The sequence below is a fragment of the Pan paniscus genome, chromosome 15 (genome assembly GCF_029289425.2).
Source record: "Pan paniscus chromosome 15, NHGRI_mPanPan1-v2.0_pri, whole genome shotgun sequence".
In the NCBI taxonomy this organism is placed as follows: Eukaryota; Metazoa; Chordata; class Mammalia; order Primates; family Hominidae; genus Pan; species Pan paniscus.
In genome coordinates this window covers 71,640,717-71,712,805 of record NC_073264.2, presented here as the reverse complement: position 1 = coordinate 71,712,805, position 72,089 = coordinate 71,640,717, and the positions used below count along the sequence as shown (strand labels likewise).

General features: G+C 38.3%; 2 protein-coding genes across 5 annotated transcripts in view; both read left to right on the top strand.

Annotated features, from left to right (window-relative positions):
- The window catches only part of MED6 (mediator complex subunit 6), a 17,138-nt gene extending 6,690 nt beyond the window's left edge, over positions 1 to 10,448 (top strand). The window contains exons 4-8 of one of the 2 annotated variants that reach the window (XM_014347639.4): positions 1,319 to 1,401; positions 1,709 to 1,817; positions 3,306 to 3,421; positions 8,890 to 8,917; positions 9,735 to 10,448. In XM_014347639.4, coding sequence (XP_014203125.1) covers positions 1,319 to 1,401; positions 1,709 to 1,817; positions 3,306 to 3,421; positions 8,890 to 8,917; positions 9,735 to 9,865 — 467 coding nt within the window. In that variant the 3' untranslated portion in view covers positions 9,866 to 10,448. The remainder of the gene's footprint in view (positions 1 to 1,318; positions 1,402 to 1,708; positions 1,818 to 3,305; positions 3,422 to 8,889; positions 8,918 to 9,734) is intronic. The other variant, XM_008977834.5, reaches the window with a different exon arrangement.
- Positions 10,449 to 38,893: 28,445 nt separating this feature from the next.
- On the top strand, positions 38,894 to 71,068 carry LOC100989288 (disintegrin and metalloproteinase domain-containing protein 20). 3 transcript variants are annotated; one of them, XM_055097742.2, is made up of 2 exons: positions 38,894 to 39,152; positions 66,235 to 71,068. In XM_055097742.2, the coding sequence occupies exon 2, from the start codon at positions 66,261 to 66,263 to the stop codon at positions 68,589 to 68,591; it is 2,331 nt and encodes a 776-aa protein (XP_054953717.1). In that variant the 5' UTR covers positions 38,894 to 39,152; positions 66,235 to 66,260; the 3' UTR covers positions 68,592 to 71,068. The 3 variants fall into 3 exon arrangements, with proteins under 3 accessions (XP_054953717.1, XP_008976080.1, XP_054953716.1); XM_008977832.4 differs by having other exon boundaries at positions 39,023 to 39,442; XM_055097741.2 differs by lacking the exon at positions 38,894 to 39,152 and adding an exon at positions 53,875 to 54,153.
- The last annotated feature ends 1,021 nt before the right edge of the window (positions 71,069 to 72,089 follow it).

Genomic DNA, 72,089 nt, shown 5'->3' with positions numbered 1-72,089 from the left:
CGGGACACGGAGATCTGGGAACCAGAGCCTCCGGTGCCTGTATAGACGCTTGCCGTGCTGCTGACTGGCTGGGTGCCGCAGCTGGGCACCTGGATGGAGCCCAGGGACCAGTAGTTGGAGAAGGTGGAGTGAGTGGTGAAACTCATGCTGTCTGGGGAGGAGAGTGAGAGGACAGGACTCAGGCTTTGCTGATGACCACAATTAACTTTTTTTTCACCTCAGTCCACTGAGTTAATTCTTTTACAAAATGCATGGTAGATCTGGTCATATCAAATTAATAGAGGATCAGTTGAAAATCCTCAGTGATGCATTCAACTAAAAGCCTTGCGTGGGTTATACTACCTACTGAAAGCTTGGTTTAGAAACAACACTGAAGAGTGTAGAGTCCAGATTTGGTTTTGAATCAAAGAGCTAGACACCTTTTCCAGCGATGACCAGAAATTGAAGACATTAGAATCAAGCCAAGACCATGGATAAAGTCATACTGAAGAGAAGATTCAAGATAGGGGAGCCAGATGAGTGTTATTCTAGCTACATCTCTCAATTAGATACCCTCATTAAGACATTTATGGACAACCTTTAACTTGGCATTGTTTTCAGAGAATGACTTGATAAAGAAGTTGTGATTCTGGAATCCGAAATCAGTTACAAAATCAAAGATCTAGAGTCCCTGCCCAGAGTAAAAGAGAACCTTAGAACCAAGGCAAACCAGCGACAAGACAAGATTTCCATAGTGAGAGGATTCAAGGTGTAAAAATTACACAAGACGGCAGTAGCCTCACTAGCAGCTATCTTATTCCTTAGGACCCAGCACTGGGGCACAAAAGCAAGCTCATTGCATTTGATATCTTTACACTGGACCCCCCAGTCTGTCTTGCTCCAAGGTCTTACTCCCTTAAGTAAGGTTGACTGACAACAGTATTGGCATCTTTTGGGAACTCGTTAGAAATGCACTATCCCTACTGAATAAGAATCTAATTTTAACAAGGCCCCCAGGTAATTCAGATGCACATTAAAATTTGAGAAGCACTGCTAGAGGGCAACAGTGGGCATACTTTTTCTGAAAAGGGCCAGTGACTAAATACTTGGGGTTTGTGGGCCTTGTAGTCTCTGTGACAATGCTCAATTATTGCCAGAGCAGCCATAGATAATATGTAAATGATTGGATGTGGCTGTTTTCTAGTACAGCTTCACCAAAACAGTAATTGCTAAACCCTGCCTTATGGGAAAATGTCAGATTTTATTTCTTTTTATGAGAATCTGTTTAGCAGTTTGTGTCCATAGCTGTATTTATAAACCTTTTTTCCCACTGTTTTAGTTATCCCACTAGCTGATTACTATATCATTGCTGGAGTGATCTATCAGGCACCAGACTTGGGATCAGTTATAAACTCTAGAGTGGTAAGTGTCTTCACATTCTTTAAACACTAAAGAAAACTTTTAATTAGCTACCTTGCTTCCAGTAATCAAACTAGAGCTCCTCTGCCTTGTGTAAGTTGCTATAAAGTATTGACTATTAGAATGTCTTGAACTTTGGTTACTGTGAGCCAAGTCGGTGCTCAAAGTATATTTCATAGTCTCAATTATATAGTAATTTAGGTTCTGAAAAATAGGTTCTGTCTTTGCATATGTAATATTTTGTGAGTATTTACTTTGGAAAGTTTGGTCGACCTAATGATAAATTTAGAATTTATTTTCCTTTTACAAGCTTACTGCAGTGCATGGTATTCAGTCAGCTTTTGATGAAGCTATGTCATACTGTCGATATCATCCTTCCAAAGGGTATTGGTGGCACTTCAAAGATCATGAAGAGCAAGGTAAGTAGAACATCCATACCCTCCTAAAACACTTTTTGATCCTCTGAGAATGAAGCTGTTTTCTTTAGGAAAATGGCTGTTGATCTTTTCTAAGTGTGTTTCACTTTTTCATGGGATGATGGCTTTGTTGCAGCTGAGATTCATGTAACTAGATGTGGTAATAATAGCTTTCACATAGGAACAGATGCAAGTTCACTCTGTTAGGTAACTGGTAGTCTTTGTTAAGGTGATTCAAGGTTTTAAAATATTTGGGGCCAGGTGTGGTGGCTCACTCCTGTAATCCCGGCACTTTGGAATGCCAAGGCAGGTGGATCACCTGAGCCTAGGAGTTCAAGATCAGCCTGGGCAACATAGTGAAACCTGGTCTCTACAAAAAAAAAAAAAAAAAAAAAAAGGAACATAGGAGAGACAGTGGTGTGGAATGAGCAGAGATGATATTCCTTTCTTACCTGACTGTTGAGTTATCTTGGTATCTGGAACTCTTTATTCCTCCAGTCTTCAAAGCAGAGGAGATGAGAGAGATTGCTTTTTAGAGCCCTATCCCCAGATGGCCAGTCTGTTTTCTGATCTTTGCATCTCATCACCTCTTGTGGCTCCAGGTCCTCTAAGTTTCCATGTAATCTGCTACTGTCTTCATCATATTTTACTGTTCGACTACCTCCAGAAATGTGCCTGTAACAGCATACTTGTATTCTCCATTTCCTTTTCTGAGAAATAGCAAGTCAGAATAAATTACTGAGGGAAACAGCATTTGTATAGAATTCAGACCTGTATCTTCTTAATAGTAGGTATAAGCAGGAACATTTGATGAAGGAAAGTTTGCCTTTGTTGACTAAAATTGGCCCAGTGGCTCTTTTCCCCTACGATAACCAAGTGTTCGGAGTAACACTTATCTGGAATCCTTTGCTTAGAGACAGTTTCCCAATACACCTCCCTCCCAAGGGCAAATCCCACATGTGATAAACTTCAGAATTTCTCTTTCAGGTTCTTTTCTTTTTTGTCTTCATAATTTTCTGTTTTATTATTTTTTTTTAGTGAATTACAGTCTTAATAATTGAATATGGTAGCTTGAGTTTGTGAAACCTGCATTTCCATTTGTTGCTAGTAGGTTTTGTGAGAAAAGACCATTTAATACACTTAAAATAACAAAGGTAATTTCAAGCCAATAATTTGGATTGTGATTTAGGTAATTATGAAAAACTTTAGCTTTAAAACTCTTACGGTTGTGCGTGCTTATATACCAAAACTGAAGTATCTTTAAAAGACATATGTATCAGCTTAAGTGTTAGAATTTAACTTCAGTTAAGAGGGAGAGTTAACAACACTTCGTATATGTGCTGTGTTTACCTTATTTTGGGAATTATCTTTGGTATAGCAGCCATTAAAAATAATGAAGTTTGGGTATATTCATGGTGGATAAAGATTTGTAAAATATGAGACACCAAACTAAGTAGGCAATGTTTTGATTTGGACTTCGTATTTTAATAGATAAAGTCAGACCTAAAGCCAAAAGGAAAGAAGAACCAAGCTCTATTTTTCAGAGACAACGTGTGGATGCTTTACTTTTAGACCTCAGACAAAAATTTCCACCCAAATTTGTGCAGGTAATGAGAATATGTGTGGTTAATCTTGGTTTGACACTTCTTTATGGCATATATATTAATTTTTAATTGAGAACTGTTTCAGATGTGACCTAAAAGTACAATTTTCCTCATTAGTTAAAAAATGATCTCTGTATCAAAGGAAAGGTTTCGAAAGACTTAATGGAAGAAATGGGTAAATGGAATGGAATTAACACTGTTTTGTGTTTCTTACTGAATCTTCACAAACTATGAGGACTGCATGTAGATAATATTCTCATTCAAAAGGTTGCTGAAAGTGTCACAAGTGGTAACAAAACTAGAATATGAAACTCATGCTCTTTTTACTCTATGTGCCACCTTCCAGCCTGATGTAGTAGATATCTGAACAACCTAAATGATAGAATAGTGAACACTTGTGTAACAAAAAGAACAGAACATCTGAGGTAGAGTGTTTGGCATAATAAACAGAGGAGACAGGAGTGATGAATAGAGATACCCTATGTTGGGGTTTTAAGTTATATGAATTCCACTGTGTGATTTGGAGGGGCAGGGAGATTTCTAACAGCAATAGCAAATCCACCTGCCATTCTACTAAATGAGCTTTTGGAGTCTAGTAGATATGGAATGGAATAGATGAATATGCTGTTCTCATGGCTAGTCTCAATTCTTCTGGACCTTTACAATGTACATACAAGATCATATACCCTGTTTTTGTTAGGAGCTCTTTAAGGAATTTTCAAGGGAAATTTTAAACTAATTGACATTTTTCACATGAGATGACTTTAGAACAGGCCTCCCGTTTTCTCTTCCCTGACTCTGCTGTAGTGAGAGATAGGTGCTATTGGAATTGTGGTGTAGTGGTGAAGAGAGCAGAGGACACAAGATGGAACTCAGGACAGGAAAGCCAGTTTAGAGGAATCTCATCAACTGTACTTGAAGATGGAACATAGTCTGTTGAATAAATAAATAAATGAATTATAGCTGTAGTAGGGTGATGAGTGACCTCTACAGAATGTAAGAAGTTAGGTGTAGTTGACCATTCATTTGGTGAGTACATAGTGTATGCTAGGTAGGCCAGGGGAAGACACCTAGACATGTGCTGTCCAGTACGGTAACCACGAGGCACATGTGACTATTAGCATTTGAAACACAGCTAGCCCAGATTGAGTTGTGATGTAAGTGCAGTATACATACTGGATTTCAGACTTGTATGAAAAAGAATGTATGTAAAATATCTCAGTAGTTTAAAAATATTGATTATATGTTGAAATAATATTTTAGGTATATTTGGTTAAATAAAATACATGTTTCTTTTTAAAAATGTGACAAGAAAATTTAAAATTACATGTATAGCTTGCATTTGTGGCTCACATTTCTTTTGAACAGTCGTGATCTAGAAAACGGTAATAGAACATGCAAAACCAGAAACATGAGTTAGTGAACATATGTTCAGAAACCAGAAGAATCCTCTGAAGGTTTACTCTGTGTTTGTGGAGGGGAAGAGTAATGGAAGATGAGACTTAAAAAATGGATTAAGGTCAGTTGAGAAGGATTTTGTATGCTATGCAAAGGAGCTGGGATTTAATCCTGGAGGCCTATGTTTCTTCTCTATTTTAAACTTACAACCCATTACCACTCCCATAAACATAACAGGCCTCCAGATGCATTCAGAGTTATTTTAAGTTTTAAACCAATAGCTATCATAACCAAAGGCAGACCAAACCAGGAGAAATTTTGTATAATGTTTTTCAAGTATATACTCTAGGAGTGTATTCTCACTAAAAACTCCTCTATCTCATCTTCAAGTGACTAGTTGAGAATTATTGCTGATGGTGATAAGGACCCATTGGGTATTTAAAAGTAGTTGCAAGGGAGTGGTGTAGTCAGTTTTGTGTTTTAGGAATGTAACTAGTAACAGTATGGGGGGGATGCTTAGCAAATCACATGTGAAGTTTGGAGTCAGGGCACTTAAATTGTGGAAAACTTGAATTCTGTGGCCATAGGATAGAGAGGAGACAGATTCAAGAGGTATTTCGAGTCAGGATTGCTTTAATTTGGTGGTTGGATTTGGAGAGATTGGACAAAGGGTGATTCTGGGGTTTTAGGCCTAGAATTAGACTAGGTATTGTTAACTAAAATTCAGAATACAGGGAAAGAAACAGATTTTGGTTGAAATAACAGTTGTTAGGGGTTTGGTTTTCATTGACCGACCTAAAGAACATTCGGTAGTTTGCTGTTGTATTTGAGTCCTGAGGTACTCCAGTGAAAGACAACTTTTTTTTTTTTCCCCCCTGGCTAGGGATGCTGCCTTGATTCTGTTTGCTGTCCTGTCCTGGTGAGCTAGGCTAGACGTTACAGAAAGCTCAAAGACTCTCTTGATTCTTAAAATAAAAACTCTTTACTTTATAGAAAAGTATGGTAATTTTAAAAACATGAAAGCAGAGAGAATAATTAAAAATGAAACCCCCTCTACCCTTTAGCCTGCCTCAACAGTTATCAAAATGGCCAAGCTTGTTTTATCTCTTCTTCCCCTACTTCCTCCCAATTATTATTATTATTATTATTATTATTATTATTATTTTTGAGATGGAGTCTCACTGTGTCGCCCAGGCTGGAGTGCAGTGGCACGATCTCAGCTCACTGCAAGCTCCACCTCCCAGGTTCACGCCATTCTCCTGCCTCAGCCTCCTGAGTAGCTGGGACTACAGGCACCTGCCACCACACCCGGCTAATTTTTTGTATTTTTTAGTAGAGATGGGCTTTCACCGCGTTAGCCAGGATAGTCTCAATCTCCTGACCTCGTGATCTGCCCATCTCGGCCTCCCAAAGTGCTGGGATTATAGGCATGAGCCACCGCGCCCGGCCCCTCCCAATTGTTTTTAAGCAGACTGCAGATTTCATATCATTTCAGTGAGTTTTTTACCTTTTTCTTTTAAAGGTTTAGCCACATTCATACTTATATCATCATATTCCTGAACCATTTCTTTTACCATCCAAGGGCCAAAAACCAACTCCCAAAGATAGAGTATATCCAGCTCTGTGTAACATAACTAGGAGAAAGATGGCTTTCTCTAGAACTATTAATAATCTTTTTGCTTTTCCTAACAAAAATTTTTCCAGCCTCAGATCTAGAGAAGAAAATAATCTACTTCAAGTCTCCCAGAACTTCTTTTAGCTCATATGAACTCCTCTTTACCCATTGCATCCTCCAGAACTACCTGTAGTTCGGATAAGGATACAGCAGGTATTCCTACTAATCAGTTTTATCGAGCAATTGGGCTTGTGGTACCCAGGGATGTTGCCCCTGTAAGGGGATGCTCAGGAGAATATTGGAGAAGTCCTGTCTGCTTCTTTGAAGCTCCTTTTTCCATATTTTAATTCTTGTTACTGCTGGAAGTTGCACTAATACTGATGTGATGAGAGTTTCGGTCCTTGGAGCCTTTTATGAGGACTGTCTTTTTATTGCTGGTTTTAGAAGCTGCTAGAATACCATAGGATATTACTTCAACTAGGATTATCTAAACCAAAGCCACCTGATTAAATTTGCTCCAAGAAGTACTCTTGTTATATATCCCCATCTCAGACCATGTTCTACTAGTCTGGCAGGATTTACTAGAAAAGATTAGATAGTGTATTATGTTGGGTAAATAATGACATTATTCCAATGTCCAAATATAGTTCAGTGTCCAATATAGTTTAAATGTAGTTCAATGCTGACAGCAGAAAAATCCCCCTTTTCAAATTTTTTACTCTCCTCAATGTTCCTCCCTATGTTTCCTCTCCTATTTTAAAGAAAAACAATTTATTCCCTCAAAATTACTTTGGACATGTTAAGTATTGATATTTTCACAAGATAATGTGATATGTGGCTTTGTTGGGGGTTCTCATGACGACTCCCGTATTTGGGGATTGCTAGCAGGACTCAGAGGACTCAGCATGTAGTTGTACTCAGCTAAGATTTATTGCTGTAATATAGCAAGGATATATATAGCCAGATCATAAGGGAAAAGGACACAGCAGAGTCTGGAAGAATCTATGTGCAGGCTTCCTTATACTTTCTCCTTCCCTTAAGAGGTTACACAGAGTGCACTCTTCTCTCAACAGTGAAAATGCAGCAACATACGTGTGATATTTCTGCCCAGGGAGATCCATTAGAGACCTGGTACCCAAGGTGTGTTTTTGGAGTTGGGGGAGCTCTTCATGTAGGTATCCTCTATCTGGCACATACCAAAATTCCACAACCTCTGAAGAAAGCAGGTATTCAGCCTAAATTGCATTGTTTGTACAGTCTAGGCACAGTGAGCCACTATTACCAGGGAATGGTGGGAACCCTCCAAAAATCCAAGTTTCTAGACACTAGCCAAGGGCCAACCTTGCAAGCAGGCCTTTCTAAGTATAGCAGCCTCAGGCCTTCTGTGGTAACCTTTTTATTGCACAGTGGATAATAATGTGAAGCTCAGTTTTGGTCTTGTTAAGTGTAAAGATTCCCAGGACTTGCAGTTGGAGTAGGATAGTTGGCAGTTGTCAGCATGAACCTGGAACATGTAATATCAGAAAATTTTGTAGTTGTTAGAAGTGGGAATAGGTAAGAAGGCCTAGGGAGGGCATGTAAATCCAGAAAGATTCAGCACACAGATGGAGGCATTAGAAATGAAGAGACTGCTTTTTTCTTCTAAGGTGATATGGAAGTAATAAGGTATTTTAAATATATATGTGTATATGTATATAAAGTTATAATAAGTTTGAAGGTAGATGGTAAGGAAGTTGGTGGTGTTGGCATCCTGGTTTTGTTGTTGTTGTTTTTAAACATGGGAGACAGTGTCATCGGATGAGGGGTAGAAGAAGACAAGAATGTCGTAGAGCATTTAACTTGGGGAATGGGGCAAAGGAGATGACAGAGCTTAATCAAGTGAAAGAATTGCTTGCAGAGTGAAGGACCTGACCTTGTTTCTAACCTCTAATGCTCTTATCTTTTTTTCCTATAGATTGGTTTTTAATAATAGACTCATCAGAAATCTCTTTTCCCTCCAAATTTCCCATGCCTGCCAACTTTAAAAGTCATGGTTCATCCATACTTCATTCTCCCTTCCCATAAGTCATAACCCCTAAGGAAATAAGACTCTGGAGTATTGAAAGACTTATTATTTCTTCCCATTGGATTCTACTGAACTGCTTTTTATAAAGCATTGTAGCCTGGGCGTGGAGGTGGAAGTCTTTGTTAAATGTTCAAGTGTTTTTGTGGTTGGTTGACTATCTTGTTCTAGTTTTTGATTTGTATCTTTTCTGGAATGGGGAATAAGAAGTAGAAAATGATAAATTTACTTTATAGTACATACATAGTAGCTTTTCTTCACAAAGTCATTTGAAATGTAATTTGGATGAAGCTTTCATTTTATTAATATGACATCAGGAAGAAGAAATTTTGCCAAGTTGACCTGTTTTCTTTTTTTTCCTCTTCCTCTCCCTCCCTTTTTTCTAAAAAATTATAGCTAAAGCCTGGAGAAAAGCCTGTTCCAGGTATGGTTCATGTAATATTCTTATTACGCTTGAAATAAGGTCAAACAGCTTGTAAATCAATAACAACTATAGCATGTGAAATGAGCTGTGGTCATTTTGTCCTTCTAGAGCTGGGGCTGGGTCTCATTGGAAGAAGAATTGTCTTGGGTCACACATAAAATAACACTAATGATGGCTGATGAGCTGAAAAAAAAGAAAAAAAAAGTCTCATAATGTTTTAAGGAAGTTTACAGATTTGTGTTGGGCCACATTCAAAGCCATCCTGGGCCTCATGCTGCCCGTGGGCGGTGGGTTGGACAGTCTTGTTCTAGAGTCTCCCATTGTAGTTTTTTACTCTTAATCTTTGAGATCTGCTGAACTGTCAGCAGGTGGTGCCATTGTGGTAGTGATTGTGGTAGTGAAAAGATGAATTGGGAGGGAAAAAGTAGGTATTGAGGAGGTGTGAGGAAGCCACTGTAATTCGAGGTTTCTTCATCAAATCTGTATTTTTACACAATGATGTTTTCTGTTACATTATTGAAAACAGGTATTGAACCATCATGGTACTGGGTTAGAATAATTATATATCTTGTTTTTACATACTGTCTTACTTAAATGCTATGTAGTTTTGTCTAGTATCATTAATTTCCTTGAGTTATCAGGTTGTTAGGTTTGTAACTGGGTTCTTGTATACATCTGCCTGGGGAAACAGCTAGATCTAGAACTTGAGATAAGCAGTTAAAAATGAATTTGAAAATGTGAGCCATTCATATTAACCATTTATCTCATTCCCCCCACCCATATCTCCCTCCCAAAAAAATCTACTTTTGATATCTAGTGGATCAAACAAAGAAAGAGGCAGAACCTGTACCAGAAACTGTAAAACCTGAGGAGAAGGAGACCACAAAGAATGTACAACAGACAGTGAGTGCCAAAGGCCCCCCTGAAAAACGGATGAGACTTCAGTGAGTACTGGACAAAAGAGAAGCCTGGAAGACTCCTCATGCTAGTTATCATACCTCAGTACTGTGGCTCTTGAGCTTTGAAGTACTTTATTGTAACCTTCTTATTTGTATGGAATGCGCTTATTTTTTGAAAGGATATTAGGCCGGGTGCGGTGGCTCATGCCTGTAATCCCAGCACTTTGGGAGGCCAAGGCGGGTGGATCACTTGAGGTCAGAAGTTCAAGACCAGCCTGACCAATATGGTGAAACCCCGTCTCTACTAAAAACACAAAAATTAGCCGGGCGTGGTGGCGGGCGCCCGTAGTCCCAGCTACTCAGGAGGCTGAGACAGGAGACTTGCTTGAACCCGGGAGGTGGAGGTTGCCCTGAGCTGATTATCATGCTGTTGCACTCCAGCCTGGGCGACAGAGCGAGACTTTGTCTTAAAAAAGAAGAAAAGATATTATTCCCATCATGATTTCTTGTGAATATTTGTTATATGTCTTCTGTAACCTTTCCTCTCCTGGACTTGAGCAACCTACACACTCACATGTTTACTGGTAGATATGTTTAAAAGCAAAATAAAGGTATTTGTATATATTGCTTCATCATGACTTTTTTCTTCATCATAACTGATATTTTTCAGATGCACTTTGAAGACACAAAGGATGTTAAAGTAGTAACTAAGCATATTTCTTTTTGTTCAGTTACATAATCCTCAGTATTAAACAGTTGCTGACATTTTGGAAGATGAAGAAAAGGAAAAACCTCACTCACCAATACCATTACCCTATAAATACTGTAACAGTGTTGTGAATTTTAATCTTATTCTGTGTGTAGATACTTCTTTTTTCAATAAAGAAAAGGAATTTTATTTTTTTTAAAGTTATGGAGGCTGAGAAGTCCAGCATTGATTGGCTCCATCTGGTGAGGGCCTTCTTGCTGGTAGGAAGTCTGCAAAGTCCCTAGGCAGCACAGGGTATCTCATGGCAAGGGGGCTGAGTGTGCTTGCTGCATGTAGATGCTTTTAAAACTGTACTTTAATCATTCCTTTCGTACAATTTTACTTTATTATATCTGTTGTAAGCTTTTCCCCATGTTTATGTAGTTTTTATAGACTGTTTTAGTGTCCGAATTTCTGTAAATGATTGTATCTCAGTTTTCTTTCTGTCTTATATTTGGGATTTTTTCCCAGTTTACATTATTTTAAATAAGACTGCTGTGATTATATCTTTGTATAATGCCTTTTCAGTGTTTGGTATTTATTTCCTTAGGATAGAGTTCCAGAAGTGGAATCACTAGAGTCTCTGCATTTTTATTGCTCTTAGTCCATATTGCTAAGTTGTTCCTCAAAATGTTGGACTAGTGATCACTCAAACAGCGAAGTTTGAAAGTATGTATCAGGTTTTCCAGAATTGCTACCACTGAATTTTGTCATTTATGTTTTTAGTGTTAAGTAGCAAAAGTGGTATTTTAGTATTTAAAGTAGTTGAAGAATTTCTCATCTTTTTCTGCTTTTATGAAATGTCTAATTCTATGTATTGCGTGAGATTTTTATCTTTCAACTTCTTATTTCGACATAATTTCCGGCAAACAGAAAAGTTGTAAGAATAGTACAAAGAATTCCTATATATACCTTTTACCCTACTTTTCTATCTGTTACCATTTTTCTGTATTTTAGTCTTTATTTCTCTCTTTCTTCTGTCTCTGACTCTTGCTCTCCTGTCACTTGCTGTTTCTCTCTTTCTCTCTCTCTCTTTCGATGTGATTTGTGTTTCACCAGTGGTGCCAATAATGTCATTTACAACAGAAGAAAATCCTGAGTTATGGGCCACATTTAGTTGTCCTGTCTTTTCAGTCTCCTGTAACCTGGAATAGTTCTTTAATCTTGCTTGTTTTTCATAACCTTGATATTTGTAGTTGAAGCCATGCATTTTGTGGAATGTCTCTCAATTTGGGTCTGTTTGATATATTCTCATGATGAAATTCACCTCATGCATTTTTGTGAGGAATGCCATAGAAAAGATGCTTACGGAGGCACATGCTGTCAATTTGCTCTGTTTCTGGTGATGTTAACATTAATCACTTGGTTAAGTTAGTGTCTATAAGGTTACTCCACTGTAAAGTTATTTTTCCTTTTATAAGTATCTTGGAATATTTTGAGGCTCTGAGTATCCTGTTATTTCTCAAACTTTTACCCACTGGCTAGCCTCCATTGATAAGTCTTGCCGAATCATTTATTACTCTGATGGTTGCCAAATGGTGATTTTCTGATTTCATTGTTTTATGTTATTAGTTAGCTTCCTGCTATAAACAGCTTTCATTTCTCCTTCCTTTCTAAAAATATCTTTGTGGACTCCTGGATTCTTATTTTCTTCAGTGTGTATATTTCTTTACTATCATTCATATTGATGCCCAAATTGTCCTAAATCAGGCCAGTGGGAGCTCCTTCAAGCTGATCCTGTGTCCTTTTGATATGACTTAATCATCCATTGAGTGATTTCTTTGCTGTTTAGCACAATCAGATATTCCAGGCTCATTTCAACGCTGGAGCCAGGCACTTCTATTTCTTTTAGTGGAGAATAGCATTTGGAAATCAAGATCTGTGTGCTGGGTATGTTCATTGCTACTGGGGTGTCATTGCTTCTAGGCCTTTTCAACTGACAGGGTCAGTAATGGAGTAAAACTCATTGTAATCGTGTAACTTATGTGGGTTAAGAAATTGAACTTTGCTAGTACCCCAGAAGCTCCTTTATGTCCCCTCCTGATTTTAACGCTTAATCACCTTCATCCTCAGTTTTATGGTAATCACTTGTCTTTGCAGTTTTAGTCTGTAACCATGCATCCCTAAATAAATGTTTAGATTGCCTATTTTAAAAATTTAATATAATTGGTTCAATGTGTGCATTTCATGTATGACTTCTTTTATGTCTGTGATGTTCATCAGAGTTGTTTCATTTGTAGTTATTTTAATTTCTGTGTAGTATTATATTGCATGAATATATTACAACTTTAGAATTCATTCTAATGGTGATAGACATTTGTGTTGTTCATAGTTTCTGGCTATTAAAATTGCTTTTATAAATATTTTTATGAACCTGTAAGATGCAATTTCAGGAATATTCTAATCATGTGAATATTATATTGCTTTTTGGTGTATATTATGGGCTGAATTGTGTCATCTTCTTCAAACAAGGTATACAGAAATCTTAACCCCCAGTACCTTAGAATGTGACCTCATTTGAAAACAGGGTAATTGCAGATGTTATGGGTTAAGATGAGGCCATACTGGAGTAGAGTGGGCCTCTTATCTGATATGACTGGTGTCTTTATAAAAGGAAAGCTGTGTGAAGAGACAAAGGGAGAATGCCATGTGAAGATGGAGGATCGGAGTGATGCGTCTACAAGCCAAGGAATGCCAAAGATTTCCGGCCAGTCACCAGAAGCTAAGAGGCAAAGAAGGATTCCCCTACAGGTTTCAGAGAAAGCATAGCCCATATCCCTGCTGACACTTTGATTTTGGATTTTCAGCCTCCAGAATTTTGAGACAATAAATTTATTGTTTAAGTCCCCCAGATTGTTGTACTTTGTTAGGGCAGCTCTAGGGAACTAATGCAGTGTACATAGGCTCATTTTACTGTTTTATTCAAATTGCTGGCTCATGAAGCTCCCTTTATTCAACTTTAGTTGATGATGTGAAAATACTTACCAAAGTGGTTATACCAGTTTATACTCCAGCCAGCAGAGTATAAGGCTCCAGTTGTACCACACCTTTGTTGACCCTTGATATTGCCAAGGAAAAATTTAGTCATGTGTTCAGTGGTATCTTTTTGGGGCTGCAGTTTACATTTCCTGGTAATTGGTGATGAACATTTTTTCATATGTTTGGCTACTTGGATACTCATTTTTGTGTTTTCAGGTCTTCTGCACATTTTTTTTATTGGTTCATCAATGTGAAGTACATTCATGTTGTACTTTCACTTCACCATTATTCATCTCCAGAACTTTGTTATCCCAAATGGAAACTCTGTACCCATTAAACAGTAACTCCACTTTCCCTTTTTCCTCTAGCTCCTGGCAACCACCATTCTACTTTCTGACATTGACTAGGTACCTCATATAAATGGAATCTTACAGTATTTGTCGTTTGACTTAGCATGATGTCTTCAAGGGTTATTCTGTATTGTAGCATGTGTCAGAATTTCCTTTTTAAGGCTGAGTAATATTTCAGTATCTGTGTGTGTGGACACACGTCTTGTTTTGTTTATTCATCTTTCAGTGGACATTTGAGTTGTTTCCATCTTTTGGCTATTGTGAATAATGCTTCTATGAACACTGATGTACAAATATCTGTTTGAGTCCCTGCATCCAATTCTTTTGTGTGTGTATTCAGAAGTGGTAATTCTATTTTTAACTTTTTGAGGAACCACCATGCTGTTTTCAATGGCAGCTGTACCATTTTACATTTCAACCAGCAATCCCTGAGGGCTCCAGTTTCTCCACATCCTCACCAATTCTTGTGATTTTCTGTTAATAGCTATCCTAATAGGTGCAAGCTGGGATCACTCTGGTTTTGATTTGCAATCCCTAATGACTAGTGATATTAAGATTTTCATGTGCTTATTGGCTATTAGTTTAGCTCCTTTTGAAACATCTATTCAAGTGCTCTGAACATTTTTTTAAATTTAATTTTTTAGACTGGATGTGTGTGTGTGTTTTATTGTTTATTTTTGTTGACTTTGTCAAATATCAATTGATTATAGGTGTGTGGCTTTATTTCAGGGGCCTCTATTCTGTTCCATTGGTCTATGTGTCTGTTTTTTTTACCAGTACTATGCTGTTTTGGTTACTGTAGTCTTGTAATATAGTTTCAGTTTGGATAATGTGATGCTTCTGACTTTATTCTTTTGTTTAGGATTGCCTTGGCCAATCCATGAGTGTGGAATGCATTTCCATTTATTTGTGTCATCTGTGATTTCTTTCAGCGATATTTTGTGGTTCTCATTAGAGAGATCTTTTGCCTCCTTAGTTGGATGATGTATTCTTAGGTATTTTGTTTTGTGCCTATTATACATGGAATTGCATTCTTGGTTTGGTTTGCAGCTTGAACATTATTGGTGCATAGAAATCCTACAGATTTTTATATGCTGATTTTGTATCCTGAGACTTTGCTTAAATTATTTATTATGTCTAGGAGTCTTTGGCAGAATCCTTAGAGTTTTCTAGGTATAGAATCATATTGTCACTGAAGAGAGATATTTTGACTTCCTTTTTTCCCTATGTGTATGCCTTTTAATTCTTTGTCTTGCCTAATTGCTCTGGCTAGGACTTTTTGAGCAGACACTTCCAAAAAGACATACAAGCAGCCAAAAAACGAAAAAAATGCTTAATATTACTAATCATCAGAGAAATGCAAATTAAAACCACGATGAGATACCATCTCATGTCAGTCAGAATGGCTATTATTAAAAAGTCAAAAAACAGATGTTGGCAAGGATGTGGAGAAAAGGGAACACTTACACACTTGGTGGGAATGTAAATTATTTCTGCACCTGTGGAAAGCAGTTTGGAGATTTTGCAAAGATCTAAAAATAGAAGTCCCATTCGACCCAGCAATCCCATTACTGGGTATCCTACCAAAGGAAAGTAGCTCATTCTACCAAAAAGACACCTGCACTTGTATGTTTATTGCAGCACTATTAACAACAGCAAAGACATGGAATCAGTCAAGGTACCCATCAACAGTGGATTGGATTTTAAAAATGTACCTATACACCATGGAATACTATGCAGCCATAAAAATGAATCAAATAATGTCCTTTGCAGCAACATGAAAGCAGCTGGAGGCCATCATCCTAAGCAAATTAACACAGAAATGGAAAACCAAATACCACATGTTCTGACTTACAAGTGGGAGCTATACATTGAGTGCACATAGACACAAAGATGGGAACAATAAGCACTTAAGATTCCAAAAGTGGGGAGGGAGGGGGGCAAGCGTTGAAAAACTTATCAAGTACTATGTTCCCTACTTCGGCAACAGCATCATTAGAAGTCCAAACCTCAGCATCACACAATATACCCTTGTATCAAACCCCCCCATGTGTACCTCCTGAATCTAAAATTTAAAAAACAGGCATCTGTTCATGTCCTTTGCCCACTTTTAATGTTATTTGTTTTATTCTTGTTCATTTATTTAAGATCCTAATAGATTATGGATATTAGTCCTTTGTTGGATGCATAATGTGCAAATAATTTCTCCCAGTCTGCAGGTTGTCTGCTTATTCTGTTGATTGTTTCTTTCGCTGTGCAGACGCTTTAGTTCAAGTGAGTCTCATTTGTCTATTTTTTGTTTTTGTTGCATTTGCCTTTGAGGTCTTAGTCATAAGTTCTTCACCTAGGCCAATGTCCAGAAGAGTTTTCCCCAGATTTTCTTCTAGGATTTTTATAATTTGAGGTCTTACATTTGAGTCTTTGGCACATCCTGAGGTAGTTTTTGTATATGGTGAGTATTAGAGGCCCAATTTCATTCTTCTGCATATACCTAGTCAGTTTTTCCTGCACCACTTACTGAATAGGGTATCCTTTCCCCAGCATTTATTTTTGTTGACTTTGTCAAAGATCATTTTAAAAAATGATTTTTTTTGGTGGTTTTGAATTGTAGAAGTTCTTTTATATATTCTGGATGTGAATTCAGTATTAGTTTTATGATTCACAAAGATTTTCTCCTATTCTGTGTGAGTTGTTTTTCATTCGGTTGATAGTGTCCATTGATGTACAAAAAACTTTAATTTTTCTAACGTCCAATTTATTATTTCTTCTATTACCTGTGCTTTTGGTGTCATCCAAGAAATCACTGCCAAATCCAATGTCATCAAGTGCTTCCCTTATGTTTTCTTCTAAGTGTTTTCCAGTTTAAGCGCTTACATTTAGTTCTTTGATCCATTTTGAGTTAATTTTTGAATATACTGTAAAGTAAGAGTCCAGCTTGTTCTTTTGCATGTGTATATCCAGTTTTCCCAACTCCATTTGTTGAAAAGACTATTTTTCCATTGAATAGTCTTGGCACTTGTCAAAAACGATTGACCTTGTATTTGAGAGACTCTATTGTATTCCGTTGGTCCATACGTCTGTCTGTATACCAGTACTACACTGTTTTTGATTACTGTAGTTTTGTGGTAAGTTTTGAAATCAGGATGTGTGAGAACTCCAATTTTGTTATGTTTCAAATGAATTTTAGGGGTTATAGTTCTGCGCCAACCATTTTTCTTTCAAGGCTTGAAAGTAGTTGTTTCATATATTTGTTCTAGTGTTCTAGTTCTTATGATGTGAGGACGTATTTGGTGCCAGTTACTCCACTGTGGCAGACAGTGGAAATCTAGTAGTTTTCAATTTTATCAAACACATTTTATATGTACTTTTTTGGGAGGAGCATCTGTTGAGATAACAGATGATACTTCTCTTTTCTTCTGATAAGATGATGGATTACACTGTTTTCATTTTCATCCAAATGTTAACCGATGTTGTGTTTCAGGAATAAACCCCACTTTTTCATGATTTTTTTTTTTATGTACTATTGAGTTTAATTTGCTGAGATTTGGTTTAGGATTTTACACTTGATTTAACACTTAAGATTAGCCTGTAATATTCTCTTTCCTGTAAGTTCTTTTTTATTTTGGTAACAAGGTTACGTCAGCATCATGTGAGTTGGGAAATATTCTCTTCCATGAAAGAGTTTGCATACCAAACAGTGCGGTTCCTGGAAGGGCTTCTAAGACCTTTATGTGTTTGAATGCTTGTTCTTGTACCTAGGCTTTCTTACCCTTTTCTTTGCCTTCCTTCTTCTTGCTTATTCTTCACAGCCCAGCTCAGGGAACATTTACTGTGGGAAACATTTCCTGAGTTTTCTGGTCTCACTGGGTTGTGAATCCCCCTTCTGTCTATTGTGAAGGCAGCTTAATCCTAGCTCTTTCCCTAGTGGGAAAACGTTAGCAAGTCATTCTATTATTTATTTTTGTAAGTGTTTCAGTGGCATGCTTAACACAGGGCACTGCTAATACCTGCTACAAAGCCCATTCTCCTTCCCCCTCATGTCCCTCTTCAACCCTCTTTATGTACCCTACGTAGTTCTGAACTCCTTCTGTTACCCTGCTCTCTGTGAATTACTCCATGCACATGGCACATGTCGGATATTACCATCTGCTTGTTAGTATCCACTGTTGATCTTGAGTTTCTGAGGGTCAGTTGTTTATGGCTATTGAGTACATGAATGAATGAATGAGTTTTCTTATTTCTTTCTCCAATGTGGTAGAATCTAGCAATGAAACTTGTATTATATTTGGATAGAAGACTTTTAGTTGTAGATTAATTTTCTTTCCTATTCAGATTTTTAAAAAAAAATTTTATCAGCTTTTGTAAATTATACCTTTCTAGTTAGTAATTTGTCTATTTAAATTTAAAGTAATTTGTCTATTTAAATTTAAAGTTAAGGCTAAATTAAAGTTAAAGTTAAGGCTAAAGGTTGTTTGTAATAGTGTGTGATATTTGAACATCTGCAGAAGCTGTTATGCCCCCTTCTAAAATTTCTGACAGTTGCATTGATAGTTGTCTCTTTTTCCGATGAGTGTTAGTAAAGTTTTACTTTTTTTTTCTTATCTTCAAAGAACAAACCTACACTTTTGTTGATATCTTTGTTTTATTTTATTAACTTCGGATCTTTATTATTGCCTTAATTCTACTTTCACTTATTTTAATTTTTATTCTTTTTAAACTTTTTGAGATGGATACATAGCTTGTTGATTTTGCCAGCTTGATTTTCTTTTGCAGTTTTAGAATTGAGTTAAACATGCTAACTGCATTCCGTAAGCTTTTGTTACAGAAATACATTCTGTTGTATTTTCCTTAACATGTAGTTTTAAATATTTTTGAAAAATCTCACACAACACTATTAATTGACTCTACTTGGGTCTTCTATCTATCCATATTGTATATTCAAATTTTTGTCTCCTTTTTAAGGCTCATTTTGAAATGCAACCTTTTCTGAGAAGCCTTTCCAGAAAACTTTCCCCCTTCTAAAGATCTATAGTTGTCTGGTAATACCTTCCTTATGACACTTATTTTTACCTAGAATTATAGTTACTTATGTATATCTCAGATCTCACTTTGAACAGCATGTCCCTTGAGAACAAACTCTCAACTGAAAATTTTAATATGCATATGTTTTAGTTTTACTGAGGTATAATTTTAAACAAAATTTTACAACTTTAATATATATGTCTTGTTTAGTTTGTATATATGCATATACTAGGTGATACCATTACCACGAACAAGGTATTAGACATATCTGTTGCCTCTAGATTTTTTTGTGTGTTCTTTTGTGGGTATGGGTGTGTTGTAAAGAATAGTTAACGTGGGATCTATTCACTTAATGTATTTAAAAGCAGACACGGGGTTTCACCATATTGGCCAGGCTGGTCTCAAACTCCTGAAACCCCATCTCTACTAAAAATACAAAAATTAGCTGGGTGTGGTGGTGTGCACCTGTAGTCCCAGCAACTAGGGAGGCTGAAGCAGAAGAATCGCTTGAACCTGAGAGGTGGAGGTTTCAGTGAGCTGAGATCACGTCACTGCATTGCAACCTGAGTGACCGAGCAAGACTCTGCCTCAAAAAATATATATATATTTATATTTTATATATATATACATACATATATTTTAAAGTACACAATACAATATTGTTAACTGTAGGTACTATGTTGTGCAGCAGATCTCTAGAACTTATTTATCTCGTGTTACAGAAAATTTATACCAATTGAAAAACAGTTTCATGTTTCTTCCCCCTCTATCCTCTGGCAACTGCCATTCTACTCTCTGCTTCTGTGAGTCTAGTATTTTTCTTCGGTGCTTCATTAAAGTAGATTCATCTAGTATTTGTGTGTGTTTGTGATTGGCTTTTTTTACTTAGCATAATGCCCTCTAGGTTCATCTATGTTACTGCAAATGGCAGGATTTTCTTATTTTTTAAGGTTGAATGGTATACCATTATATATATATGCTGCGTTTTAAAAATTCACTTGTTTCATTTTTTTTTCTAGTCTCTATTTCATTTATTTCTGCCCTGATCTTTGTTGTTTCTTCCTTTTGCTAACACCAGGCTTCATTTTTCTCTAATTCCTTGAGATGTAACATTAGCTTATTTATTTGAGATCTTTCTTCTTTCTTTCTTTCTTTCTTTCTTTCTTTCTCTCTTTCTCTCTTTCTCTCTTTCTCTCTTTCTTTCTTTTTTTGAGACGGAGTCTCGCTCTGTCCCCCAGGCTGGAGTGCAGTGGTGCGATCTCGGCTCACTGCAAGCTCTGCCTCCCGGGTTCACACCATTCTCCTGCCTCAGCCTCCTGAGTAGCTGGGACTACAGGCACCCGCCACCATGCCCGGCTAATTTTTTGTATTTTTAGTAGAGACGGAGTTTCACCGTGTTAGCCAGGATGGTCTCAATCTCCTGACCTCGTGATCTGCCCACCTCGGCCTCCCAAAGTGCTGGGATTACAGAGCCACCGTGCCTGGCCTCTTCTTTCTTAATGTAGCATATATTGCTATAAAATTTCCCCTTTGTACTGCTTTTGCTGCCTGTTATAAATTTTGGTATGTGGTGTTTTCATTTGTCTCAAGACATTTAAAATTTTTTTCTTTGACCAACTGGTAGTTCAGGAGTATTAATTTCCACGTTTGTGAATGTTTTACCTTTCCTCTTATTGATTTCTAGTTTCATATAATTGATGAAAAAATATTTCAGTCTTCTTTAATCTGTTAAAACTTGTTATGTGGCCTAAGGTGATCTTCTAAAGAATGTTCTGTGTGTGCTTGAGAAGAAGTGCTGTTGGCTAGACTGTTCTGTATATAATCTGTTAGGTCTATTTGATTTAATGTGTTGTTCAAGTCTGCTGTTTCTTTATTGATTTTCTGTCTGGATGACCTTTCTATTGTTGAGAGTGGGCTACTGAAATCTGTTATTGTATTGGTATCTACTTTCCTCTTTGTTCTATTAATATTTGCTTTATATCTTTAGATGCCCTGATGTTGGGTATATGCAATTGTGTCTTCCTAATGAGTTGACCTTTTTATCATTATACAATGATCTTTTTTGTGTCTTGTGACAGTTTTTGATGTAAAGTCCATTTTGTCTGATATAAGAATAGCCACCTCTGTGCTCTTTTAATTACCATTTTCATGAAATATCTTTTCTATCCCTTCACTTTCAGCTTAAATGCACCCTTATAGCTAAAGAGAGTCTCTTGTAGGCAGCATCTGGTTGGATCTTGTTTTTGTAGTCACTCAGCCACTCTGTCTTTTTTTAAAAAATTATAAATTCAGGTGGTGCTTGTTATGTTGGTGTATTGGGTAATCCTAGGGTTTGGGCTTCTAATGAACCCATCACCCAAATAATAAACATAGTACCCAATAGGTAGTTTTTCCAACTCTTTCCCATCTTCGTCCCCCACCCTTGGAATCCCTAGTATCTATTATTTCTATCTTTATGTCTCCTATGTATCCATTGTTTAGCCAACTGATAAGTGAGAGCATGCAGTATTTGATTTTCTGTTTCTGCATTAATTCTCTTAGGCTAATGGCCTCCAGCTGCATTCATGTTGCTCCAAAGGACACAATCTCATTTTTTATGGCTGTGTAGTATTCCATGGTATATATGTACCACATTTTCTTTATGCAATCCACCTTTGACAGAAACTTAGGCTGATTGCATGATTTTGCTATTGTGAATAGTGCAGTGATAAACATACAAGTGCACATGACCTTTTGATAAAATGATTTCATTTCCTTTAAGTATATACCCAGTAGTGGGATTGCTGGGTCAAATGGTAGTTCTATTTTAGTTCTTTGAGAATTCTCCATACTATTTTTCTACAGGGGTTGAACTAATTCACATTCTCTACCAACAATTTATAAGCATTCTCTTCTCTACAGCCATACCAACATCTATTTTTTTTTTTACTTTTTAGTAATAGCCATATTACCAGTGTGAGATGATATCTCATTGTGGTTTTAATTTGTATTTTTATCTGATGATTAGTGATGTTGAGCATTTTTTCATGTTTTTTGGCTGCTTGTATGTCCTTTGAGAAATCTCTGTTTATGTCCTTTGCCTACTTTTCAATGGTTGTTTTTTTTCTTGTTGATTTATGTTCCTTATAGATCATAGATATTAGTCTTTGTTAGATGTGTAGTTTGCAAATATATTCACCCATCTGTAGGCTGGCTGTTTACTGTGTTGAAACTCTTTCTTTTGCTATGCTGAAGCTCTTCAGTTGAATTAAGTCTGATTTGTCTATTTTTGTTTTTGTTGCATTTGTTTTTGAGGTCTTAGTCATAAATTCTTTGCTTGGGCCAATCCAGAAGAGTTTTCCCTAGGTTTTCTTCTAGGATTTTTATAGTTTGAGGTCTTACAGTTGAGTCTTTAATCTGATTTGAGTTAATTTTTGTATATGGTGAGAGGTAGAAGTCCAGTTTAATTCTTCTTTATATAGCTAGCCAGTTTTCCCAGCACCATTTATTGAATAGGGAGTCCTTTCACCATTGATTGGTTTTGCCAACCTTGTCAAAGATCAGATGGTTGTAGAGGTGTGGCTTTATTTCTGGGTTCTCTATTCTATTCCATTCATCTATGCATCTGTTTTTGTAGTGTAGCAGTAAAATTTGAATTTGGGTAATGTGATGTCTCCAGCTTTATTCTTTTTGTTTGGGATTTCTTTGGTTAATCCGGCTCTTTTTTGGTGCCATGTGAAGTTTCCGTAATTTTTTTGTAGTGCTGTGAAAAATGACATTGGTAATTTCATAGGAATTGTGTTGAATCTGTAGATATCTTTTGGCAGTTTGGTCATTTTAGTTATATTGATTCTTCTAATCCATGAGCATGGAATGTTTTTCTGTTTGTTTGTATCATCTATAATTTCTTTCAAAAGTGTTTTGTAGTTCTTCTTGTAGAGGTCTTTTGCCTTCTTGGTTAAACATATTCCTACTTATTTTTTGTGTGTGGCTATTTCTAGATGGAATTGAGTTCTTGATTTGGTTCTCAGCTTGAATGTTATTGCTGCACATTCCACTGATTTTTGTACATTGATTTTTGTATCTTGAAACTACTGAATTTGTTTATCAGGTCTAGGAGTCTTTTGGATGAATCTTTAACGTTTTCTAGGTACAGGACTATGTCAACAGTGAACAGAGATAATTTGACTCCCTCTTTTCCTATTTTGATGTCTATTGTTTCTTTCTCTTGTCTGATTGCTCCAGCTAGGACTTTCAGTACTATGTTTTATAGGCGTGGGGAGAATGGATGTATTAGTCAATTCTGATGCTGCTTATAAAGACATACTTGAGACTGGGTAATTTATAAAGGAAAGAGGCTTAATTGACTCACAGTTCAGCATGGATAGGGAGGCCTCAGGAAACTTACAATCATGGCATAAGGGAAAGCAGACACATTCTTCTTCACATGATGGCAGGAAGGAGAAGTGCAGAGAGAAGGTGGCGGGGGAAGCCCCTTATAAAACCATCAGATCTTGTGAGAACTGATTCACTATCCCAAGAACAGAATGGAGGTAACCACCCCCATGATTCAATTACCTCCTACCGGGTCCTTCCCACACCACATGGGGATTATGGGAACTACAGCTCAAGTTGAGAGTTGGGTGGGGACACAGCCAGAGCATATCAGTGGACATCCTTGTCTTGTTATCATTCTTAAGGGGAATTCATTCAAATTTGCCCATTCAGTATGATGTTAGCTGTGGGTTTGTCATAAATGGCTTTTATTATTTTGAGGTATGTTCCTTCGATGTCCAATTTGTTAAAGGTTTTTATGAAGGGATGCTGGATGCTATTGAATGCTTTTTCTGTGTCTGTTGAGATAATCATACAGGTTTTGTTTTTAATTCTGTTTGTGTGGTGAATAATATTGATTTGTGTATATTGAATGATCCTTGTTTCCCAGAAATAAAGCCCACTTGATCATGATGAATTATCTGGTTGATATGATGTTGAATTAAGTTTGCTAGTATGTTATTGATGATTTTTGCATCTATGTTCAGAAAGTATATTGACCAGTAGTTTTTTTTTTTCTGTGTCCTTGCTAGATTTTGATACCAGGATGATGCTAGTTTTGTAGAATGAATCAGAGAGGAATTGTCCTTGATTTCCTATAACAGTTTCAGTAAGATTGGTGCCAGCTTTTTGAACATTTGGTGGAATGTGGCTGTGACTCTGTCTTGCCCAGGGCTTTTTTTGGTTGGTAGATTTTTTATTACCGATTTAATTATCTAACTCATTGGTCTGTTCAAGATTTCAATATCTTTCTGGCTCAATCTTTGGAGGTTGTGTTTTTCCAGGAATATATCCATTTCTCCTAGGTTTCCTAGTTTGTGTGCATAGAGATGTTCCTAGTAGTCTCTGGTGATCTTTTTTCTTTCTGTGGTATCAGTTGTAATGTCACCTTTATCATTTTTTATTGTGGTTATTTTTCTTGAGTAATCTTGCTAGCACTCTATCAATTTTGTTTCGATGAACCAACTTTTCATTTTGTTGATGCTTTGTTGTTGTTGTTTTGGTCTCAGTTTCATTTAGTTCTCTAATATTTCTTTCTTTTTTTTCTGATACCTTTGGATTTGGTTTGTTTTCCTAAGTCCTTTAGATATGACCTTAGGTTGTTAATTTGAGATCTATCTTTTCACGTAGGCATTTAGCACTATAAACTTTCCTTTAAACACTGCTTTTGCTTTACTCAAGAGGTGTGGGTGTGTTGTCCAAGAAGATACTTGATATGATTTCAGTTTTTTTGCATTTATTGAGACTTGCTTTATGACCGAGCTTGTTGTCAAATTTAGAGAATGTTGCATGTACAGATGATTAAAGAAGTGGGTATTTGCGGTTCTTGGGTGGAATATTCTGTAGATGTCTATTAGGTACTTTTGGTCAAGAGTCCAGTTTAAGTCCAGAGTGTTTTTTTTGTTGTTGTTAGTTTTCTGCCTCAGTGATCTGTCTAATGCTGTCAGTGGGGTAGTGAAGTCCCCCACTATTATTGTTTCACTGTGTATCTCTGAAGTCTACTAGTATTTGTTTTATAAATATGGGTACTTTGACATTGGGTGCAGGTATAGTTAGGATAGTTAAGTCTTCTTCTTGATTGAATTGAATGTTTTATCATTAAATAATGCCATCTTTTTCATTTTCTTTTTTTAGCTTTGTTCATTTAAAGTCTGTTTTATGTGCTACAAGAATAGCAACTTATCCTGTTTTTTGTTTGTTTGTTTTCCATTTGCATGATAGATGTTTCTCCATTTCTTTACTTTTAGTGTGGGAATGCCGTTCCCTGTGAGATAGATCTATTGAAGGCAGCAGAATACTGTTTTTTAAATCCAATTTGCCACTCTGTGTCTTTTGAGTAGGGTATTTAGACCATTTACATGTAAGACTAATATCGATATGTGAGGTTTCATTTCTGTCATAGCTTTCTTAGCTAGTTGTTTTGTAGTCTCAATTGTGTAATTGTTTTGTAGCATCTGAGAACTTTGTACTTATGTGTTGTTTTATGGTAGCAGTATCATTCTTTCGTTTCCATCTTTAGAACTTCTGTGAATATTTCTTGTAGGGCTTATCTGGTGGAGACAAATTCCCTTAACAGTTGCTTCTCTAATAAAAGCTTTATTTCTCCCTTATTTATGAAGCTGTTTGACAGGATATGAACTTTTGGCTGCCATTTTTTTTTCTTTAAGAAGGCAAAAATAGGCTTCAGTCTCTTCTGGCTTGTAAGGTTTCTGCTGAGAAGTCTGCTGTTAGTCTGATGGGACTTCCTTTATAGGTAATTTGGGCCTTTTCTCTAGCTACCTTTAAGGTTTTTTTTTTGTATTAACCTTGGGAATGGTTGTGTTGTATAGTATCTCTCAGGTGTACTCTCAGTTTCTTATATCTGGTTCTGGACCTCTCTAGCAAGATTAGGGAAATTTTCCTGAATTATTTCCTCAAATGTGTTTTCCAATTTGCTTGCTTTTTCTTTGTATTTCCAAAGGCTTTGTTCTTTTTTTTGCTTTTATCTGGGTTAATTTGAAGGACCAGCCTTCAAGTTCTGAAATTCTTTCTTCTGCTTCGTGTAATCTGTTATTAAAACTTCCAGCTGTATTTTGAAATTCCTTTAGCAAAATTTTCAATTTCAGAAGTTCTATTTGTTTTTTTCTTAATACAGCTATCTTGTCTTTCATATCCTGAATTATTTTTCTAGTGTCTTTGTATTGGATTTCAACTTTCTCTTGGATCTTACTGAGTTTCCTTGATATCCTTATTTTGAATATTTTATCATTTCAAATTTTTCAGTTTGGTTAGTATCCATTACTAGAGAGTTGGTGCAATCCTTTGGAGGTGTCAGGACATCCTGGCTTTTTATACTGCCAGAGTTCTTGCTGATTCCTTCTCGTCTGAGGAGCTGCTACTTCTCATTTTTGAGTTTGCTGTCATTTGCATGGGATCTTTTAATTTTTCAATCCTTTTTTCCCTTGAGGGTATGACTGTGGTGTATGTTGTGTATGATCTTTTTGTTTCATTTATTGGTACTTTCAGTGGGCCAAGGCTGTATATGGGTACGTTGGTTGCGGATAGCCTCTGTGTAGTGACTTTCTTAGATGCTGATTGTTGTAGCGATGTATTGAACATATGAGCGGACACTCTATTTCCTGTGGGATTGAGAGTGCAGGTGCATAGGTCTCAGGAAACTTATCTCAGACTAGCACTAAGCCCTTCTGGTAGCAGGTTTTTTGTTTGGTGGTGCAGTTCAGGCTGTAGTCCAGTAGATGGAGATGACACTTAAGAGTAGGAGACAGCTCATGCTCAAGCTGATGTCAAGTGGTAGCACCTGTGTTGACAGGAGGCATGAGAGGGGTTAGGGGGCCAGTGGGAACAGGAAGCAATCTTGTTGGGGCCCGCTGAGATCTTGGAGGAAAGGTTGGGGAGGTGCACCAGGTCCTCATCCTGAGTCAGCAGGAATGCCATCTGCTTCCCTATCTTGCCCCTGTTGCAAAGCTCACGACCTTAGTTCATAAATACTTTTGGTTCCTGGTTGCAGAGCAGCTGTGGGCCACCGAAACACCCTCTTGAAGGCTGGGACAGAGTCTCTTACCCCAGTTCAGGGCAGGCAACTCTGTGATTTCTCTGTTCTCTGTTGCTGGGATGCTGCCATTCTGTGTAGGGAGGGCGAGTTAGGCCCTGCCATTCGAGTAAACCCCACGCAGCATGGGCTTACTTTGAGTAGGGATGGAGCTGCCATGAAAAGCTTAAAAAATGCTTTCTCCGAATGCATTCCCCAGCCCCCAGTGGGAAGAACCTCTGCTGTGTCTGCAATAGTGTATGGCATTGGATGGGTGGGAGATGTCCCTCTCTCCATGTTCATTTCCTGGTGTTGGCACTGCCTCCTTCAGCAATCAGTGCTGCATCCACATTCCCTTTGTCCTAAGGGGACTTTGGCAGGCTGCACTCCCTTGTTGGTAGCCCATGCTGGTGGTTAGATCTCCAGGGGCCTCACAACTTCCTGGGGGCCCATCAGTCTCCTGTGCTTGCCAAAGCCAGAGTGGGTTGTAAGTTATATTTGTGAGGGTTCTGGTGGTGTGATGACTCAAGGGCGGAGAAACCCTAGGCAGGGCAGAGGTCCACTAGGTGTCTACACCAGTATTGCACCTGTCATCTCAGTTTGGGTCAGGGGAGTACATGAATTCCTACAGGAGCTAGCCAGCTGGTTCTCTATCCCTGGGAAATTCCCAAGTCACCACCAATAGCTTTGCCCTAGGTCATGAGGACAGAGGGGTTCCCAACAGTTTAGTGGTCAGCAGATTGTCAGAGGGGTGAAGGGAGCAGAGCAGCATTCCCACCTCCTTTTATTTTTGAACGGAGTGTCGCTCTTGTTGCCCAGGCTGGATTGCAATGGCATGATCTTGGCTCACTGCAACCTCTGCCTCCTGGGTTCGAGCAATTCTCCTGCCTCAGCCTCTTGAGTAGCTGGGATTATAGGCACCTGCCACAATGCCTGGCTAATTGTTTTGTATTTTTAGTAGAGATGAGGTTTCACCATGTTGGCCAGGCTGGTCTTGAACTCTTGTCCTCAAGTGATCTGCCTGCCTCAGCCTCCCAAAATGCTGTGATTACAAGTGTGAGCCACCGCGCCCGGCCTCCCACCTACTTTTTCTGCAGGACTCCAAGTTTCTCTGGGGTTGATCTCTGCCAGATTCTTCCTCTTTGTCTTTTGTTTGGGGAATTTAATTGATTTACATATAAAGTAATTATTGATGGGTAAGGGCTTACTATTGCTATTTCATTAAATTTTTTCTGTCTATTCTGTAGTTCTTTTCTTTCTTTCTTCTCCTTCCCCTTTTGTCTTCTTTGGTGACTTGATTTTTGTAGTGTTATGCTTTGATTTTTTTCTCTTTCTCTTTTGTGTATCTCCTGTAAGTTTTTTTCCTTTCTGGTTACCATGGGACTTACATAAACATATTCTAACAGTCTATTTTAAGCTGATAACAGCTTAACTATGCTCACATACAAAACTACCCATTTATTCTCCCTTAATTATTTGTTATTGATGTCACAATTTACATCTTAAATTGTGTATCCATTAATTGTTATAGTTCTTAGTACTTTTGTCTTTTGACATTTATATTAGGGTTAAAAGTGACTTACATACTTTACAATATTAGAAGATTCTATATTTACTTATATATTTACCCTAACCAGTGAGTTTTATACTCCTGTGGTCTTTCATGTTGCTATTTAGTGTCTTTTTGTTTCAACTTGAGCAACTTCATGTAGCGTTTTTCATAAGGTAAACATAGTGGTGATGAACTTCCTCAGCTTTTGTTTGGGAAATTTTTTCTTGCCTTCATTTCTGAAGGACAGCTTTGCTGGGTATAGCACTCTTGGTTAGTAGTTTTTTTTTTTCTTTCAGCACTTTAAATATGTAGTGATCCCCTGGTACCTGTGGGGTTATCCAGGAAACTCCACAGATAATACAATCCACAAATTCTAAAGTCTGTTGTATAAAATAATGTATTTGCATATAGACCATGTACATCTTCCTGTATACTTTACATCAGCTGTAGATTACTCATTATACCCAATAAAATGTAAATGCAACATAAATATTTGTTCTAACTATATTACACTTTTTATTTAAATTTTTAATTGTTAGATTGTTTTTTGTTTTGCTATACAGTTGCTTGAATCTCCAGATGCAGAACATGTGGATATGAAGGGCTGACTGTATATATCATCTCACTCTCTTGGCCTGCATAGTTTCTGATGAGGAATCTGCCAGTAGTCTTATGGAGCTCCTTTGCCTGTAATGAGTCACTTTTCTCTTGCTGGTTTGAAAATTCTGTAGTTGTCTTTGATTTTTGACATTTTGACTATAATGTCTTGTTCTAGACCTTTTTGGATTTATTCTGTTTGGGCTTCATGAATCTGGATGTTCATTTCCATGCCCAGATTTGGGAATGATTGAGTCATTATTTTTTTAATTAGGGTTTTTACTGCTTTCTCTTTCTCTTCTCCTCTGGGCTTTCCATAATGTATATATTGGTTTGATGGAGTACCATGATTTCCTTAAGATTTCTTCACTTCTTTTAATTATTTTTTCATTTTGCTGTTCTGACTGTAATTTCAAATTGCCCATCCTCGAGTTTTCAAATTCTGTCTTCTGCTTGATAAAAGTTTGCTGTTGAACCTCTCTTGTGATTTTTAAAATCCAGTTATTCTTTAATAAAATCCAATTTTCTAGTATTTTAAAAATTTAATTATATTTATTTTATTTTATGTTATTTTTGAGATGAGGTTTTGCTGTGTTTGTTGCCCAGAGCTGGAGTGCAGTGGTGTGATCATAGCTCACTGCAGATTCAAACTCCAGGGCTCAAGCAATCCTCCTGCCTCAGTCTTCTGAGTAGCTGGGACTACAGGCATACACTATCATGCCTGTCTATCAAAAAAAAATTTTTTTAGACAAGGGGTCTTGCTGTGTCACCCAGGCTGGTCTTAAAATCCTGGCTTCAAGCAGTCTTCCCACTTCAGCCTCTTGAGTAGCTGGGATTACAGGTGTGAGCCACTGTGCCTGGCTAAAAAAAAAAAAAAATTGCGTCTATCTCTTTGTTGATATTCTCAGTTTGTCCATGTTTTATTTTTTGATTTAATTTAGTTGTCTATCAACATTCTCTTTTATCTCACTGAGCTTCTTTAGGATGATTAATCTGAATTATTTTCAGTATTTGAAAATTCCCATTTTCACTTCATAAATTCCCATTTATTTTGGGTGAGTTGGTAGAGATCTATTTTCTTGCCTTTTTTCAATGTTTTCTTGATTCTTCATGTTTCTTATATGATTGTATTCATGTCTGCACATTTGATGAAACAACACTTTTTCCCTGTGTTGCAGAGCAGTATAAGCTGTAGAGAGGCACCCTCCCTTTGTCTCTTGTTCCTGGCTGGTCCAGTCATTTAACTGTCCCAGGCATCTAGATTCTACTGTTTTTTTTTGTTTTGTTTTTTTTTTTTTTTGAGACGGAGTCTCGCTCTGTCGCCCAGGCTGGAGTGCAGTGGCGTGATCTCGGCTCACTGCAAGCTCCGCCTCCCGGGTTCACGCCATTCTCCTGCCTCAGCCTCCCGAGTAGCTGGGACTACAGGCGCCCGCTACCACGCCCGGCTAATTTTTTGTATTTTTAGTAGAGACGGGGTTTCACCGTGTTAGCCAGGATGGTCTCGATCTCCTGACCCCGTGATCCGCCCGCCTCGGCCTCCCAAAGTGCTGGGATTACAGGCATGAGCCACCACGCCCGGCCGATTCTACTGTTTTTAATGCTAAGTATGAGACAAGATAGAAATCAGGCCCTTGGAAATGCACTGAAAGTTTGGGGACAAAGCTCAGTTTGTTTTTCCCACTCACTCCTGAAGAGAAAGCCTTAGTTCTCTGACTTTTACCAATCTTGCTCAGCAGCGCTGGTGTAAGAGTTACCTGCCCCCTCTGTTTTGCTCCTAGTTGTCTCAGGCTCACAGGCTCTACCAGTCTTTCAGTGCTTCAAATGTGAGATGACAGAAATTAGCCCTTGGGGAGTACACTGAAATGGCAGTAGGCCAGGCAGCTGGCACACTCTTCACTGTCTCCTTCCCACTCATGGGAGAAGTCATGGGCTGAGGTGATCCTCTGGCTCTGAACTAAGCCAGTTTGGGGGAGGGACTGATGTGGGAAAATTAAGTTTGCTGTTTGTATTAGGCCCTTCTTTCATTGCTATAAAGAAATACCTGAAATTAGGTAATTGATAAAGAAAAGTGGTTTAATTGGCTTATGGTACTGCAGGCTGTACTAGAAGCTGCTGGCATCTGCTTGGCTTCTAGGGAGGCTTCAGGGAGTTTTACTAATGGCAAAGGTAAAGTGGGAGCTTGCATGTCACGTGGCAAAAGCAGGAGCAAGAAATAGAGTGGTGGGGGGCAGGTGCCACACTTTACAGCAGCCAGGTCTTGGGAGAATACACTCACTATTACAAGGATACCACAGAGCCATAAGACATCCAATCCTGTGACTCAAACACCTCCTAACAGGTTCCACCTCCAACGCTGGGGATTACATTTCAACATGAGTTGCAGGCGGGGACAAATGTCCAAACTATATTACTCTTCTTCCTATGTTGGTTGCAAGTTTTCTCAGCTTTGTTCTTGTGTAGAGTAACACAGTTTTTTAACTGGATTAAAAGTTTCTCACACAGGTATTTCAGTCCAAATATTATTTTTGTGTTTCTGAGGGTAAACCAACACCAGAGTTCCTGCTCTGCCATCTTGATGTCATCTCTACACATCTACTTTTTTTTCCCTAGAATGTCTCTCTCCCCTGCTTGCAATATAGCAAACCTTTTCCTTTGGGGAATTGTTCATTTCTGTGTACTCCAGTCATGTGGTTGTAATGAGGGCTGCTAATTACCTGTCACTCTCCTTCTGGCTTCAGGGAAGGGTGTGTGGCTTAGACCTGGCCAAACGGGTCATCTCATTTGGTCCAGTTCTGGTCATGTGACTCAAGCAGTGACAATGTGTTCATTTCTGGATTTCTAAATGGCAATTGTGAGAATTCTTTTCTTCTCATATTGCTAAGGAATATGAATCCAAAGCTGATTGAAAGTTGTCAAGTTTCGTTAATGAATATCCTACTGTAGGGAGTATGGTTGGCAGACATTGAAATAGATGTAATTTAGAGAAATGACAAGCTACCAACATTGAGAATTCTTACTCAGAAACATATATTTCTCCATTTATTCAGAAGTTGTATTAGTTTGTTCTCACACTGCTATAAAGAACTACCTGAGACTGGGTAATTTATAAAGAAAGGAGGTTTAATTGACTCACAGTTCCACAGGCTTAACAGGAAGCATGACTAGGAGGCCTCAGGAAACTTACAATCATGGCAGAAGGCGAAGGGGAAGCAAGCACTTTCTTCACTTGGTGGCAGGAGAGAGAGAAAAAAGGGGGAAGTGCTACACACTGTTAAACCATTGATCTTGTGAGAACTCACTCACTATCATGAGAACAGCAAGGGAGGAATCTGCCCTATGATCCAGTCACCTCCAACGAAGCCCCTCCTCCAACATGAGATTTGGATGGGGACACAAATCCAAACCATATTATTTCACCCCTGGCCTCTCCCAAATCTCATGTCATTCTCACATTGCAAAAATACAATTATTCCTTCTCAACAGTCTCCCAGCCTTAACTCATTTCAGCATTAACTCAAAAGTCCACAATCCAAAGTCTCATCTGAGACAAGGTAAATTCTTTCCATTTATGAGCCTGTAAAATTAGAAACAAGTTACTTCCAAGATACAATGGAGATACATGCTCCCATTCAAAATGGGAGAAATTGGCCAACACAAAGGGGCTATAGGCCGCATGCAATTCTGAAACCCAACAGGGCAGTCATTAAATCTTAAAGCTCCAAAATAATCTCTTTTGACATGATGTCTCACATTCAGGGCATGCTGATGCAAGGGATGGGCTCCCAAGGCCTTGGGCAGCTCTGTCCCATGGCTCTGCAGGGTACAGCCCTCCTCCCAGCTGCTTTTGTGGGCTGGCATTGGGTGCCTCTGTCTTCTCCGTGTGCTCGGTTCAAGCTGTCCATGGATCTGCCATTCTGGGGTCTGGAGGATGGTGGCCCTCTTCTCACAGTTCCACTAGGCAGTGCCCCAGTGGGGACTCTATGCGGGGACTCCAATCCCACATTTCCCCTCTGCATTGCCCTAGTAGAGATTCTCCATGAGGGCTCTGCCCCTGCTGCAGACTTCTGCCTGGACATCCAGGCATTTCCATACATCCTCTGATACCTAGGCAGAGGTTTTCAAACCTCAACTCTTGCCTTCTGCATCCTGCAGGCCCAACACCATGTGGAAGCTGCCAAGGCTTGGGGCTTGCACTCTCTGAAGCCATGACCCAAGCTGTACTTTGGCCCCTTTTAGCCATGGCTGGAGCTGGAATGGCTGGGATGCAGCCATTCCCACGTCCCAAGGCTGCACAGAGCAGTTGGGCCCTGGGCCTTGCCCACAAAACCATTCTTCTCTCCTAGGCCTCCAGACCTGTGATGAGAGTGACTGCCAGGGAGGTCTCTGAAATACCCTGCAGACATTTTCCCCATTGTCTTGGCTATTAACAGTCAGCTCCTCTTTACTTATGCAAATTTCTGCAGCAGGCTTGAATTTCTCCCCAGGAAATGTTTTTCTTTTCTGCTGTATGGTCAGACTACAAATTTTCTAAACTTTTATGGTCTGCTTCTCTTTTAAATACAAGTTCCAATTTCACACCATCTCTTTCTTCATGAATATGTGCATACACTTTTAGAAACAGCCAGGTCAAATCTTGAATGCATTGCTGTTTAGAAATTTATTCCACCAGATACCCCAAATCATCTCTCTCAAGTTCAAAGTTACATAGATTTCTAGGGCAGGGGCAAAATGCCACCAGTGTCTTTGCTAAAGCATAGCAAGAGTGACCTTTACTCCAGTTCCCAATAAATTCCTCATCTCCATCTGAGACCACCTCAGCCTGGACTTCATAGTTCATATCACTATAGGCATTTTGGTAAAAGCCATTCAATAAGTTTCTAGGAAGTTCCAAACTTTCCCATATCTTCCTGTCTTCTTCTGAGCCCTCCAAACTGTTCCAACCTCTGAATGTTACCTAGTTCCAAAGTCACTTCCACATTCTTAGGTATCTTTATAGCAGAGCCCCACTCCTGGTACCAATTTTCTGTATAAGTCCATTCTCACACTGCTATAAAGAACTTCCTGAGGCTGGGTAATTTATAAAGAAAGGAGGTTTAATTGACTCACAGTTCTGAAGGCTTAACAAGAAGCATGACTGGGAGGCCTCAGGAAACTTACAATCGTGGTGGAAGGTGAAGGGGAAGCAAGCACTTTCTTTACATGGTGGCAAGAGAGAGAGAGTGAAGGGGGAAGTGCTACACACACTCTTAAACCATCAGATCTCATGAGAATTATTATCATGAGAACAGCAAGAGGGAAATCCACCCCATGATCCAATCATCTCCCACCAGGCCTTTCCTCCAATTCAAATGAGATTTCGGTGGGGACACAAATCTAAACCATATGTTTTCTGATTTTTGAAAAAATTTTATAATTTTTTTCTATGAGTCTGTCACGTTTCTTTTCAGGTTTACTCGTAGGTGTTTTATAATTTTAGTTGATACTGTGAATAAGATCTCCCTCCCTACCCCCATTACATTTGCTAAGTGGTTTTTGATATGTTACTGGAAAGCTGCTGGTTTTGGAGTGTTTATTAGCATCTTTATTCAGCCATGTGCCTGGACCATTATAAAATCTTTTTTGATTGAGCCTTTTTTGTATTCTAGGTAGACTATCAGAAAGTTCATAAATAGTGATAGTTTCATGTTTTTATTTCTATTTCCTTTCTGTTTTAGTAATACATTTAAGATTGCCATTAAAATATTGACAAACAGTTATTCCAGGCAACATCTTTACCTCATTCATGAATGTCTTTTAATACTCCAGATTATTTTCTATGAATATTTTTTATTCACAGCTTTTAATAAATTTTATATTGGATGAGTATTGAGTTGGATGAAAACATATTTTGAGAATGCTTTAGATTTTCCTACATTTTCTCCCCTTTATTCGTAATGTAGTGAATTAGGTTAATGGATGACACAATAACATAATAATTATTATTAACACAGCAATAATAGAATAACCTCCCTATCTTGGTCATAGGCTAGTCATTTAAATACATTCCTTTATTCAAATGGATTTACTTCATGGATCATCCCTCCCTTGCTTTCTTCTTTCCTTTCTTCATCTTTACCTCTCTCCTGCTTTCCTTCCCTCCATCTACACAGGTCAAAGGAGCAGCAAGAATAAAGACCCTGAGGTGGGTGTATGCTTTGGTCTGTTAGTGGATCAGCAGGGAGACCAGCTGAAATGAACAAAGGGAAGAATAAATAGGACATGAATTAGGTAAAAAAGGAGAGAGCGATAGTGATGGCAGGAGGTATATTGGGTACAACCTTGTAAAGCATTGTACAGACTTTTACTATGAATAAGATGGGAAGCCACTGGAGCATTCTGAGCAAAGTAATGATATGATATGACTCATATTAAAACAGAATTTCCCTGATATATGGGAATTGAGTGTCGAGTATAAGAATGGATGCAGGAGACATGTTAGGAGGCTAAGGCAATAATCAAGGTGGGAGACAATGGTGAATTTGACCAGGGTGATAATGATGGGGATGGTGAGAAGTGATTAGATTTTGAAGGTTAAAACAACAGGATTTGCTGACAGATCGGTTGTGTGGTATGATGAAAAAAAAAGGAATTAAGGATGACTGTAAGCTTTTTTTTTTTTCTAGGCAACTTGAAGGATAGAGTTGGGATTAACTGAGATGGGGAAGGCTGTGTGTTAAGCAGGTTTAGGGAGGAGGTGGTGGGAGGAGGGAGCTAAAGAATTCACTTTGGACATATTTATTTTCAGATGCCAATTAGACATTTCAAGTGATGATGCCATGTAGGCAGTTTTTAGGTTGAATTTAGGTTTTACAGAAGTCCCAGGCAGGAGCTATACATTTTGGCATCATAGAATATATATGGTCTTTAATACCATGAGATGGATGAGATCATCAATAGAATGAGTACAATAGAATGAGTACAGAGAGAGTTAAAAAGATGTCCAAGGACTGAGCACTGGAACTCTAACAACACTTAGTGTTGGGGAAGATAGGGAAGATATAAAATAATAGCAAATGAATATGAGAAGTAGCAGCTACTGAAGTGATCCCATGGAAACCAAATGAAGAAAGCAATTCAAAGAGGAAGAAGTCATCAACTCTGTCAAATGCTTAGTTTTTTGTTTGTTGTTTGTTTATTTGGCAAATGTTTTTCCCTTTGCCTGAAATGTGTGTATTCTGCCTCCCCACTTTTATTTGTGTATTTGATTTATTTTTACTTCATTTTCATGTCTCCCCTCCAATAACTTGTACTTCCAAGAACACTGTGCACACCCATGTTATAGCATTTACCCCACTCCATTGTAGTTCTGTACTCTTATCTGTTTCTCCCCACTGGACAATGAGCAACTCTGAGGGCAGGAGAGTCTCTACAACTCTGAACACTGTACTTGGCACCACACACACACACACACACACACACACACACACATTCATACATGTATAACACACAGACACACAGATATATATGTTTGAAAGTTAAGTAATTCACCAGCATCATTATCCAGACATCTAATTGGCAGCTAACAACAGCTAGAATCTCCAGGTTTCCTTTCTAGTAGCCAGGGTAGTAAATATCAAATCCGATCTATGGATGTTTTCTTACCAGATTCCTTTTTGAAACTACTTCACTGGAGATCCTGGGCTTTCTACAAAATCCTTGTATTTGACTACAAGACTTTTTATATCTCTTTATAATTTTTTGTCCCTTTATGGCTATTTTGTTATTCTTTGCTTTGATTGCTTCTACCATTTCTCCTTCAGATTTTACAAAGGGAAGCTGTACCTGTCAATATTCTGTCTCTGTGATTGTGCCACACACTTGTTACCTTATATCTGGTTAAGGTATCCACAGAGCTAATATGATAAAAATAGTGGAACACATTCCAGGATTTCCTACTGAGTGCAATCCTACCTTAAATGGAAAGAAATGAGTCCTTTTTAAGGACAAGATGTTTAATTTAAAAAATTCAGTGCCTGTTTGTCTTTCAATTAAATACAAGGAACCAAGAAAATCTGCCTTTGATCATATCTTCTTAATCAAGGGTTTCCAATCTTTTGGCTTCCCTGGGTCACACTAGAAGAAAAATTATCTTGGGCCACACATAAAATACACTAACAATAGCTGATGAGCTAAAAAAAAATTGCAAAAAAAAAATCATGTTTTAAGAAAGTTTATGAATTTGTGTTGGGCTGCATTCAAAGCCATTGTGGCCCACATGCAGCCCATGGACAAGCTTGTCTTAATTAATGACCTGGAAGTCACTGGACAGTGATCATGCACTATCTTCTCTTTCCAAAAATGTTTTCTTTGAATAAGTGAATACTTTGTAATACTTCTATTTCCTATTTAAATCCTAATGACATTTTCTTGAGTAAAAACTTTGTTGAAAGCAGTACTCTGATAAAAGTGTAAGATAATGAGGCAAGGCAAAAGAGTGTGAGTAGAATTACGGTGCAAAGAATTGTTAATAGTTGGGGAAGGAGACTACCCCATAGAGCTGAACCACTGTTTGAGCTTCTTCCGTAGCCGGTAAACTCACAGTAGGTAGGGTCCACCCATATAAACCGTGGCAATCTTATGACATTTCTCCAATTTGCAGTCATATATAGAATAATTGACATAGCTCCTTCTCATATATATCTTTTCTAGACCACACAAAGTGCCATCTTTTACTTGCCCAATATCAACTGTATCCCTTCCAAAGTAATAGTTCCCCAACACCTGGGACCATTAACTGATTTTTTAATTATAGCATTATGTTGTTTTACCTTGGAAATTGTTTATATGTTTTCACAGTGCACTCTCACACAAATTATTTGACGAAGGGCATCTTTTGTATATTAAACCTTCCATGCCACAGGGACTGAAATGATCTCCTTGTATATTAATTTTTATAGCAGCTCAGAGAGGCATTCCTTGCTGTCTGGCCAAAAATATATCAACATTGTTTATTGTGACTGTTGCATATTTTATGATAGGAGTAGACACTGTAGACCACAAAGTGTCCTCTCTGATACACAGGGATCCTCAGGGCACCACCTTGCACTTTTTTTTTTTTTTTGAGGTATACTCCCATGTATACCTAAATCCATGCATACTTAAGTCTTGTAGTTGGCCCTGCAGAACCTGTGTATACAAAAAGTTGGTTTTCCATATATGTGGGTTTCACATTCTGTGAATACTGTATTTTCTGCATCTGCGTTTGCGGAGGGCCGACTGTATTTATTGAAAAAATCGCACATGAGTGGGCCTGTACAGTTCAAATCCACGTTGTTCAAGCGTCAACTGTATTTCCTCTTTTGTTAAGCCAATTTCATGGCGACAATTGAATCCTATCTTATCTGGTGTTCGAACATATGTGGTAAAATGCCTTATGGGCTCGATTTCATAAGTTTGCTTGGTTATCTGTATCTGTGCATCCCTCCATAGTTTTCCAAAGGGGTGCTGAGAACTCCCAGAGACTCGGGGCTGGGGCTCCATATAACCGTGATAGTAGCAGTCATCTTGGACAAAGGGCTTTTCCTCGTGGGGAGCGTGCTGCTCCGTGCAGGTGAACACTAGGAGGTGCCTGGAAAGGAAGAGCCTTTTAGGCCTTAAACGAATGATGTGAGTATGGCGCCGCAGGTGCAGGCCATTAAGACAGCCCTCAGACTTGTTGAAGGCGCCACTTCGCCGGGGAAAATTCTGGGGAATCACCACTTGGGCGGGGCAGAGCGCCAGTAGGGCCTGGTTTGTGCGCCGCTGGCAGGGGCCAGGAGCGTCTCCCGAACAGCAGGAGAGCGTCCTGCTGCAGCCTTCCGGCTGCCCATGTTTCAGGCAGCTGCCTTCTGGAAAGACTTGGTTGGTGACTGCTAGGAAAGTGGGCGTTGGAGACTAGGTCGGAAAATGCTCTTCGGAGGAGGGAGCCCTGCCTCGTGGGTTTGTTGGCCGCCACCCCATCCGGGGAGTGGTTTCTCGTCCTTGGTCCGTTAAAAGGAACTGTTGCAGGTAAGGCTGGGATTCTAGGGAGAGGAAGCTGGCAGGAGAGAGGTTTAACGGAGAAAGTAGATGGTGAAAACAAGAGGGAATTGAACCAGAAACTAAGTGGTTTGAAAGGGAGAAGTAAGAGGGTGCAGAGGGACGAGTAGAGACAGCAGAAAAAGTTGGACTGAGGTGATGGAAATTAAAGTAAATTCGGAAGAGAGAAACGTAGGGAATCTTGGCCACACTGTAAGAGGCTATGGAAAATTAGAGCCAAGGCTGGTTCACGCCTTAATGTCTGTCGTGAAAAAAAGAAGGTAAAACTAAATTTTCAGTAAGTTGTTTCCACAGAGAACTGATAAAGGTTTGCTAAATCTAGCTGCTGGCTGTCCGTAAAAGGGATTTAATGCAAGAGTTTCCCAAGAAAGACTAAGAGGGTGTTCGTATATTTTCACCAAATTCCTGCAGTAAATAGTGTGCGTGTTATAGAAAATTCTCTAAACAGTGTGATTTTTCACCTTTTTTAAAAAAATTGACAGTTAAAATTGTATATATTTAAGGTATACGACTTGATGATTTGATATACACTTGCCTTATGAAGTAATCACCACAGTCAAGCTAATTAATGTATCTACATCTCACACAGTTATCATTTCTTTTCTTTTCTTTTTTTTTGTGGTGCGAACACATCAGATCTACCTGCTTAGTAAATTTCAAGTATAAAATACAATACTGTTAACGATAGTCATATTGTTTGTTGTACATTGCATTTCCAGAACTTATTCACTTTCGTTACTGAAACTGAGGCAGGTAAATAGGGTCTGAAGGCCAGGAACATAAGGGCGATTCACACTTCAGCTATAACTGGAAATATTCTCTCCATCGGGCGTACACCGTAAATGACTTCGTAACTTCACTTCATCCTCTCCATTTACATAGGGCATACCCGAAGCAACCAATGGAATATTCTAGCGGGTATTTAAACTCCTAAAAATTCTGTCACGACGCCTTTGAGCCCCCATGCTCGGGCCCTCTCCCACACTGTGAAGTGTACTTTCATTTTCAATAAATCCCTTCGTTCCTTCCTTGCTCTGTTTGTACGTTTTGTCCAATTTTTTCAAGATGCCAAGAACCTGGACACCCTCAACTCTTAACAAAACTTTGTACTCCTTGACCAACGTCTTCCCATTTCCTCCTACCCCTAGCTCCTAGCAACCACTATTCTATTCTCTGCTTCTGTGAGTCTATTTTAGATTCCACTTACAAGAGATCAAGCAGTATTTGTTTTTCTGCATCTGGCTTATTTCATTTAGCATGATGTCCTCCAGGTTTATCTATGTTGTTGTAAATGGCAGGATATTCTTCTTTGTTAAGGCTGAATAATATTCCCGTGTGTGTGTGTGTCTGTGTATGTGTGTCTATCACAATTTCTTTATCCATTCATCTGTCGACAGACATTTAGATTATTTCCATATCTTAGCTATGTGAATAATGCTGCAGTGAACATGAGAGTGCAGTTATCTCTTTGAGATCCTGATTTCAGTTCCTTTGGATATATATTTATAAGTGGAGTTGTTAATTGTTCTAGTTAGTAGGTAGTTCTATTTTTAATTTTTTAAGGAATCTCCATACTGTTTTCCATAATGGCCATGCCAATTTACATTCCCACCAACAGCGTACAAGGGCTCCATTTCTCCACATCCACACCAACATTTGTTATCTTATATTTTCCTGATAGCAGCCATTCTATAAGGTATTTTATTTTATTTGTGGCTATTGTAAATGGGATTACTTTTTTATTTCATTTTCAGATTGTTCACTGTTATCATATAGAAATGCTACCAATTTTTGTACCCAGCAATTTTACTAAATTTATCAGTTCTAATAGTTTTTTGGTGGAGTCTTTAGGTTTTCCGAATATAAGGTAATATCATCAGTCAACAATAATCATTTGACTTCTTCCTTTCCAGTTTGGATGCCCTTTACTTCTTTCTCTTGTCTGATTGCTCTAGCTAGGACTTCCAATACAATGTTGAATAACAGTGGTGACAGTGGGCATCCTTGTCGTGTTCCAGACCTTCAAGGAAAGGCTTTCAGTTTTTCCCCATTCATGATGCTAGCTGTGGGTCTTTCATATATGGCGGCTTTTTTTATGTTGAGGTATGTTCCTTTTATACCAGTTTTTTTTTTTTATCATGAAGGGATGTTGAATTTCATGAAATGCCTTTTCAGCATCAGTTGAAATGATCACATGGTTTTTGCCCTTCATTCTGTTGATATGATGTACCACGCTGATTGATTTGCATATGTTGAACCATCCTTACATCCCAGTGATAAATCCTGCTTGGTCATGATGAATGATCTTTTTAATATGCTTTTGAATTTGGTTTGCTAGTTTTTTTTTTTTTTTTTTTTTAGGATTTTTGCATTAATATTGATTAGCGTTATTGGCCTGTGGTTCTCTTTTTCTTGATGTGTCTTTGGTTTTGGTATCTGGGTAATACTGGCCTTGTAGAATGAGTTTAGAAGTATCCCTTTCTCTACTTTTTGGAACTATTTGAGCAGGATTGGTATTAGCTCTTTAAAGCTTGAGTAGAATTCAGCAATGAAGCCATCACATCCCGGATTTTTCTTTGCTGGGAGACTTTTCATTGTGGCTTAAATCTCGTTATTTTTTATTGGTCTGTTCAGGCTTTGGATTTCTTCATAGTTCAATCTTGTAGGTTGTGTGTGTCTAGGAATTTATACATTTCTTCTAGATTTTCCAATTTATTGGCATATAGTTGCTCATAGTAGCCACTAATGATCCTTTGAATTTCTGTGACATCAGTTGTGATGTCTCCTTTTTCATCTCTGGTTTTATTGATTTGGGTCTTCTGTCTTTTTTCCTTAGTCTTGCTGAAGGTTTGTCAATTTTGCTTAACTATTCAAAAAACCAGCTTTTTGTTGTTGTTGTTGTTGTTGTTTGTATTTTCTTCATTTCAATTTCTTGAAATGTTGATCTTTTGTATTTTCTTCATTTCAATTTCATTTATCTTTGCTCTGATCTTTGTTATTTTTTCTTTTACTAATTTGGGGTTTGGTTTGCTGTTGCTTTTCTAGTTCTTTAAGAGGCATTGTTAGGTTGTTTATTTGAAGATTTTCCTTTTTGTTGATGTAGGTGCTGTGAAAGGAAAGTATCTTGGACCCCCAAAATCACTAAGCTAAAGGGAAAATTCAAACCCAGAACTGCTCAGGGCAAACATGCCTTCCATTCTATTCAAAGTCATCCCTCTGCTCACTAGATAGATGCATATTCTGATTGTCTCCTTTAGAAAGGGTTGTCAGAAACTCAAAAGAATGCAAACATTTGTCTCTCACCTATCTGTGACCTGGAAGTCCCCTCTTTGCTTTGAGTTGTCCCCGCCTTTCTGGATGGAATCAATCTACTTCTTACATACATTGATTGATGTCTCATGTCTCCCTAAAATGTATAAAACCAAGCTGTGCCCCGACCACCTTGGGCACATGTCATCAGGACTTCATGACACTGTGTCATGGGTGCACATCCTCAAACTTGGCAAAATAAACTTTCTAAATTAACTGAGACCTGTCTCAAATTTTGGGGGTTCACAGTGCTTATATCTGTAAACTTCTCTCTTAGTATGGCTTTTGCTGTGTCTCATGGTTTTTGTATGTTGTGTTTCCATTACCATTTGTTTCAAGAAATTTTTCAATTTTCTTCTTAATTTCTTCATTGATCACAGTGGCCATTCAGGAGCTTATTGTCGAATTTCCACGTTTGTACAGTTTCCAAAATTCCATTTATTATTGATTTCTAGTTGTATTTCATTGTTGTCAGAGGAGATATTTGATGTTATTTCAGTTTTTTGAATGTTTTCAGACTTGTTTTGTGGTCTTGTCCTTGAAAATGATCCATATGCTGAGGCAAAGAAGGTATATTCTGTAGCCATTAGATGAAATGTTCTGTAAATGTCTTTTGGGTCCATTTGGTCCATACTGCAGGTTAAGTCTGATATTTCTTTTTTATTTTCTGCCTGGGAGATCTGTCCAATGCTGAAAGTGGCGTGTTGAGGTCTCCAGCTATTATTGTATTGGAGTCTATCTCTTGCTTTAGCTCTAATAATATTTGCTTTATATATCTGGATGCTCCAGTGTTAGGTGCATATATATTTACAATTGTCATATCCTCTTGATGAATTGACCCCTTTATCATTATGTAATGACCTTCTTTGTCTCTTCTTTTTTTCTTGAAATCTATTTTGTCTGATATATGTATAGTGACTCTTGCTCTTTTTCGGTTTCCATTGGCATTGCATATCTTTTCCTATCCCTTTATTTTTAGTCTCTGTGTGTCTTTATAGGTGAAGTACATTTCTTGTAGGCAGCAGATTATTGATGCTCCCTCTTTGGGCAGGTGTCAGGTGAGCACAGCCCAGTTCTGCTTTCTGCCGTGATAGGGAAGCACTGAGTTCAATGCAAAACCTCACAATCTCTGCACTATCCCTCTCCCAAGTGCGCAGATTCTCTGTGCCAGGTGGGATGGGGGAAGGGTCATGTCAGCAATTCAAGATTGTCTTTCCTACCCTCTTCAGCAATAAGAAGTCAAAACGGGGCACTGTGAATGCTCACCTGATTTTTGGTTCCTATGAAGGTGCTGCCTTTGTGTAAATAGTTGTCAAACTTGGTGTTTCTTCAGTGGGGATGATCAGTGGAGCTTTCTATTCAGCCATCTTGCTCCACCCAAAAATATTTTCATTGTATTTTTAAAGGTGTTTTCTCATGTTGCTTAAATTTTCAAATTTATTGCCATAAAGTTGTTCCTTAGTACCTTCTCATTGTTTTGAAAATATGTATAGGAACTAATACTTACAATTTTTGTTTTCCCTATTAATATTGATCAATATTGCTAGATATTCATAAATTTTATTATTCCTTTCAAGAACCAGCTTTTGTCTTTGATTTTTAAATATTTTTTAAAAATTTAAACATCTATTAATGTTGAAAATTTATTTTTAATTGACATGTAATGACTATACATATTTATGGGATATAGTGTGATGTTTGATATATGTTTATAATGTGTAATAATGAAATTGGTGTAATTAGCATATCTGTTACCTTAGACATTTATCATTTCTTTATGATGAGAAAATTCAATATTTCTAGCTATTTTGAAATTTACATTATTGTTAACCCTACTGTGTAATGAATTATTTTGTACTTTCATTCTTAGTTTTTATTTTATTCTGTTAAAGGTTTAATTAGGTATTTTCTCTGTTATTTTTAAAAATCACTTTTTATATAAAATATTTTCAGTCTTTCTCCTTTCTCATATATACCCTGAAAGCCAGAAATTTCCATGTAAGCACTGCTTTAGCTGCATCCTACAAGTTTAATATGTATTTTCCTTACTAGTTATAAATTTTCTATTATGCATTTTGAATATATTTGGACCATGGTCATTTAGAAGGATGTTCTTTAATTTTGAGGCATGTAATTATTTTCTACCTGTAAGAGTTAAAAAGGAAAGAAACATGAAAAGCGGCTCAACAGTCAAAGACAGGTTTATTTTGGAGAATAAACCTGAGAGGGGCTTCTGGCCGATTTTGGTCAGGAGTGCTCTCTCTTACAGACTAAGAGTTTCTATTGGTTTTAGGATAAGAGAGCTTATCACAGGCTTGGAATGTTTCTGTGTGGGGGAGAAGTTTGTGGCAGGGTTGAAATGTCTCTGGTCGGAGGGGAGACATCTCTCCAGCTGGAGGGGAGGTTATCTCGGGGCTGGCGTGTCTCTGGTTGGAGAGGGGCTTATCTTATGGTTGGAATGTTTCTGGTTGGAGATGTCACTTGTGGTTTATGGTCATGCTGACCTTAGCCATTAGGCTGATGCACTTTGGATTTAGGCAGTTTTTGATCAAGATGAACCTTAAAATGGCAGTGCTTGTCCAAGATGGTGATGCTCCTGCTCTGTCAATCCAGACCGTATAGTTATAAAAAGGACGAGGGATGGCGTGTTCTTTCTGGCTACTTCCTGTGGACAAGGGGTGGGAGAGTTTTCTGGTCTCAGAGTGACTGTAGGAGTAATGCCATCTCTAGATGTTTTTGAGTAGTTGTCTGTGAAATGGCCATGATCCTGTCAGTTAAAAATCTTTGAAAAAGGTTTAGTAGGCAGGGTAAGAACATTAGTCCTAGGCATATTATTAGGAAAGGGCCCAAGAATGGGATGACCCATGCTATTATTTTGTTCCCAAACCAATAATCTATTTGGTTGTTTTGGTATTCCTTTAGCTTTTTAGCCCTTTCTTTAAATTATATAGCAGTGTTTCATACTAGACCCAACTGGTTGAGATAGAAACAACATTTCTCACCCAATAAGAGGCAGAGATGCATGTTTGGAAAGGCCCATGTGTTATTTTCTATTAGTAATTGTTATTCCTGCTACGAGGATAATAATTAAGCAAAATGCTACAGTAATTGAGATTCTGTCTGCTATTCCACCCTAAGGGTGCTACAGTATATAGTCCTACTGCAAATAGTAGAGTCGGTAAAGCATTCCCCCAAGGGTAGCATAGTAAATAATTTCCATTAAAAAGTTTTAATATTTGGCTTAAAAAGAGAGGTAGGAATGACAAGAAGTATTTGGTGAGGTAGGGGGTATTGGAATGTAATTTAAACAGTAGAAAATAATAAAAATTGAAGAACATTAGGCAACACTAGAATTTAGCAACAGGTGTGCAATAGTTTTTGAAACATAATTTTCTTTCTCCAGTTTCCCATTTTTATTAAAAGACAAATCACAGTAGGACTGGTTTGCTTTATTATACTTGGTTTAATTATTTGCATACAATACAGCAAGAATAATTATTTGTTACATAGGCCTCTTTTTTTTTTTTGATATGGAGTCTTGCTCTGTCCCCTAGGCTGGAGTGCAGTGGTGTGATCTTGGCTCACTGCAACCTCCACCTCCCGGGTTCAAGCGATTCTCCTGCCTTAGTCTCCCAAGTAGCTGGGATTACAGGCATCTGCTATCACGCCCAGCTAAGTTTTGTATTTTTAGTAGAGACAGGGTTTCACCATGTTGGCCAGGCTGGTCTTGAACTCCTGACCTCAGGTGATCCGCCCACCTTGGCCTCCCAAAGTGCTGGGATTACAGGCGTGAGCCACCATGCCTGGACATAGGCCTTTTAAATTGGCTTTGACGGAACTTTGTTCCATAGTTGGAGTCTGATAAGACCATTTTAAAGCCAAGCCCAGCCATGGATTTGTACCATCAAATACCTATGAGTTGGGTGAATTCATCTCCTCTTGAGGTTCCAAGATAACTTGGGGTTCCTGGCCTGTCAGAAAGTGACATTCTTTACTTATCACAGGTCAGAAACCCTGTACAGGGACTGTGTACACAAAATATGAGGCCAGTTTCCAAAGGGGTTTATTAGCTTCATAAGTCAAGTTTGATTCCTTAAAGGAAAGCACACCATTCCATTCAAAGCCTTGGTAAAAATAACCAGTTTTTCCAATTGTGTCCTCTTGTAAAAGAAAACAGATTCGTATTGAACTTATATATGTAACTATATTGCCATAACTTAAGAATACTCACAGATAGTTTCCAAATTCTGGAGAAAATCAGGTAGAGAGAAACAAGTATGCTCCAAATTTTGTTCATGGGAGTATACTAAATTTTAAAAGCTGTCAGTAGCTCAAAAGGAAAGTTTATTTGACTTTGAAAAGCAAAACAAAGGATTAGCAATATTTTAAACAAAACATCAAAAAGATCACTCTAGTCTCCCTATTAGTTCAGTTCATGCAGTTAATTCCTGTCCTACTTTTTATCAAAATCCTTCATTCAAGGGCACCTGTTAGAGCTTCACAGCAGTTATAAAACCACTTATATAAACCAGACAAGAATTGTTTATGGATGACAAAAAGTTTTAGGGTAGCCAAAGTTAAAGACACAGTTACCTTTGTGTCACACAATAATTTGAACATAACAATTATAATTATTACTGTACTGATAATGTATAGTGTAATTATTACTGATAATGTACAGTAAGATATCAGAATTATGAGTCTCCCATAACTTTGGAACACATACCAATAACATATTTATACAAATATAGTCCAAAGAAAACCAAACACTATTTTATATCTGACAGTGCTTCCTGTATGCTTTTATACCAAATAAGCCAAGTTTTACCTTTATATTAGTATGCTATTAATGTTAAACTCAATTTTTAATAAAACCTTTTAGACACATGTACCTCATTCTAATGTTTGACCGTAAGGTAAGATTTTTATAGACCTTTTTTTAACCCTGTATAATTTTTGTAAAAGAGCAGGTTAGTGTTTTTAAAAAACCCATTGTGCTTTTAATGCTCAATTTACAGAATTTCCTTTACAATTAACTTTTCAAAACTCGCTTAACCCTTCATTTTTATTTTATTCAACTTAAAACAATTCTTTAACCTTTTAATCTAGGTAAAAATGTGTCCTAGGTCTTACCTAGCTGCAAACCGTGCAAATTGTACAGCTAAGCTTATTAGTGGCATTTTATAAAGCATTGAGGAGGCCTAATCACTTTTAAATTGTACATTTCTTGCATAAATTGCCTTTTATAAAATTTTTCGTGACCTTCAGACAATCTCTCACATGCCTCGAATTTCTGACTTGTTGTAAACATTCCTTTCCTTAACCAGTTAATTTACTTTAGGACAAGAATTTACCATATAAGATTATTTTTTGCCTGGGCGTGGTGGCGCACACCTGTAATCCCAGCACTTTGGGAGGCTGAGGTGGGTGGATCATGAGGTCAAGAGATCGAGACTATCCTGGCCAACATGGTGAAACCCTGTCTCTATTAAAAATACAAGAATTAGCTGGGCGTGGTGGCATGTGCCAATAGTCCCAGCTACTCAGGAGGTTGAGGCAAGAGAATCTCTTGAACCCGGGAGATGGAGGTTGCAGTGAGCCAAGATCACACCACTGCACTCCAGCTTGGCAACAGAGCAAGACTCTGTCTCAAAGAAAAAAAAATTACTTTTTATATAAATTCTCTTTAATATTAAAGATGATGATAGTCCTTTGCCAAAGCAAACTTCCTTCATGTCTGTGGACTAGACTGCCTAAGGCCACAAGATTAGAAGTTAGGGCATTTCACTAAATAGTTCAAGATGTAGCTATCTTTATTAAACCAATATTAATGTTTCATTTGTTAAAAAAATTACACAAGCAAAGATTATTCTGTTTGGGCTGAGTTATAGTCTTGTAGCCTCTATGACAAATTTTGATACCTTATAGTATTTGGCAGAGATAAGTATAAAATTGCTTGATCGATAAATGCAAATAAAAATATATGGTGGCAACTCTTAAGACATTTCTAATCTTACTGTGCCAGTAAGTTTTAAAGGTTAAAGTCATGTGAACTGAAAGTTTCCATGGCTTTTACTTTTCCCTTAAAAATATTTGGTTTAAGCACTTATTTTTCTTAGGCCAATTAATTAGAGCTTTTTAAAAATAGACATTGCACACATAACACATATATAGCCACACACAGACAACCAGAAGAAGATCCAATAGTTATAATTTTTTTTTTGGCTAATTACCCAATTGGATTATTGGCCTTCGGGTGAGGCCCTTTAAGAACAGGGCTAGGGGCCAGGCACAGTGGCTCACGCCTGTAATCCCAGCACTGTGGGAGGCCAAGGCAGGTGGATCACGAGGTCAAGAGATTGAGACCATCCTGGCCAACATGACGAAACCCCGTCTCTACTAAAAATACAAAAATTAGTTGGGCGTGTGTTGCGGGACCTGGCCAGCATCCCACAATGCAACAGGGCTCTCTCTTTGTTCCCAGGCGGATCGGCAGGTTGAGAAATAATAGACACACACAAGATAGTGAAAGCTGGGTCCAGGGGGGTCACCGCCTTCTGGTCGCATGGTGCTGCCAATGCACTGAATATACTAGCATTTATTATTAAGTTTAGTGAGGGCAGGGGTAGGTTAGTGAAGGATTTATGGTCATTTGATTATGAGGTGAGATGGTCACATGGGGATGAAGTAATTCTTTAACATAACATCTGTATGCAGAAGTACAGTATACAGAGATAAGAATTTACAATATAGTGTGTGCATCAGTAATTTCTAACAGAGCCTTAAAACAGAAACACAGTCTTTCCATAACCTATGATTAGCAAGATATTAATCAGCAGTAACAGTTGCAGCAAAAGCTGGTTACAAACAATCCATAGAAACAGGATGTGAAGCTAGACAACCAGTTAGACCACAAATTCTCTGAAGGGAGTATGCCTTAACCCTAAAGAGGCCTAGAAGAGCCGTGGCAAGATGAGGGCGTTTATAGCCCTATCTTATCCACATGGACAGGCGCCCCTCATGCGTCCATTTATAGGCTCCCCACAAGGGTCGCATTCCATTCCCAGAGCTATGAACATCTGCTTTTCTGGGATAGGAATCTTGGTGATGTGAAACCTCCCTGACTGCACATCCATTCATAGGCTCTCTGCAGGGGGAAGCACATCGCGCGTTGTTGGCTTGTCTGCCAGGCCAACCTGGCATTGTCTTTACACAATCCTGCATGCAATTTTGTATTTACAATAATCAGGAGCATTTCATCTTTTATTCCATAGCAGTAGTTTCAGGGGGTCTCCCTACAGGAATCGGTGATGTGAAACCTCTCTGACTGCACGTCCATTCATAGGCTCTCTGTGGGGGGAAGCACATCATGCACTGTTGGCTCGTTCTGGCAGTCCAACCTGGCATTGCCTTTACACAATCCTGCATGCCATTTTGTATTTACAATAATTAGGAGCATTTCATCTTTTATTTTATAGCAATAGTTTCAGGGAGTCTCCCTACAGGCATGGTGACATGTACCTATAGTCCCAGCTACTTGGCAGGCTGAGGCAGGAGAATCACTTGAACCCGGGAGGTGGAGGTTGCAGTGAGCTGAGATCGTGCCACTGCACTCCAACCTGGTGACAGAGCAAGACTCCATCTCAGAAAAAAACAAAACAAAACAGGGCTAGGAAAACAGTTTCCAGGGCCTAATAAACAAGTATAGCTGGAAGACAAAGATGATTTTGAGAAGTACTTATCCACCTCTAATTCCAGGGGTTCTGTGAGGAAAACAGATTTTTCCTGAAACAGGATTTTTGGTGCCTTTTCTGTTTTCCCAATGAGTCCCAGGACACCAGAAGTCATTTTAGTGTTCTTCATACATGCACCAAGAATGGGAAGACAAAGTGGACAAAAGTAATTCAGTTAACTGGGAAAAAACCTTTTCCAGGAAAACAAGATTTATGAAGAGAAAAACATAAAGGCCTTTTGAATATACTCAGCTTGGATATTCATTTTAATTAAGCTGAGCACTCTTTTTCATCGGGGTGAGGGTGGAAGTTAGAATTATATAAATATCATGCCAAGTTAAATTAAAGGATTAGGTTATGTGCCAGGAATTCCCTGAGATAATGAGGGGGATTTTCAGAGAAAGATCCCAGATGCTGTTTGATCTGTGACAAATCAGACATGGAAAAAGGCATATGAATGCGAGCAGTGCCTTCAAACCTAGCCACTTCTCAGAAACAGAGAATAGCAGAGATGGTTTTTGAATGGGTAGCAGGTGGAGAAGGAGGAGGAGTGGGATTTGGGGCTGAAGGCTTGGGGGCAGGGCGGGACACCGGGGCAGAGAGTTCAGACAGATGAGGAGCATCATGATGCAGGGGGATGAGAATACGGAGGGGATTCATCTGCAGGGTCAAAAGGGATTTCGGAGGAAGGAGTTTTGAAGGAAGAAGTTTTGGAGGAAGGAGAGACCCAGGGAGGGTTTTCATTAAGAAAAAGGATTTCATGAGGGGTACAAGCTTGACACAGGGAGGGTTGGGATCTAAGGTAGAAGAAAGCCTGAATATAGAGAACCTCTTGCCGTTTACTGTTCCTGGTTATAAAGTTGTCAAGGTCCCTGAGAATTTGAAAGTTAAAGGTGCCATTTTTGGGCCATCAGCTGTCATTATTTAATTTGTATTGGGTCCAGGCCATGTTGCAATAAAAAACTAAATGCATATGTCAAGTTTGGCGAGGTTGTGAAGGAGACAGCCCAGTGGAGAGGATAAGGAATGTGGGATTGTTTGGCACCCATGTAGACTGGCAAGAAGAAGCTGAAGGTGTCTGTTTTTGTTCCAGTTGTCCCCAGACAAAAGACAGAAACCTGGAATCCTCTTTCTCAAGAGGACGTCAAGCTGAGAAGAAACTGGACATACCCAAGATTTCTTCCAGCTTAGTCCCACTGATCCTCCAAGGACTGGGACAGCAGACCTGACTTTCCCCAGGTACTGTAAGAACAGCAGGTGAGGGCAGATCTTACCAGCTGGCTGAATTAGTGGCCGATGTTGGATGTTGCGGTTGGAATCAGCAAAGGGCCTCTTGGACTGGAGCTGTACAAGGAAGAGAGTGAAGGAAGTATGAGGAAAGAGGAGAGGAGAAAGCGAAATACCTGTTATGGGTGGTCAGAGGTGGATTCCTGAGACCTGAGGATTTTGAGGGCTCACTGGAGAGTAGCCCCAACCTGAGCCCTCACAGTCCCCTTGAGGTTAGTTGTCCTCCTCATGCAAATTGCTCAAAAAGTGAAGTGAGAGACAAGATGAGGTAGGTGGCCAGAGACTCTCAGGATCCAGCGGGATGAGCAGCTGCTGTCCACTGCTTCCTGGGTTGCATGACAGCCTGTATCCCCAACACCCATCCCAGGTTTCAGCACCAAATGTAAGAAGTAAAGAAAGAGAAAAGAAACATGAAAAGTGGCTCAACAGTCAAAGACAAGTTTATTTTGGAGAATAAACCTGAGAGGGGCTTCTGGCCAATTTTTTTTTTTTTTTTTTTGGTTAGGAGTGCTTGCTCCTATGGACTAAGAGTTTTTATTGGTTTTAGGGTGAGAGAGTTTATCACAGGCTTGGAATGTTTCTGTGTGGGGGAGAAGTTTATGGCAGGGTTGGAATGTCTCTGGCTGGTGGGGAGGTTATCTTGGGGCTGACATCTCTCCGGCTGGAGGGGAGGTTATCTTGGGGCTGGCATGTCTCTGGTTGGGGAGAGGTTTATCTTATGGTTGGAATGTTTCTGGTTGGAGATGTCATTTGTGGTTTATGGTCATGCTGGCCTTAGCCATTAGGCTGATGCACTTTGGATTTAGGTAGTTTTTGATCAAGGTGAACCTTAAAATGGCGATGCTTTTATAAGACAGCGATGCTCCTGCTCTGTAAATAGCTCTTTGTAGTTATATAATTTTCTTTTTAAATTCTGTAGTCATTAAGGGACATACACTGTGCAATTCTTTTTTTTTTTTTTTTTTTTTTTTGAGACAGAGTTTCGCTCTGTTGCCCAGGCTGGAGTGCAATGGTGTGATCTAGGCTCACCGCAACCTCTGCCTCCTGGATTCAAGCAATTCTCCTGCCTCAGCCTCCTGAGTAGCTGGGATTACAGATGCCCACCACCACGCCTGGCTAATTTTTGTATTTTTAATAGAGACAAGGTTTCACCATGTTGGTCAGGCTGGTCTCGAAATCCTGACCTCAGGTGATCCACCTGCCTCAACCTCTCAAAGTGCTAGGATTACAGGTGTGTGAGCCACCGTGCCTGGCCCCAATTCTTATTTTTAGGATTTGCTGATACTTCCATTATGCCCATGGATATTATGTATTTTGGTATATGTCCCATGCACATTTGAACTTCATAACTGTGCTGCAATTGTTGGATGTTTTTACATGTGTACATTAGGTTAATTTGATTAACATTTCTTAAGTTTTCTGTTTCCTTACTAATTGTTTTTTAAATTGTTCTATCAGTTACTGAATGAAGCGTGTTATACCAACAAGTAGACTTTGAAGTTTTCTATTTATCCTTTTATATCTCTTACAATTTCGTTTATATATTTTGAAGCTATTTTGTTAAATACAAATTCCTGTTGAATTTCATTCTATAAAGTATATCCACTTTATTTTTGTTGCTGTTTCATCATTTCTGTTATTAATATGGTTTCTTTGGCTTTCTTTTGCTAATATGAATTAGTAAAATGTTGCAAATATTTTGGAGTAGAAGTTATTTCCTTCCAATTCAGATTTGGAACTTTTTGCTCTGGAGCGTGTTGAGATCTGATTCTTCTTTGCATCTAGAGACAATAAGGAGTGGTAGGAGTATGTCTTGAGGAGTCTAGGCATCCGTTTTCAGGATAAGTTCCCCAGCTGAGCTCATTGTAAGGTCTCAAGCTTGAGGTGCATAGACTTCTCAGACAGGAGAGCTCTGGGCTCTTTCACTAGTAAAGGAGACTAGGGGATATTTTGGAGTGTTTACATGTTCAAAATCATCCAAATTCACCAGGAATTCTCTATTTCAAGTCTCAAGGTTTTCCCCCTTCCCAGTCAGTTTCTTCCCTTTCCCTTGACATATCTATGTATTCAACTTATGTTGTCACTCTGCAAGCATTTCAATTAAATTTTGTTTTCAGTGAGCTTGGTTGTATGGTTAAAACAAAGGAGAGATTCTTTTAGGTCCACCATTATAAGCTCCCTGTTTGAACTGTGAATTTCAAGCCTTTGGCCTCATCATGTAAATTTCCCAGTTTACATTAAATTAGCTTAATTACATTAAATTAAATATAGCTATTTCACCTCTCAGTCTTTGAGGTACTCATAGTAATTATCACAGCAGTCACTTCATCCTCTTACACACTTGGGTCAATAGGGCAGTTCACTGCAATCAACATTGAGTAGTAACTAATTGTGATGTCATTACATGCCATTCTCCATTGGATGGGAGTTCAGCAGTGTGTTTAAGACTAGGGTCATGCCCACATCAATCTCAGATTCCCATTTTATCTTTCTTTTTTGGTATCACTCCTAGTACCAAGTCTTGTGTCTGTCAATATCCTGTCCAAAAAAGAAAAACACACCAAGGAAAATTAATATAGGAAAAATTTAAAAAGTTATTAGAGGACTGAAAATATAAAAATGGAACACTGAAAGACACAGAGGTAAGATTTGCTAGAAGGAGCTACAGTATTATTAACTATATGCACATTATTGTACAGCATACCTCTAGAACTTTTTCATCTTGTATGACTGAAATTATATATCCATTGAACAGGAACTCCTCATTTCCCTAATCCCTCAGCACCTGGCAACTAACATTCTATTTTTTTTCTTCTAAGAATTTTACTACTTTAGATACCTTGTAAGTGGAATCATTCTGTATTTGTCCTGTGACTGGCTTATTTCACTTAGTATAAAATTCTTAATGCTCATCCATGGTGTAGCATATGACAGGATTTCCTTCCTTTTTTGGGCCATGCGTCTGTTGGGAAATATTTACATTTTTTTTCCACCTTTTGGTTATTGTAAATAATGCTGCAGTTAACATGGGAATGCAAAGATATCTTCAAGAGCCTGATTTTGATAATTTGGATAAATACCTAGAAGTGGGATTACTAGATCATATGGTAGTTCTATTTTTAATTTTCTGAGGAACCTCTATATTGTTTTCCATAGCAGCTGTGCCATTTTACTTTCCTACCTCCAGCATTGGAAGTCACATTTTTTTTAAGCATGAGAATTTTATGTGATACATGGGAAGGCTTCTATAAGTATAAAATAAAACATAAAATAATTTAGGATAAGATTAATACATTTAAGTGTTTTTGTGTGTGTGTGTGTGTGTGTGTGTGTGTGTGTGTTTTTTGAGACAGGGTCTTGCTTTCTCGCCCAGACTAGAGTACGGTGGCCCGATCTTGGCTCACTGCAACCTCTGCCTCCCAGGCTCAAGTGATTATCCTTCCTCGGCCTCCTGAGAAGCTGGGACTACAGGTGCCCACCACCATGCCTGGCTAATTTTTGTATTTTTAGTAGAGATCGGGTTTCACCATTTTGGCCAGACTGGTCTCGAACTCCTGACCTCAGGTGATCCACCCACCTTGGCCTCCCAAAGTGCTGGGATTACAGGCATGAGCCACTGTGCCCAGCCTGAATGTTATTTTTTCTAAGAGGGTTTTTTTTTTTTTAATTTTAGGTTCTAGGATACATGTGCAGAACGTGCAGGTTTGTTACATAGGTATACATGTGCCATGGTGGTTTGCTGCACCCATCAACCCATCAGCTAGGTTTTAAGACCCACATGCATTAGGTATTTGCCCTAATGCTCTCCCTTCCCTTGCCCCCTCATCCCTCAACAAGCATTGGTGTGTGATGTTCTTCTCCCTGTGTCCATTTGTTCTCATTGTTCAACTCCCACTTATGAGTGAGAGCGTGCAGTGTTTGGTTTTCTGTTCCTGTGTTAGTTTGCTGAGAATGGTGGCTTCCAGCTTCATCCATGTCCCTGCAAAGCACATAAACTCATTCTTTTTAATGGCTGCATAGTATTCCATGGTATGTATGTGCCACATTTTCTTTATCCAGTCTGTCGTTGATGGGCATTTGGGTTGGTTCCAAGTCTTTGCTATTGAAAATAGTGTTGCAGTAAACATACGTGTGCATGTGTCTTTATAGTAGAATGATTTATAATCCTTTGAGTATATACTCAGTAATGGGATTGCTGGGTTAAATGGTATATCTGGTTCTAGATCCTTGAGGAATTGCCACACTGTCTTTCACAATGGTTGAACTAATTTACACTCTCACCAACAGTGTAAAAGCATTCCTATTTCTCCACATCCTCTCTAACATCTGTTATTTCCTGACTTTTTAATAATTGCCATTCTAACTGGCATGAGATGGTATCAGAAGTCACATTTTAACATGAAATTTGGAGCGTACAGAACATCCAAGCTAGAGGTGAGATCTCTTTGTGGTTTTGATTTGTATTTTCTCATGATTAGTGATGTTGAGCATCTTTTCATGTGTTATAACATTATTCATAAATGGTGTTGGCCATATATATATATTTTTGGATAAATGCCTATTCAGGTCATTTGCCCAACTTTGTATTTTGAAAAAACTTAATTTATTGCTTTTGAGTTTTATGGGTTTCTTATATATTTTGGATAGTAACCCTTATCAGGTATCAGATAGATGTTTGGCAAATACTTCTCCCGTCCTGTAGGCCACTGTGAATTTAGGGCCTTGGGCCTTATCATGTAAAATGCCAATATAGTTAAGTATAGCTATCTCACTCCTCCATCCTTGACGTACTTATAATTACAGCAGTCACTTGGTCACCCTACATACTTGCATCAATAGGGAACTTAATCACAATTAACATTGGGTGGTAATTTAAATAATTATGATGCCACTACATGCCCATCTGTTTCCAATCTGTTGATTGTCTCCTTTGCTGTTAAGAAGATTTTTAGTTTGAGGTAGTCTCATTTTTGCTTTTATTGCCCGTGCTTTTGGTGTCATGCCCAAGAAATCATTGCAAAAACAAATGCTCCATTTTCTCGTGTGCTTTTTTTTAGAAGTTTTATAGTCTCAGGTCTTATTTTTATGTTTTTATTTCATTTTGAGCGATTTTTGTGTTGTATAAGGTTTCAATTTCATGCTTTTGCATGTGGATATCCAGTTTTTCCAATACTGCTTATGGAAGAGACTATTTTTCCCCCATTGTGTAGTTTTGGCACCTTTATCAAAGGTCATTTATTCATACATGTCTGGGTTTACTTCTGGGCTCTGTATTCTGTCTATTTTTATGCCAGTACCATGCTGTTTTTATTACTGTATATTTATAATATATTTTGAAGTCAGATAGTATGAGGCTTCCAGCTTTATTCTTCTTTCTCAAGATTGTTTTGGCTGTTTGGGGCCATTTGTGCTTCTTTATAAATTTTGAATTGTTTTTCTAATTCTGCTAATAATGCCACTGAGATTTTGTTAGGGATTCTATTGAATCTGTAGATTGCTTTGGATAGTGTGGACATTTTAACAATATTAAGTCTTCTAGTCTATGAATGAGATGTCTTTCCATTTATTTATGTCTTCTTTAATTTTTTTCAGCAAGGTTTTGTGATTTCAAGTGTACATGTCTTTAATTTTTTAAATTTAAGATTATTCCTAAGTATTTTATTCTTTCTGATGCTATTGTAAATAGAATTGTTTTCTTATTTTTCAGGTGATTTATTGTTAGTATATAATTATGCACGTGACTTTTGTAGTTGATTTTGTATCCTGCAACTTTGTTGAATTCATTTATTAGCTATAACAGGTTTGTTTTTGTAGAATCTTTAGAGTTTTCTACAGATCAAGTCATCCGGAAACATAGATCATTTTACTTCTTCCTTTCTGATATGGACATTTTAATTTCTTTTTCTTGTCTAATTTCTCTGGCTAGGACTTCCCATACTGTTTTATAGAAGTGGATAAAATGGATATTCTTGCCTTGTTCCAGATCTTAGAGGAAAAGCTTTCAGTTTTTCATCATTGAGTACAATGTTAGCTGTGTACTTTTCCATACATGCCTGTATAATGTTGAGACCATTTTCTTGTATTCCTAGAATGTCAAGTATTTTTTATCAAAAAAGTGTGTTGGATTTTGTCAAATGCTTTTTCTGCATCTATTGAGATGATCATGTAATTTTTATCCTTCTGCCTGTGAATGTGATATATCACAATGATTGGTTTTTGAATGTTAAACTATCCCTGTATCATAGCAATTTCTTTTAGACCTTTTTATTTTTAAGTCATTAGTTATAATGTCTCCTTTTTCATTTCTGATTTTTGTTTTGTTTTTCTCTTAGCTGCTCTAGTTAAAGGTTTGTCAATTTTGTTGATCTTTTCAAATACCAATTTGTATTGATTTTTAAATGGTCTATTCTCTATTTTGTTTATTACTGCTCCAATGTTTATGTCTTTTTTCTGTTGACTTTGAGCATAGTTTTTTCTTCTTTCCTTCTAGTTCCTGAAGGTGTAAAGTCAGGTTGTTTATTTGAGATTTCTCTCTCTCTCTCTTTTTTTTTTTTAATGTCAGTATTTATCTCTGTAAACTTCTCTTTTAGGACTGCTTTGCTGCATCCTATAAGTTTTGGTATGCTGTGTTTTCATTTTTATGTCAAGATATTTGCTAATTTCCCTCTTAGTTTCTTCTTTGACCCAATGGTTGGTGTTGTTTAATTTCCATCTGCAGATGAACCACATAAGAATGTTTTGGGCAATGATGGATCGCATATATGACAGTGGTCTCATATTACAATGGAGCTGAAAAATTCCTATTGTCTAGTGACTTTGTAGCCATCTAATGTCACATCGTAATGCATTACTCATGTGTTTGTGGTGATGCTGGTGTAAACAAACCTATGCATTACCAATCATGTAAAAGTATAGTACATGCAATTATGTGTAGTACATAAAGTTGATAATGATGATAAAAGATTTCCTATACTATACTTTTTATCATTATATTAGAGTATACTTCTACATATATTTTTTAAAAGTTAGCTAACTGTAAAACAGCCTCAGGCAGTTCATTCAGGAGGTGTTCCAGAAGAAGGCATTGTGATCATAGGAGATGACAGCTCCATGTATGTTATTGCCCCTTCCAATGGGACAAGATATGGAGGCAGAAGACAGTGATTATTGATGATCTTCACCCTGTGACGACCTAGGCTAATGTTTGTGTTTGTGTCTTAGTTTTTAACAAAAAATTTTAAAAGTAAGAAAAAATAATTTTAAAAATAGAAAAAGCTTATAGAATAAGGATATAAAAATTTTTGTATTTTTAGTAGAGATGGGATTTCACCATCTTGTCCAGGCTGGTTTCGAACTCCTGACCTCGTGATCCACCCGCCTTGGCCTCCCAAAGTGCTGGGATTACAGGCGTGAGCCACCATGCCTGGCTACGATGTAAAAATTTTTGTACAGCTGTACAATGTTTTTATGTTTCAAGCTAAGTGTTATTACAAAACAGTCAAGAAGTTAAAAAATTAAAAGTATATAAAGTAAAAAAGTTACAGTAAGCTAAGTTTAATTTATTATTAAAGAAATTTTTTTTTTTGCTTTTTTTTTTTTAATTATACTTTAAGTTTTAGGGTACATGTGCACATTGTGCAGGTTAGTTACATATGTATACATGTGCCATGCTGGTGCGCTGCACCCACTAACTGGTCATCTAGCATTAGGTATATCTCCCAATGCTATCCCTCCCCCCTCCCCCCTCCCCACCACAGTCCCCAGAGTGTGATATTCCCCTTCCTGTGTCCATGCGATCTCATTGTTCAATTCCCACCTATGAGTGAGAATATGCGGTGTTTAGTTTTTTGTTCTTGCAATAGTTTACTGAGAATGATGGTTTCCAATTTCATCCATGTCCCTACAAAGGACCTGAACTCATCATTTTTTATGGCTGCATAGTATTCCATGGTGTATATGTGCCACATTTTCTTAATCCAGTCTATCATTGTTGGACATTTAGGTTGGTTCCAAGTCTTTGCTATTGTGAATAATGCCGCAATAAACATACATGTGCATGTGTCTTTATAGCAGCATGATTTATAGTCCTTTGGGTATATACCCAGTAATGGGATGGCTGGGTCAAATGGTATTTCTAGTTCTAGATCCCTGAGGAATCGCCACACTGACTTCCACAATGGTTGAACTAGTTTACAGTCCCACCAACAGTGTAAAAGTGTTCCTATTTCTCCACATCCTCTCCAGCACCTGTTGTTTCCTGACTTTTGAATGATTGCCATTCTAACTGGTGTGAGATGATATCTCATAGTGGTTTTGATTTGCATTTCTCTGATGGCCAGTGATGATGAGCATTTTTTCATGTGTCTTTTGGCTGCATAAATGTCTTCTTTTGAGAAGTGTCTGTTCATGTCCTTCGCCCACTTTTTGATGGGGTTGTTTGTTTTTTTCTTGTAAATTTGTTTGAGTTCATTGTAGATTCTGGATATTAGCCCTTTGTCAGATGAGTAGGTTGCGAAAATTTTCTCCCATTTTGTAGGTTGCCTGTTCACTCTGATGGTAGTTTCTTTTGCTGTGCAGAAGCTCTTTAGTTTAATTAGATCCCATTTGTCAATTTTGGCTTTTGTTGCCATTGCTTTTGGTGTTTTGGACATGAAGTCCTTGCCCACGCCTATGTCCTGAATGGTAATGCCTAGGTTTTCTTCTAGGGTTCTTATGGTTTTAGGTCTAACGTTTAAATCTTTAATCCATCTTGAATTGATTTTTGTATAAGGTGTAAGGAAGGGATCCAGTTTCAGCTTTCTGCATATGGCTAGCCAGTTTTCCCAGCACCATTTATTAAATAGGGAATCCTTTCCCCATTGCTTGTTTTTCTCAGGTTTGTCAAAGATCAGATAGTTGTAGGTAAGCGGCGTCATTTCTGAGGGCTCTGTTCTGTTCCATTGATCTATATCTCTGTTTTGGTACCAGTACCATGCTGTTTTGGTTACTGTAGCCTTGTAGTATAGTTTGAAGTCAGGTAGTGTGATGCCTCCAGCTTTGTTCTTTTGGCTTAGGATTGACTTGGCGATGCGGGCTCTTTTTTGGTTCCATATGAACTTTAAAGTAGTTTTTCCAATTCTGTGAAGAAAGTCATTGGTAGCTTGATGGGGATGGCATTGAATCTGTAATTTACCTTGGGCAGTATGGCCATTTTCACGATATTGATTCTTCCTACCCATGAGCATGGAATGTTCTTCCATTTGTTTGTATCCTCTTTTATTTCCTTGAGCAGTGGTTTGTAGTTCTCCTTGAAGAGGTCCTTCACATCCCTTGTAAGTTGGATTCCTAGGTATTTTATTCTCTTTGAAGCAATTGTGAATGGGAGTTCACTCATGATTTGGCTCTCTGTTTGTCTGTTGTTGGTGTATAGGAATGCTTGTGATTTTTGTACATTGATTTTGTATCCTGAGACTTTGCTGAAGTTGCTTATCAGCTTAAGGAGATTTTGGGCTGAGACGATGGGGTTTTCTAGATAAACAATCATGTCGTCTGCAAACAGGGACAATTTGACTTCCTCTTTTCCTAATTGAATACCCTTTATTTCCTTCTCCTGCCTGATTGCCCTGGCCAGAACTTCCAACACTATGTTGAATAGGAGCGGTGAGAGAGGGCATCCCTGTCTTGTGCCAGTTTTCAAAGGGAATGCTTCCAGTTTTTGCCCATTCAGTATGATATTGGCTGTGGGTTTGTCATAGAAAGCTCTTATTATTTTGAAATACTTCCCATCAATACCTAATTTATTGAGAGTTTTTAGCATGAAATTTTTAAAAATAAATGTATTATAGCCTAAGTGCACAGTGTTTATAAAGTTTACAGTAGTGTACAGTAATGTCCCAGGCCTTCACATTCACTCACCATTTACTTACTGACTTACCCAGAGAAACTCCTAGTTCTGCAAGCTCCATACATGATGAGTGCCCTAAACAAGTGAACCATTTTTTATCTTTTATGCCATATGTTTACTGTTTCTATGTTTAAATGTGTTTATATACACAAATACTTACCATTGTATTCCAGTTGCCTATAGTATTCAGTATAGTAGCATGCTGTACAGGTTTGTGGCATAGGAACAATAGGCTATCCAATATAGCCCAGGTGTATAGTAGGCTATACCATTCTAGGTTTGTAGAAGTACACTCTATGATGTTTGCACAATGACGAAATCACCTAACAACACATTTCTCAGAATTTGTCCCCATTGTTAAGTGATGAATGAGTGTATTTGTGAATTTTTCAGATTTCATTACATTATTGATAGCTAGTCTCATTCTATTGTGGTCAGAAAGATGCTTGGGGTGATTTCAATCTTAAATTTGTTAAGACTTGTTTTATGACCTAATATGTGAACTATCCTGGAGAATATTTTGTGTGCCCTTGAGAAGAATGTGTGTTCTGATGTGTTGGGTAGAATGTTCTGTGTGTGTTTGTTAGGTCCATATGGTCTATAGTGTGGCTCAAGTCAGTTTCTTAAATTGATTTTCTGTCTGGATGTTCTATCCATTATTGAAAATAGGGTATCAAAATATCTTACTATTATTGTGTTGCTATCTATTTCTCCCTTAAATTATGTCAATGTTTGCTTCATATATTTGGGTTCTCCAATGTTGGGTGCGTATATTTCTAATTGTTATATCTTCCTGATAAATTGAGCCCTTTTATCATTATATAGTCTCATCTTTTGTCTCTTGTAACAGTTTGTTTTGCTTTTAGATGCATATGAAATTATTTTTACTACAAACAAGATGTAGTCAAACCTGCTTTAGGAAGCTTCAGTCATTGTCTAACACAGATGTTCCAGGTGATTGCCCATTCTGTCAGACTCAAGGAGGTTCTCTCTTTTCATGTGGCCATCTATCAGCCTGTTTATAGTTTTCTCTTCTTGATAGCATCATCTACTGTGTCCTTGTCAAAACCTTTCCAGGTTTGGGTTTGTGTATTTTCCCAAGCCTCTCATTTCTTGGACAATTTCTTTCATCATTGTCAGTCAAATCTGGCATGGTCAGATTATCTCCACTAAGCTCTGGAATGAGGAAACCTTTTTGTTTAACACATCCTAAGAAGGATTCTCCAATTCTACCTGGACATATGGAACAGTTCAACCCCCTATACATTAGGGGAAACCTATGTATCCAGTGATTAATATAATCATGAAAAGAAATAAAGTATCCAGTTATTAATACAATCATGAAAAGAAAATGAAAAGGACTTTCTTAGAAGATGGACCTAAGTGATCCTTATCTATTCACTTTCTGATCCATTTCCTCACAACCATATCTAAAAAAGAAGATAGTAGATGGCAAAGATGTAAAATTGTCTCCCAATTGTTGTTCCAAACTCCCCCACCCACTGCAAGTGCATCATCATTCAGTTGCTTTTAATATTGTATTGAACTTCACATTCACCTTTGTTTTATGCAGGTTTAACATAATTATATTAAGGATACTAAGCTTTCTTTAGCCAAAAGTATGAACATTTTATATCAATAACAATATTTCTGCTATATTTTTCTACAAAATTATAGTTTAACTGGTGATGTGGTAGAACCACACATAAAAAAGCAGACCATATACATAAATATTTCAAACACAGGATATGATGCTTATTCAGAAGTTTACAGAATATTAATGATGCAAAGCAGAAGTTGAATTTAATCTAAACATTGAAGGATACTATAATGTGGTTCAAGAATGAGGAAAGGTTTAGATGATTTAGATAAGGGTAGAGCATGAACAAAGTTCCTAAAGCAGAAGTGAGCATATGCTGTGTGTGGAGCTCATAAGATGGGGTTGAAGAGGCTGACCTGACACTTGCATGTAGGGGAGGGATAGAAAAAGAAAACTGGATAGAGGTGGTGGAGGCAGAGTCAATTGACTTTAAGAGCCACATGGTGTGATCTGTAACTGAGAGGACCTTGTTGCTGAGCAGCGAGATTAAGAACTTAATCCTCTGTGAGATCTACAGAGATTTGTTTACTTTTGACATGTGAGATGTCAGTTCTTATATTTGTTTTTTGAGAGGGGCAATACAGACCACTGATGAGCGTGGCCATTAAAAGAACTATGGGCATAATTGTTCAGTTTGCTGGTAAGTGATTCTTGTCCATTAAAGAGAGAAAGTTCTAGTGGCAAGGTGGTAGCCATGGGAGTATGTGAGAATAAAGGAAGATAAATATTTTAAGGTTAGTAGAGATTTGAGTATGTTCATGTACTGGAAGTAAAGAGAAAGTAATGAAGGAAAAGTTGAGGATAAATCTGACAGTTGAGCCAATCTTCAAGTAGGTAAGGCTATAGGATTCATAGCACAGATAGAGGGGCTATGAGCTGGAACTGGAGGAAGATACATCTTTCACTGAAATTGAATCCAAGATCCCAGGGAGAGATAAGAATGACTGTAGTTTCAGATAGGATTTTATTTTCAGCAAAGAAAGAGGGACAGAGTTTTCCCCAAAATCTTTCATTTTCATTATTTGGCTACTGCTCTTCCAGTGGATTTTGACTGTGACCCACAATAAGAAATTTAGCTTAGTTTACATTGAGACTCAGTGAGCATGGGAGTGTGCAGATACAAACACAGACACAGAAAATTAAATATAAACTCTGGTTACAGTGTTTGAAGGTCTTGCTAAGGATCTGTGTAAAACCCTCTGATATTTTCAACACAGTTGTGTTTCCTTTGGTTGTGGCCCACTACATTGATTTACAGTTTGTGACCTGAGTTTGAGAAACACAAAATTAGGCTGTGACTGTGAGTGAGGGGAGAGATCATAAGATAGGGTGTTGATGAGTTTTAAATTGTTACTGGAATTAGAAGAAAGAGTTAATTACTGATGCAGAGGAAGATTCTCACAGTGGTTGAAATCCCAGTAATATTAGAGGAGAGGCCTTCAGAATACGCCCGTTCACAAAATTAATGGGAAGGCAATGTTCCTTTAAGACTTGTCTTTGGAGTAATGCATTGATGACAAGGACTGGCCTATCACAGATTCTTTGGAATAAACTTTTGTATTATAACCTCATCATATTTCTGACTATATGTAATATAGGTTTTATCTTCTCTACAAGGCTTTTTCTGTCATGATCCTCTCTCAATTCACCCATTTCCATCTTAATGTTCCAAACTCTATGACACATACCAAGGATATTATGAGGAGAGCTATGGAGAGGAAATCTAAATTGGGATTTCACCTCTATCAGATATACTTTACCTAAGAGGTCTCATCTAGTGACCCTGATTTCCTCTTGTGGCATCCGGTGGCCATCCATTAGTTCTGGACACCCACATGGAGGGATACAGGTTTTCTTGACATCATAATGCTAAGGATGTTGCACATGCTCATTTGTGCTCTTAGAATATTGAGGCCACCAGTATGTGTTAACAACGTGTCTCCAAATTTGTTTTAACATTTTGATTTCAAATATGAGCAAATCATTAACAACATTTTTAAGTGAAAGTCAGGAACTGAGCAAAGTTAGCTTTTACTTGAGCCAAAATTTGTTTTCAACAGTAATGAGGTTTTTAAGTCTACTCAAATTATGGTCTTCTGAACATTATAATGAATGGACTCTAGGCTTAAGCTCCTCTGTGTAGGCTTTCTTTGGAACATTGAGATTGAAATGTGTAGATCCAGGTAACTCATCAGCCATGTGAAAAGTAGAATCAAATCTGTATTGACATGACCAGGAGGAGCCTCTTACGATAGAGATCATGATGCTAGTTGGCTGTGTGCCCTGTCCCAAAACAGCTGCCTCACTCCCTGTTACCCCATCACATGCCTTCCTTCCTTAGAATGCCCAGGGCTTTTCTGCAGATAAGAATATATTATAAAATTAAAAAGTCTTGATTGGAGGAGGTTTCTCAATACTAGTAAGCCCTTTTAGTGGGGCTTTTTTGACTATCAATTTAGAGCACAATTAGGTATACATAAAATGTCTGGGATAGAAGAGCGGAGATGGAGCAAACTACATGAATAAAGGAACAAAGAATGGTGGATTTTGGATGTGTTGTCCATATACTTATTGAATGTGCAGGTTGCCAGTAGGTTTTTGGTTGGAAGAAAGATTTGTGTCAGAATCCAGTGTCTTTAAAATGAACAATTTTGCTCGGTATGACAGCTCATGCCTGTAATCCCAGTACTTTGGAAGGCTGAGACAAGAAGATCACTTGAGACCAGGAGTTTGAGACCAGCCTGGGTAACATAGTGAGACTCCATCTCTATCCCCGCAAAAAAAATCAAAAAGAAAAATTAGCTGGCTGTTGCAATGCATGCCTGCAGTTCTACTTGGAGGCTAAGGTGGGAGGATCTCGTGAGTCTAGGAATTTGAGGGTGCAATGTGCTGTGATTGTGTCACTGCACTACAGCCTGGGCAACAGAGCAGTACCCCATCTGTAAAATAAGGAAATAATAAAAGAAATACATACATTAAAATAAAATGGAAAATGTCTTGCCATTTTACATATTTTAAGAACAATATATAATGAATCTTTAGGTATCCATCATGAAAATTTGGTAATAACTCACCTATGTGCAATCTCCCCTATCTGGAAATCTTCTTGGCCATATGTATTAAGAGAATCCTAATGCATTTTATTGCTTCAAATATGGTCCAAATGCAGGAATCACTTTGCCTTTTTTCTCTCTCTCTTTCTCCCTTTCTATCCCACCCACCCCATCCTGGCTCTTTCAGTTTTTATTTTCAGCACTGCAGCTCTGATGGTCCAGCTCCACCAGGACACAGATCCCCAGATCCCTAAAGGTCAGCCATGCACCCTGAACAGCTCAGAGGGAGGAGCCAGACCAGCAGTGCCTCACACCTTGTTCTCTTCTGCTCTAGACAGATGGCTCCATAATGACAGCTTCATAATGGCAGTGGGTGAGCCCCTGGTGCACATCAGGGTCACTCTTCTGCTGCTCTGGTTTGGGATGTTTTTGTCTATTTCTGGCCACTCTCAGGCCAGGCCCTCCCAGTATTTCACTTCTCCAGAAGTGGTGATCCCTTTGAAGGTGATCAGCAGGGGCAGAGGTGCAAAGGCTCCTGGATGGCTCTCCTATAGCCTGCGGTTTGGGGGACAGAGATACATTGTCCACATGAGGGTAAATAAGCTGTTGTTTGCTGCACACCTTCCTGTGTTCACCTACACAGAGCAGCATGCCCTGCTCCAGGATCAGCCCTTCATCCAGGATGACTGCTACTACCATGGTTATGTGGAGGGGGTCCCTGAGTCCTTGGTTGCCCTTAGTACCTGTTCTGGGGGCTTTCTTGGAATGCTACAGATAAATGACCTTGTTTATGAAATCAAGCCAATTAGTGTTTCTGCCACATTTGAACACCTAGTATATAAGATAGACAGTGATGATACACAGTTTCCACCTATGAGATGTGGGTTAACAGAAGAGAAAATAGCACACCAGATGGAGTTGCAATTGTCATATAATTTCACTCTGAAGCAAAGTTCTTTTGTGGGCTGGTGGACCCATCAGCGGTTTGTTGAGCTGGTAGTGGTCGTGGATAATATTAGATATCTTTTCTCTCAAAGTAATGCAACAACAGTGCAGCATGAAGTATTTAACGTTGTCAATATAGTGGATTCCTTCTATCATCCTTTGGAGGTTGATGTAATTTTGACTGGAATTGATATATGGACTGCATCAAATCCACTTCCTACCAGTGGAGACCTAGATAATGTTTTAGAGGACTTTTCTATTTGGAAGAATTATAACCTTAATAATCGACTACAACATGATGTTGCACATCTTTTCATAAAAGACACACAAGGCATGAAGCTTGGTGTTGCTTATGTTAAAGGAATATGCCGGAATCCTTTTAATACTGGAGTTGATGTTTTTGAAGACAACAGGTTGGTCATTTTTGCAATTACTTTGGGCCACGAGCTTGGTCATAATTTGGGTATGCAACATGACACCCAGTGGTGTGTGTGCAAGCTACAGTGGTGCATAATGCATGCCTATAGAAAGGTGACAACTAAATTTAGCAACTGCAGTTATGCCCAATATTGGGACAGTACTATCAGTAGTGGATTATGTATTCAACCGCCTCCATATCCAGGGAATATATTTAGACTGAAGTACTGTGGGAATCTAGTGGTTGAAGAAGGGGAGGAATGTGACTGTGGAACCATACAGCAGTGTGCAAAAGATCCCTGTTGTCTGTTAAACTGTACTCTACATCCTGGGGCTGCTTGTGCTTTTGGAATATGTTGCAAAGACTGCAAATTTCTGCCATCAGGAACTTTATGTAGACAACAAGTTGGTGAATGTGACCTTCCAGAGTGGTGCAATGGGACATCCCATCAATGCCCAGATGATGTGTATGTGCAGGACGGGATCTCCTGTAATGTGAATGCCTTCTGCTATGAAAAGACGTGTAATAACCATGATATACAATGTAAAGAGATTTTTGGCCAAGATGCAAGGAGTGCATCTCAGAGTTGCTACCAAGAAATCAACACCCAAGGAAACCGTTTCGGTCACTGTGGTATTGTAGGCACAACATACGTAAAATGTTGGACCCCTGATATCATGTGTGGGAGGGTTCAGTGTGAAAATGTGGGAGTAATTCCCAATCTGATAGAGCATTCTACAGTGCAGCAGTTTCACCTCAATGACACCACTTGCTGGGGCACTGATTATCATTTAGGGATGGCTATACCTGATATTGGTGAGGTGAAAGATGGCACAGTATGTGGTCCAGAAAAGATCTGCATCCGTAAGAAGTGTGCCAGTATGGTTCATCTGTCACAAGCCTGTCAGCCTAAGACCTGCAACATGAGGGGAATCTGCAACAACAAACAACACTGTCACTGCAACCATGAATGGGCACCCCCATACTGCAAGGACAAAGGCTATGGAGGTAGTGCTGATAGTGGCCCACCTCCTAAGAACAACATGGAAGGATTAAATGTGATGGGAAAGTTGCGTTACCTGTCACTATTGTGCCTTCTTCCTTTGGTTGCTTTTTTATTATTTTGCTTACATGTGCTTTTTAAGAAACGCACAAAAAGTAAAGAAGATGAAGAAGGATAAGAGAAATGGGAAAAAGAAGGAGACTAAACTTTATACTTCATTTTTAATATCCAATTTTTTAATAGAAAAATATGAAGGCATGTCTCACTGTTTAAATAAAACTTCATGGACATTTCATGTCAGGATTGCAAGCATTAGCTATCACAGCAAAGGATTCCTAGCCTATTCTTACTTACTCTACAGTGTCTTAAGCAATATTAAAGGTTCCTTTTCCCAGAAGTTGTGTCTTTATGTTTCCTGAGCAAAGGCACAGAAAAGATAGTTTCAAGCTGTTGTCCCTCATTTTTAACTCTCCTCTCTCTCTCTTTTTTTTTTTTTTTTTTTTTTTTTGCTGTACTATGTAATGTTCAGGATGTGCCTGTACACAACTCATTTCTGTTTGGCACATTCAGCTGTGCCAAAGGGGGCAGTAGAAGTAGCCTGGAGTGATGATGAGGGAAGAAGGGAGCTTTCTTTCCTGTGTGCTTACCATGAGTGTCACCATTATTTTGGCTGGGGCCATTCACTCTGGCAATTATATTTGGTTTCAGATTCCAGTTCTGTTGTCACTTTTAGAACCACCCTCATTTTTCCTTAGAAATACCAGCAGCAGTTGGACACTGACCTCCTCAGGGGTCCGGGAGTGAGCAGGGTTGTGGTCCTCTGAGTTCTTGAAGCAGCAGCAGCTGTTCACTGTGCCATCTTTAGAGGTCTGGGTCCTTGCTCTGCGGGGAATGTTCTTTAATCATCACCACTCTAGTAAACCCAACTTCTTTCTTCTGTTCTCCTGGCCCTAGGAGTGTTAGGTGCCTTCTGTAGCTACTTTGTTGTTGGTTGAGTTCTCCGGAAGCAGATACTGAATTGGAGTTTCAAGTACAAGATTTTGTTAGGGACCAACAGCTGTGAAAAAAGGCAAGGAAGTTGGTTGTGCAGATGAGAAATACAAGTACAGGCGTACCTTGGACATAATATAGGTTCAGTTCCAGACCACTGCGATAACAGGAGTATCACAATAAAATGAGTCACACAAAATTTTTGGTTCCCAGTACATAAAAAAGTTATATTTACACTACACTGTAATCTGTTAAGTATGTAGCATTATGTCCAAAAATGCAATACCTTAATTAAAAATCTTTTATTGCTGAGAAATAGTAACAATCCTCTGAGCCTTTAATGAGCCATATGTTTTTGCTGGTGGAGGTTCTTGCCTCATTGTTGACAGATGCTGACTCTTCAGGGTGGTGGTTGCTGAAGGTTGGGGTGACTGGAAATTTCTTAAAATACGACAACAATTAAGTTTGCTGCATCGATTGACTCTTCCTTTCACAAATATTTATCTAGCATGTGATGCTGTTTGATAGGATTTTACCCACAGTAGAACTTCTTTCAAAATTTGAGTCAGTCATCTCAAATTCTACCACTGCTTTATCAACTAAGTTTATGTAATATATTAAGTCCTTTGTTGTTATTTCAACATTGTTGACAGCATCTTCATCAGGAATCAATTCCATTTAAAAAAACCATTTTCTTTGCTCATCTATAAGAAGCAACTCCTCAACCATTCAAGATTTATCATGACATTATGGCAATTCAGTCATATCCTCAGGCTCCACTTTTAAGTCTAATTCTCTTGCTATTTCCACAACATCTACAGTTCTTTCCACCACTGAAGTCATCTGTGAAGGTTAGACTCAATGTCTTCCAAACTCCTTTTAATGTTAATATTTTGACCTCCTCACATAAATCAGGAATGTTCTTAATGACATCTAGAATGGTGAATCCTTTCCAGAAAGGTTTCAATTGATTTGCCCAGATCCATCAGTGGAATTACTATCTATGGCAGCTATAACCTTATGAAATACATTTCTTAAATACAAAGACTTGAAAGTCAAAATTACTCCATCCATGGGCTGCAGAATGGATGTTGTGTTAACAGGCATGAAAACAACATTAATCTCCTTGTACATCTCCATCAGAGCTCTTGGGTGGTCAGGTGTATTGTCAGTGAACAGTAATATTTGAAAAGATGTCATTTTTTTTTCTGAGCAGTAGGTCTCAACAATGGGCTTAAAATATTCAGTAAACCATGCTGTGAACAGATATGCTGTCATCAAGGGCTTTGCTGTTTCATTGACAGAACACAGGCAGAGTAGACTTAGCATCATCCTTAAGGGCCTTCAGATTTTTGGAATGGCAAAGGAGCATTGGTTTCAATTTAAATTCACCACCTGCATTAGTCCCTAACAAAACCGTCAGCCTGTCCTTTGAAGCTTTGAAGCCAGGCATTGACTTCTCCTCTCTAGCTGTGAAAGTCCTAGTCTCCTTCCAATAGAAGGCTGTTTCATCTACATTGAAAATCTGTTGCTTGGTGTAGCCACCTTCATCAGTGACCTTAGCTAGATCTTCTGGATAACTTGCTGCAGCTTCTACATGAGCACTTGCTACTTCATCTTGCACCTTTATGTTATGGAGATGGCTTTTTCCTTAACCCTCATCAACCAACCTGTGCTTGCTTCAAATTTTTTCACCGCAGATTCCTTACCTCTCTCTGCTGTCATAGAATTGGTGAAAATTAGGACCTTGCTCTGGATTAGGCTTTGAGTTAAGGGAATGTTGTGGCTGGTTTAATCTTCTGTCCAGACCACTCAAACATTCTGTATATCAGCAGTAAGGCTGTTTTGCTTGCTTATCATTTGTGTGTTCACTGGAGTAGCATTTTAAATTTTCTTCAAGAATGTGTCCTTTGCATTTACAACTTTGGCTGTTTGGTACAAGAGGCCTAGCTTGGCTTTTGACATGCCTTTCTCATTAAGCTTAATCATTTTTAGCTTTTGATTTAAAGTGAGAAATGGAAGACTCTTCCTTTCACTTGAACACTTAAGCTATGGTAGGATTATAAATTAATGGGCCCAATTTCCATCTTATATCTTAGGGAATAGGGAGGCCCAAGGAGAGGGAAAGAGATGGGGAAATGGTCAATTGGTGGAGCAGTTGGAATACACATAATTTTTTTTGCTTAAGTTTGTCTTCTTATATGGTTGGGATTTGTGGCACCCCAAAACAATTATTATGGTAACATCAAAGTTGACTGATCACAGATCACCACAACAGATATAATAATAATAAAGATTGAAATATTGTGAGAATTACCAAAATGTGACACAGAGACACAAAGCAAGCACTTGCTATTGAAAAAACGGTGCCAACAGATTTGCTCAACAAAAGATTGCCACAAACCTTCAATTTGTAAAACAAAAGCAAAAGAGTATCTGTGAAGCACAATACATTGACGTGTGATAAAATAAGGTATACTTCTATATTGCAGCTTTGGCCAATCTGGCAGTGAGCTCCGGACTGAATATTGCTTGACAAATTTGTCTGAGTTGGGCCAAAATGGTCTGGTCTTCATCCCTTCAGTTTGTTCATTCCCTTGGATGTGGGAGAAGGGCATGAGCTTGGTAGGATGCCTCTTTGTAACTGAGGCTGACCCCAAAGAGCTAACATCTGGATGCTGTCTTC

What these genes read in the sequence shown, in the direction of transcription:
- LOC100989288 (XM_055097742.2), top strand. Translation starts at nt 66,261, where the DNA reads ATGGTCCAGCTCCACCAGGACACAGATCCCCAGATCCCTAAAGGTCAG.